Source organism: Numida meleagris, chromosome 22, assembly GCF_002078875.1.
Source record: "Numida meleagris isolate 19003 breed g44 Domestic line chromosome 22, NumMel1.0, whole genome shotgun sequence".
Lineage (NCBI taxonomy): Eukaryota > Metazoa > Chordata > Aves > Galliformes > Numididae > Numida > Numida meleagris.
In genome coordinates this window covers 1,411,098-1,479,926 of record NC_034430.1, presented here as the reverse complement: position 1 = coordinate 1,479,926, position 68,829 = coordinate 1,411,098, and the positions used below count along the sequence as shown (strand labels likewise).

The window sequence follows — 68,829 nt, the reverse complement described above, 5'->3', positions numbered from 1 at the left end:
GAACCGGCGGGCAGAGCAGCAGAAGAAGCGCAGCCACCCGCATCGCGGCCTCCCGCACCTCGCACCCTTACCTGCCCCGCCCCGCCCCGCCCCGCCCCATCGCGTCAGCGCAACCGGGCAGCGCCAGCACCCAGCGTGGCGGCGTCGGCATCCCCTCCGCCGGAAGCGGTCGGAAGAAGATTGGCTGTGATTGGCTGCCGCCGCCGGAAGCGGTCGGAAGAAGGAGGGCCGTGATTGGCTCCCGCTGCTGGGGCGCGGGACACCGTGCTCGCGGACCGTGTACTGTCGCCGCTGGGTTCTGTCGCCATGTGGAGCGGGCAAGGTGCGGGTCGGAGCGGGCGGCACAGGGAGGTTGGCGTGTTGGCCGTGCCTCATCATCTCACGGCTCTTTTTTTCCTTTCCCAGGTAACTTCGACGGCGGCTACGGCCCCGCGGGCGGCTACACGCAGTCCCCGGGAGGCTTCAGCTCCCCCACGGGCGCGCAGGCGGAGAAGAAGCAGGTAGGGCCAAGCGGGGCCGGGGGAGGGGACGGCCGCGGTGCTGAGCCGAGCCGAGCCGAGCCGAGCTGAGCTGAGCCGGGCCCGGCGCTGACCGCGGCACAACTTCCCCTTCCCTGCCCCCCGCAGCGCAGCCGCTCCCAGAGCATCGTGCCCTGCACCGTGTCTCAGCTGCTGGCGGCCGAGCAGGTGGACGAGGCCTTCCGCATCCACGACGTGGAGATCTCGCAGGTGGGCACCCCCCGTCCCCCGGCGGGGCGGCTGTGAGGGGCCGCGGGTGCCTCTCCCCGCCCGCTGACGGCCCTCCCCGCCCCAGGTCACCGTGGTGGGCATCGTGCGGCACGCCGAGAAAGCGCCCACCAACATCCTGTACAAGGTGGACGACATGACAGCGGCGCCCATGGACGTGAGGCAGTGGGTTGACACCGACGTAAGCAATGAAGCCGTTCTGAGGTGCTGCTGTGGGGAGAGCCAGGCCGGGCTCTGTGGTAGCAGAGATCAGTGGTTCCGTGGTCTTCTCCTGCTCTGTAGTTCGTACATCAAATCACTGAAATAATTTCTTACAGTTTAGCTGCCGAATCTCAGCTGTTACTTAGAGGTGTGCACTCTGTTCTCTTGCGTGACAAATGCAAAGTCAGAAAGTGGAAGAGGTTTGTGTGTGGCTTGCTGATGATTTGTTGCCTTGTTTCCTGGTTCCTGAAGTGCTGCTGGTCTCCACTGTGCTCTCCTGTGGATGGAGCTGCTTCTTACACACAGCCCGTGTTGCTGGTGTATCTGTCTGGAGGAGAACAGCTGGGTTCAGCGGAACGGCTCTGGGAGTAACTGAAGAGATTCTCAGTTGGCTTGTCTACAAGTTTACCATGAGATTCTGTGACTCCTTCCATCCCCTTGGCTGTGTTTAGTGTTCGAATACCTGGTGTGGGTGTGGTTTGCTTGTTTTTAAACTACTTTGGGTTCTTTCCTCTCGCTGTTCTGTGAAAATACCTCAGGAATGAACAGAGCAACAGCAGAACATACAACTGGCATTGACTGGTGTCAAACATGCAGCGCATTCAAATAAGCATTCTTCATCTGTAGTTATATTTACCTAACTGCTCTTACTGAATGTATGATTGTGTGCTGTTTGTGTTTGGGGGAAGAGTCCTTTCTTAAGTCGTTTATTATGATAATTGAGAAATGGAAAGATGAATCGGCAAAACCTTGCTTTCTCCTTTCCTTCTCTGCTAGGAGGCTGGTAGTGAGAATATCGTGGTACCCCCGGGAACTTACGTAAAAGTCGCTGGTCATCTTCGGTCTTTTCAGGTAAGATCATGTCTGACTCCTCAAGTAACAAGACTGGAGGAGTGGCATGAAGGGCTGGTGGTCTGGCAAAATGTTATAAGAGTAACCTATACCGTATTATATGATAAGAGTTGCCATCATAACAGTCATCCTTCAAATAATGCTGCATGTGTTAAAGCAAAGCGCAGTTACCAACTGGTTAGAAAGAGAAGTTGACCTGTTTGCGCTGTCCTGCATGATTACATAGGAAAGCTTTTAAGTTCAAAAACTTTGCTAATTACAGGCAGGCAAACTCCCCACCCACTGCTGCTCCTGTTCAGAGCTAAAATGTTTAAAATGAATGTCAAGCGTATTCCTGTTGCTATGATGTTAATTGTATTTTTTTTTTTCTCTAAAAGAATAAGAAAAGTTTGGTGGCATTTAAGATAATGCCTCTGGAAAACATGAATGAGTTCACCACGCACATACTAGAGACTGTTAACGCGCACATGATCCTCAGAAAAAATCTTATGGTATGTAGTTGAAGGTCATGGTTCCATCCTAGCCATTACTGGGTGTTACTGTTATCTCCCAGAGAGAGGGACCTCTGGGTTCAGAGGGAAATTGTATTTAAGTTGTGGGTCTGGAAAGCCTGATGAGAGTCCTGGATTCCCTGGGGAGGCATTGTGTTGCAGTCAGTTTTCCTTGATTTCTTCTGGAAATCTGTCTTTAATTACTATACCTCTGAAAGAAAACCAGGTCTTTCATGCCTTGGGTTTGCAGCAGCCTGTGCAACCACAGCTCTTTTACTCTTGCAGTTCGCATCAAGAGCACCTCAGTCATTTACGTCTGCTGGAATCAGTGACATGGGGGGCTATGGTGGAGGCAGCCTGCCTGTGAATGGACTCACAGCACATCAGAGTCAGGTGGGTGCCAGCATCTTCTCTAGGAGCACAGCTGTCGCAGTGGATGCTGCTGCAGTGTGATGTAGGACAAAGAAACAAAAGCTTAGTTATTCTTGGAAGATTCTTGATGATTCTTCTTTGGCCTTGCTGTTCCATGCTGATAGGGAAGTTTATCTGTGCGCTGATGGTGGTTCATGTTCTTCCAGGTGCTGAACCTGATTAAAAACTGCCATTCTCCAGAAGGTATGAGTCTTCAAGAGCTGAAACTTCAGCTCCACAATGTCAGCATACCAACAATCAAGTAAGTGTGTAGAAACTAAGGATTTTCTTCGAGTCCATGCAGTCCTTTCTGGAATCTGATGAAAGTAGACAAGGAGGAAAATAAGTGGGCAAGGCCAGATCCTTAGTTGTTTTAACAGTGTTTTGTGATTTGATGCTTCCCCAGCAGGATGTAGTAGGCAACCCGAGTTTTTGAATTTCACTGAAGTGAAACAGCTTAGAATGAGCCAATGTTCACTGAAGTGACAAAGCTTTCAAAAAACTTTATGTACCTGTTGGCTGGTGGAGCAGCACTTGTTTAAGTGCTGACAAGATACAGTCTCTGAGTGCATCTCTTGGCAGATGCCAGAAAGGAACAGCAGGGACGTTGGGTTGTAGATGAGGAATGGTTGAGAGAAGGGCATTGATGTGACCTGGGTACTAATTCCCTTTTTATTTTTTTTTTCCAAAGGCAAGCAGTTGAATTCCTTAGCAGCGAGGGACACATCTACTCTACTGTGGATGATGATCACTATAAGTCTACGGATGCTGATTGAAGTTCTTTCCACCTGGATTTGTTTCTAAGCAAGTGCTTGTCTGTGTCTCAAGTTAACCTGCTGAGCTTTGCAACTTGGAGGTGATCTTTGCTCTCTCTAACCTGTGCAAGTCCCAGTTATTCTGAGTGCCTACCCCTTGGAATTCAAGGAGCAGCAGAACATTGAGGAGGATTTTGGTAACTGGACTTGATGAATGTGCCATGACTGTGTGATGGAAGGATAAACAGATATGGGAAAACTGAATTTCTCAAATCTTCAGATCCTGCAGTTTATTTTTGTCTGTTAGAACAACTGTGTTAGAAAGAACCCCCTTCAGATCTTGCTGTGTGCAGATTCTTGTGTTGTTTTTTCGAATGCTTTCATTCCATTTCATTCACAAGGGGGGTAGCCAAGAGAAGTATTCTACTAATGTACAGTAATCATGACTAGATTTGTAATTAGTTTGTGCATTTAAATCTATATTTGTACTATGAAGTAGAAATGTTACTAGGGCTTTTGACTAATATTATTTTCAATAAAGTTTAAACTAGGGTAGTCTTACCTGCTTCTGTGGCTCTGGAGGCTTTTGTTCTAAAGAAGAAAAGCATTTGTCAGTAAAACTCAGATGTGTGGGTAAAAACACAGCCCATGCTTTCACAGAATTTAGTTATCTGTACTTATTATTTTCTTAAGCTTTTGAAGTGAATTGCTTTTAAAGGGGTCAAACTGATATGAACACCCGGACATGAAAACATGAAATAGTTCATCTACTGAAAGAAGCCACGAGTTGTATCAGTGATCCAGATGGAGCCAGGGTCATTGCTGCCAACAAATTAAAATGCAAAGTTAGGAAACAGCATCGTGGACATCGGTGATGCAGCAGTGAGGAGATAACGACTTCGCATCTCCTCTTGCTCTGTGTGGCCCTGCTTTGCTCAGGGAGGCCGCGTGCTGAAGGCAGCTCCTGCACAATATCTGTTCTCTCTGAACTTCCTGGAGTGGAAAATGCAAAACTGAAAAGTGCCTCCTGGAAACTGTCCTGCTGTGGTTGGTAGGAGCAGCTGTAGTTGAGCATGTGTAGTTGATCAACATTCCGAATCTGATGACCCTGTAAGGAGCATAGCTGTTCTCCCAAGAGTAAGTGTGGTTTCTGTGGTGTGTTCATTGCAAAAAGCAGCACCTATCAGCGTTCAAGCTGACTGCTGACAAACTGAAATGCACTCGCTGCCCACTGGATGGGAGCCTTGTTTGCTGTGCTGTGCTGACCTCCTCTGAGAGCTGCTTGCTACTTTCCCCCTAGCTCAGGCCCGACTGGCCCTGTGCTCCCTTCTTATCAGCTGGGTGAGTCTGCCTTCCACAGGGGCTGCAAACCACGGGTTTCAACGCGGATTTTATGTTTTCTGAGAGGTGAGGTGACCTGACTTTGGAAAAGTAGCTCTTCCCCCTGTGCACATGGGTGAGACTGGCTTCCCTACCAAATGTTTCTGTTGACAATGCTCTAATAAGCTCCATGTATCCTGCTGAAGTTCAGGCAGTGGCACAGCGATAGCCCGTGGTGTACTTCAGGGGCTAAGTTGTATGGATGTGCAGCAGGTGAGCTTCTATGCTATGGAGTCTGGCAGACCTAGAAGCCAAAAGTACTGTAGGTTTTTTTTTTGTAGGTGATGTGCAGATTAGGAAACAAATCCCTGATGATTTTTGGAAGTGCAGATGAATGGAATTGCTTGCAGTATAGAGAGGAGCTGCAGGACTCTAGAAACACGAGCTGACAAGAGAGTTAAAATGTCTTCAGCTTGGGAGGTAGTTTAATTCTTTGCCTAGTCTCCCTTTTGCTGTTTCTTCAAAGCATCCAAGAGCATCTGGCCATGCTGTGAGAGAACACTGATGCTGAGTGTAAATCCCAGGGCAGAAACAGAGCAAGAGAAGGAAACCAGCCCATATCCCAGTGAGGGCTTGAGATCATCTCTGCAGCTTTGTAAATCTGCCATAGATTCCTGGGTGAGGAATGGCACAACAAATCTGAACCCAAAGCTACCCAACAGGAGAGGAAAAAACACACAAAGAACAAACGGTTTGCTAATAAATGAAATACAAAATTTATTTTCCAGCTCTGATTTGTACCTGCTTCTAGTGTAAAGCAGGTAGGACCAGAAATTGCCCTGTGTCGGTGCTCCTGGTGACCGGTGGTGCACTGCCTGGTAGGGGTAGGGCATGTAGGGAAAGCCACCGGTGGCATCTTGTAGATTCCAGCAAAGTGACCACAACGGAGGAGAAAGTCTTAGAGCTTTTCAGTCTGAAATAATGATGAGCATGGCACATCCAACCAAGCTATGCTAAAAGTGTGTGGGTGATGTTAAAGTAGAGGAGCAGGGTGAGATACGTCCTGGAGCCTTGGCTGGCATCTCAATGACACCTTGGTGGCTACACAGTTCCCAGGATGGTTGCCCAACTGTATGCTGCTCTGATGCAATTGGAGAGTCCCACAGGCAACGGCCTGAGGACACGATCTGCAGCATGACAGTCAGCCACAGCAGAGCAGCGAGGATTTGTTCTGCCCGTGTGGCTGCTCCTCAGGCTTGTGAGCTGCTTGCATTTGAGGAAAGTGGGCACATATCTGCACAACTGAGGCAGACAGAGGTCGTGCTGTGAGTCCCTGAGGTTGTATTCAGCCTTTGTTTAATAGCCTTAATTTAAGATAAGGTTTAAGAATAATTGGAGTCTAGGCAGCTTCGGAAACCGGAGGATTAAAAAGGAAAAATAGCCTGCATTTTGTGAATTGTCTTTTGAATGCCACTTTCAATGGTTTCGTAATCGTGTTCATCACTGCTGCTGTTCACATCTGGAAGAGAATAGCACAGATAATGCCTGTAAATGGAGCTAGACCATGGCAAAAATCCTACAAGCGGGTGCCCCAGCCTGCTCCCCCCTCCTCCCTGGCTTGGTGATGTGCCCACAGGAGTGCTCACACCAGAACATGGCAATAGCCTCAGTGAGCTGGGAACAAATGGTGGGAAGGAAGAGGGCTTCTCGCAGTGGGGTGCCAGCTGCTCTGCCCCAGCAGACACCAGTTACCAATGCCATGGGTCCCCTGTGATCTGTAGGACAGGAATGTTTCCCATGTGATGGCATGTCAGGGTGAAGTGCTGGTCTGCCACGCTCATCTCCTCATGGGAGGAGGCCTGGCCTTCTTTCCCCTTCTGCCATGGTCCATGTCTGGGACAAGGGAATGGGGCAGCCAGCCCAGGGATAACCTGGCGCCTGCATGCAAGTCCCCCAGCAGTGCATCCCTGCCCCACATCCAAGTGGGGACAGCTGCAGGTACAGCGGTGCCCCCAGTTGCAAACATCCCCCGCTCCCGATTGGGGTTTGCATCCCCTCACCTGTATCCCCAGGAACGCCGTGGAGCTGGGGGGCTGCTGGCTTGCGGGGGCACGGGCTGTACTTGTTGGGGGTGCTCCGCTGGATGGAGAGGCTTTTTGCCTTCTCGGGCAGTGAAGGAGCTTGGACGGCCTTGGGGCTGGTGGGGTGCGGGGGGGCTGGAGGGTGCCTTCCTCTGGAGTGTGCCTGGTCCCTCTGCCCCTGGGTACGGCCCGTGCGTGCCTGTGCCTTCCCATTGGCCGCCTTCGGCTTGGGGGGCCGCGGGGGTGGAGGGGCTGAGCCGCCCGGCAGCTGTGCCAGCAGCTGGTAGTAGAAGGCCTCGGTCAGCTCCTCCACATGGGAGCGGTGCGTGGATGGCGCCTGGCTGCCAACGGGCTCCTCGGTGAGGATGAGGGAGAGGTCCAGCCACTGGGGCGGGATCTCAAAGCCCTCGTCCGGCTCCTCGCAGAAGCTGCTGACCAGGAAGGGCTGGGAGATGCGGGCCTCCAGCCGCAGGGAGGAGAAGGAGCCCAGCACGTCCCGCTCCAGCGCCGGGTCCGTGGCCGCCACCCGCACGTCACACGGCAGCGTCAGCCGTTCCAGCAGCTCCGCCAGCCTGTACTTCTTGCTGTCGCACACCTCCTCCACGAAGCTGCCCCCCAGGTCCAGAGGCAGCAGGAGCTCCTCGCCCTCCTCCTCCTCCTCCTCATCATCCTCCTCCTCGCTGCGGCGCTGGCACAGGAGCGAGGTGCCGCCCGCAGTCTGCAGCAGCTGCCAGGCCTCCAGCCGGTCGCCCACGCTGAGTGGGGGCACGTCGTCCCCACGGCCCTCGCAGTCCTGCGTCACCACCACGCGCAGCCGCTGGCCCGGCTGCAGGCCGGCCGCCAGCTCCTGCACCCCGGCAAACTGCCGAGGCCGCCGGCGGAACCGGCCCTGGTAGGCGCTGGAGAGGAGGAAGCGGCGGGTGCTGCTGCGGGCCGAGGCCAGCACCCTCCAGGTGTGGGAGCAGCCATGGATCTGCAGCCGCTGCCCCTTCTGCAGGCGGGAGACCCAGGAGCTCTCGAAGATGGTGGAGCCGTGGGGCCCCTCCAGGATCTCGGCCTGGGCTGGCAGCACCTCCTCCATCCCCAGCAGCTCGCTCAGCAGCAGCGGCTGGGCGAAGTGCACGTCTTGCGACTCCTGTGTCACGTCCTCCACATCCACCTCCAGCGTGGAGGGGATCTTCACCTGGTCCCTTCGCACTGTGAGAGAAGAGCTGCCCTGATCTCGTGCTCGCCTCACGCCATAGAGAAGCCCTCCTCACACCCACCGCTCTGCAGAACCCACGCTGCCTGTGCTGGGAGTCCCAGCACCAAACCTCGATCCCCCGGCACCTCCATCCCCAGCACCCTTCCCAACTCCGCAGCTGAACTCACGGTGCATGGTAGCCTGCACCTCGTAGACAGGGCTCAGGAGCAAGGCGTGGGGGCTGATGGCGGGGCACAGCAGGGGCTGCGTCTGCCTGCCGCTCTGCTCCAGTGCCTGGTGCAGGGTCAGGCCCTTCTGCCTGCTGTCCTTCTGGGAGGGTCCCTCTGGTGTAAAGCACGGCGGTGCAGCTGGGGAGGGCTGGAAAAGACCTGTGGGATGGCAAAGCTGAGCCCCCTGCGGCCTCAAAGGGCTCCTTGGGAGGAGGGCCCATGGGGAGAAGTGGAGCGTGATGGTGGTGGGCCGGCTCAGAACGGCCCTGCTCACCCTTAAATGTCGGTGGCAGCTCTGTCTTCTGCCCTGTCTGCACGTTCTCACAGACAACCTTCTGCAGCGTGACAGCCGTGACTTTCAGCAGGTCCCCAGTTGACAGGCAGCACTCATTGCCAGAGATCTCATATACGGACCCTGTGGGTTGAGGAGGGACCTGTCACAAGCTTGGCAGCAGCTGGACCCGCAGCCGGTGCTACCCCTGCTCCTCTTCGTGTGTCTGCACGCCCTGAGGCCGGGCTGGGGGTGGAGTTGTGCCAGCTCCACTGCTCCACTGCCTCCCAGCAGAGCACGGGAAGCCCGGCAGCGTGGGAACCCCAGGAGCAGTGCGGGAAGCTGCCAGCACCAAACCCATCTGCAGCTGTTTGCAACCTGGTCGGAAATGGGGTTATTTCTGCCCAGCTGACTCATTCTGAGCCCAGATGCTTTGATTACCAGCGGGTAGAGATTGCTCTAGCTCACACAAAACCACACGATCTGCTGCTGCTGCTGGAGACTGGGATGAGTGGAGCTGGGGCAGAGCACCTGTGGGGCTGGGTGTGGTGGAGCTCAGCAGCTGTGTGGGGTGGGCAGCCAGCATCAGTTGGGCTGCACCCACGAGTGCTGACATGGTGAGAAGGCTCTCAGTTATCTTAGAGAGGTCCTGGGCAAATCAAGGAGATTGGAAAAGCAAAGCTCCTGACAAGGGAACTCTTCGGGAAAGTTAAACGTCCGTGCCAACTGAGCTGCTGGGAAGCAGTGTTCCTCCACCTGAACTGCTGCTCCTTCTCTGTACAAGTCAGCGTAACCTCCACAAGAGCTACAAATTCCACAAGTCCAGGCAGTAAATGCCACACTGGTGATGCTACAGCGGGCAGGAACCCAAGGTGGATTCCCAGCATTTTTGAGAGGCCTAGAGATCTAGCAAAAGAATTTTCTAATTCCTGACTCCATTTCAAACAATATCAGGACTTCACCTCTATCTAAGATGTCTGTGTGGTCATGGCCCAGGAGGAAGCAGAGAGCTCAGATCAGACTGTGAGGCTGCTCTTCTGCTCTTCTCCTTGCACAGGGGCCAGGAGCAACGCTATCCCACCTCCCTCCAGCCACCGAGCCACCAACCCTGCCAGAGCCACCACCTGCAGGTGATTCGCTGCCTGGGTGAGAGCTCAGATGGCTTTTGGTGCCCACCACCTTCCTGGCAGCACTGGGGCACTCAGCTGAATGGGCACTGGCTGCAAAGGAGAAAGCTTTGCCTCAGGCACAAGCACTTGGCAGCGGCACGAAGACGTGTGCCATCACCGGGCACCTGCTGGCAAGGAACTGGGCGTCTTCAAGGCAGGAGGGGAGAGCCCAGGCTGCAGTGACATTGTGAGGGGAGTGGGGAGGTGGCACAGCCTTGGAGGATTTGAGCACCCGGTACTCACCTTGGAAGTAGACACCAGAGCATATCCTGAGGATGCGGGGAAGGGTGGCGGGGTCCAGGGAGCAGATGTATTCCTGGAAGGAGAGGGGCTCCATGCCCGCACTGCTGGGTGCCGAGGGGCACTCTGCAGGGAGTGGATGATGTAGGAAACAGCTCTGGGCTCTTCTTTCACTTCTGCACGCTTTTCACTTCTGCTTCTCACAGGAGTAAGTTCCCTCTCTGGCCACAGCCCCTCTCTGCCCGCAGCTCTCCGCTCTGCACAGAAGGGCTGACATCCTGCTGAATCCCACACCCTGCCACCCACTGCTGCCCGGTGCTGCCCAGCCCTGCCCTGCTGGTGCTGCTGGTGCTGAGGGTGGCTGAAGGCACGGGCCCCCAGCTCCACTGTGGTGCTGCCCTGGCTGCATTGATAGCTCAGCCTGCCTTGCCCAGGCTGTTCCCACTGTACGTGTCCTGTACACCAGCTCTGTGGCTGAGACAAAGCGCCGTGCCCAGGCAGCCCTCACTCCATACAGGCACCTCCAGCCCGCTCACCTCCAGGCGTTCAGATCCCATTTGCCCCCAGCACAAATATCCCCTGCCCTGTGCAAGGGATCCCTTACACTGAGCAGAAGGGGTCAGTGGATCCAGACCACGCATGGGTGCAGCAGCCTCAGCCGTGGGCAAGGCAGCAGCCAGAGCCACACACCTGCAGGACAGACGGCAGCGCCTGGCTTGGTCTGCAATTGAGACAGACCCCATCCTTTGCCAAAGTGGTTGAGCATGGTCCCCGGGGCCAATGGCCCCACACACCAACCCCAGAGGCTGCTGAGATGGGAACAGCATTTTGGAGATCTGCAGCTCCAGAATAGCTTTCTCTTTGTAACAGCTTTCCTTCAACTTGGCTGATGAATAAAACTGAAACTGCAAGCTAGGAACAGCAGGAAGATGGGCCTGCACATGGAAATGAAACTTGGGGAAAAGTTTTTTTTAACAGATGATGCATGAAGGGATGCCTCTGTCTGCTTTGACTCCAGCTACAGAAATCAGCTGCACTTGTGTTTCCTATTAGAACAGGAAGAAGCAATCTGATGGAAAGAGTGTGCTGGAGCACTGTGACTGCTGTGGACAAGGCAATTTCGGTATGCCTGAAATGCCACAGCAGCAGGGACATCCAGAGAACTTCCCTTGGAGCTGGGCTGCCCTTGGCACCAGAGCAGGTCGGCTGCGTCAATGTTAGGACAACCTACAAGGGTGGAGACCTCCTACCCCTCTGCACCCCTCCTCCCATACAAAATGCTCCTCTAACGCTCTGCCTTGTGTATCCCAAGCTGCAAATGTGGCCATTGGCACTTTCTGTCTTGTCTGCCACTGAGGAAAAGAATGTGGCTCTTTGCTGAGGTTGCCATCCACAGATGTGAAAAACAAACAGTGAAGCAGAGTCAGCACAGGGGAAACCCAGCACTTGTGTGGCTCTGCTGATGGACACATTTTTGGGACACCGTTGTGAGCTGCTGGTGCAGCTGCCCCTGATCCCCATGGCACTTGAGCAACATGGGGAAACATGCCCAGAGGGATGCTGGGTAGCGTGTCTGTCACAGGACATTTGAGGACCCATTGTCCCAACCTCTGTGGGAAGTTTGGGAAAATACAAATGGTCGCAGAGATGTCCAGCCCTGGACTTGGGGACAGGAAGCACGGCGGTGGTGGTGCCATGGTCGGCTCAAAACCACACTGGATCTTGTCTGTAAGAAGCCTCTGGGAGCTGGCCTGCAGGCTGCTGAGCTGCAGTGAGGAGCCAGGCCTTGGTTGTGATGGCGAGTTGGAGTCAAGGAGGAAGGAGCTGCACCAGGAGCATCTCTTCAGGGATGGAGAAGAGCTGTGTGGGGAGTGAGGAGAGGGAAAGACATGTCCAGGCCAGCTGACAATAGGCCACGGGGCTGAGTGGCTCTGCTCTGGGGCCAGCAACATCTGCTACATTCTCATGGCAGCTCAGCCCTGAGCCTGATTTCATCCAATAGGGCTCAGAGGGGCAGGGGAGGTCGGCACGAGCAGTGGCCCCGAGAAGGCTGGGATGCCCATAGGAAGCCAAAGAGCAGCTGCAGGAGGAAAAAAGCAGCAGTCAGGGCTTCATCAGCCTAAAAGCCAAAGGCCTGGGCTGAATAAACGAGTGGAACGAATCACACCCAGTGTTTTCACTTCCTCCTGCTAGCACTGCCTGTAGGAGGACAAGGCCAACGGCCCCGGGAAACGCTGGTTCCACACACACGCACATTGAAACTGCCTTATTCCTGTCCGTGCTCAGCCCTCACTTCCCCAGAAGTCCCCTCTGAACACAGCCTGAGTCCCAGCACGGAGGGGTCCTGCCCAGCAGGGCCTTGGTGCCCGGACAGGAGGACAGCTATGGCAGCACAGAGGGCACGGAGATGGGAGCTCCTCACCGGGGGATCCCTCGGCACAGTGTGCCAGCGTGGAGCACGGCACAGAACGTGGTCAGCCAGGGCCCATGTGAGGTTTTTATCCCCCTGAAGCTCTAAATGGACAGCAGGCGAAGCATGGGACTTGCATCAGAGGAAGTTGCCACAATCCTCCAGGCTCAGCTTGCTGACAGGAAGGTGAATGCAATTGCTCTTTTCCTCCAGAGCAGAAAACACCTTTTGTTAACAAATCACTGATATATTTAGGTGAAAAAAGATGCTGGAAATGGTTTATCGAAATTCAGATTCTGAACTGGGTATGAGTGTTGGTCTCGAGCGGGATTTTGTTCAGCAAGAAGCAATGGACACCTACACCCTCGTGCAAAAGAGTTGTCTTCTGCATGTGGAGCAGCCAAGACAAAAGAGGAAGAAGTAAAACCTTTCAGATGGATAGGCCCAGTGATGTCAACGGAGGGAAAGCTGTTGGCTAACACTGCCAGCAGCCTGAGGGCTCAGCTGGTGGCTGCAAAAGATAGGGCAGGCAAAAGGAGCCCTTTTATAAGAAACTGTAAAGGAAGTTCCATCTGAATGTGAAGGAAAAGGTCACTGTGCCAGTGAGGGAGCACTGCAGCAGGCTGCCTGGAGAGCCTCCTTCCATGGACAGGTCCCAAAGCCTCAAGGATGCAGCCCTGGGGTACGTGCTCCAGCAGAACCTTGCTTCAACCCCAGCAGAACCTTCCGCCCCCAACCATTCTGTAAAATTGGTTTGGTTTTTTTTTTCCTGGAATGGACCCTCCTCCAAAAAAAAACCCCAAACCAACCCACCATAAAAACCACATAACCTAAGAGGAAGCGATGAGCAGACGACGTTTCACATAAATCACATGAAGCTTCTGTGCCCCTACACTGGGACTGAGCATAACAATGGAGAGGAAACACACTCTTGTATGTGGCAAGGTCCTGGCAGGGGTGTGGGGGGCAGCAGGGGTGCCCTCCGCTTGCTACAAGCACTGCAGTGAAGTTGAAATTAATGGGACCCTGGATTCATTATATTCAAATGAACAAGAAGGACCTCCAAAGGACAAATGGAAAACAAAAGGACCTGGGGGAGAGGAGGGCTCTTTGAGGTTTAAACTAACACAGGAAGCTGAACTGGAGGGTTCCCAAGGTTTTTCTCTTAAATGTGATTTTGGGAAGCCAACGTTCTGATTACGTTATTTCGCATCTTAAAGGTCAATGGGTCTGAAGATCATTTAGTTTGGCAATGAATGCGAGGATTCAGGAAGTTGCAGAATCTTCCCAGCATCTCCACCTGCCTACCAATACCAGAATCGAGCAAAGATCCAATTCCGGGGGAATTTTAACCCCCAACAGAACCACTGCATTCAAGTCCAGGCCAATAGAGAACTACTTCTGTATTGATAGCATGGCTAACAGAGCTCATAGGGAGCTGAGAGAACCAGCAGACAACAGTGGAATAAAAAAAGATTTTGCAAGAAATTGGAGGATGGCTCACTCACCTTCTGCAGATTGTGATTATTATTCTAATAGTGATAACAGTTATGATTGTGATATTGGCATATACGAAAGCTGCACTAACGAGGATGCTCTTTGCTCATAGCCTGGTGATACCTAAAGATTATGGAAGTCTTAGATAAGGGATTTGAAACTTCCAAAGGGGGAAACTGATGTTTCAAAATGAATTTGATATTTCTGTCTGGTTGAGGTATTTGCTCAAGGTTGAAGTTCTGCTCTAAGTTCCAGATATGCTGCTTATTTATGATAAATGATACTGGATGTTCCTCTTTGTGACTTCACGACTTTCATAAATAAGAACAATAAGAGCTGACAACTTTGAGACAGGCGGCACAAATCCAAGGCAGAAACCAATCCGAAGAGACAAGATGTCTTCCCCAAGCTGAGTCCGTTTAGCTCGTGACAGTTATCTGTGAGCGATCTCACTGTCCTTATCTCTGCATGTGCATTTTTTCCCCTGACTCCTGCTGAGCAGAGGGAGTGAAGGAGTGGCTTGGTGGGCTCCGGCCAGCTGGCCAAGGTCTATCAACTGCAGTGCTGAATATAAAGGTGAGCTCTTTCCACAGCACTGTTGTGCTCAGCTGAAACATTCACAGGCAGGAGAGTTGGAGCTTGGTGATCCCCGAGGCCCCTTCCAACCCAAGGCATTCTATGAGTCTCTGATTCGTGCTGTGCTGTCTCCTGGCAGAGAGAAGGCTGCTCAAGATATATTCCTCTGCATCGTTTCCACTTTCACAGAACTCGCTGGCAGATGTCATGTGCAGTGTCTCATAAAAGCATTCCCAGCCACTCACTGCAGTGCAGAGTTTTTCGGTGCTAGCAGGAGACAGATGGGCTTGATAAGGGCCACCAAAACTCTGGTTCCACCTTCTCTGGTTAGGATGGGCTGATTGTATGCAAAGTCTTGCGTTTATCTTGAAAAAGTTCAAAGCACCCAATAAGCTACTTCTCTGCTGCTTGCCCTGTGTGGTGCTCAGCATCACATGGAGGTGACAGGATGAGAAAGAGGATCCCCAGCCCATCACCAGGGCACAGCAAGACCAGGTCAGGCGAGGTCAGCGAGCACTGAGGCACCATTGCCCAGCAGCTCTGGCCCACAGCAAAGCCAAGTGCAAGGTCTTGCAGCTGAGTTGTGGCAACCTCCACTGTCAGTACAAGCTGGGGGACCAAAAGACTGAGCACAGCCCTGCCAAAAAGAGCTTGGGGGTGCTGGTGGATGGCAGCTAGCCATGAGCCAGCAATGTGCCCTCGCAGCCCAGAAAGCCAACCGCACCCTGGGCTGCATCCCAAGCATGGCCAGCAGGGCAAGGAAAGCGATCCTGCCCAGATACTTTCCTGTGCAACCTGCTCTAGGGAACCTGTTTTTGGGGGAGGGGGAAGGAGGCTGACCTGGGGATCTCCAGAGGTCCCTTCCAGGCCCTGTGGTTCTGTGATTCTGTGAACTGTTCTCTGCCATCTCTGAGATGGCTTGGTACCTCGCTGGGCCCTTGGCAAATCCCTCAGCTGTGCCACATCCTAAATGACACTTTGGGATCTATGCTGAACCGAAAGCCCAAAGCCAGGCTCAGGGACAGGCCCTGCAAGCTCAGGACACTCTCCACCCCTGCATGTAGGACTGCTAGCTGCTCTCTGTGTCCCCACAGTAATTCGCAGAGACAAAATGTCATTCTGTTGTGTCCTTTCTGCTCAGATGACAGCTGGTAGGTAGAGCTACTTGGAAAACAGCGCTGGTTTTCTCACTTGCAGTTCACCATTCCAAACCACATCGGGTACTACCAGTTATTTTCAGCCCACCTGGGCTCGTGGTGCTCATTTTCTTACTTTGCCCATCTTAGCCATTATCTCGGCCTCTTGACAGCACTTGCAGGCTCAGACAGAGAAGACATTCAGCTACCAGCACTCTTCGTTGTACCGGGGCTCCTGCCCTTAAGGTTTCGTCTCCTTTGTCTTCATGTGGCTTGGCTGGAAGAAAGCAAAGTGAAGCAGACACAGAAGCAGAGGCACTCACAGAGGCAGGTGATGTCTGTGCTGTAAGGTCAGGAGCAAGGCGTGAACTGTTCAGCTTCAGGCAATGGAGGAGGGGAGTCACACCTTGCCATGAACACCTCCAGGAGCAAAGCTGTCTGCCTGCTCTTCTGGTGTCCACACTAACTGGGGAAACCTAAAAACTGCCTGAAGAATTGCCTCACCTTGCAGGGTGGGCAGACAGACAACTGGAGTCTCCAGATTTTAGGCAGTCCTTGAATCATCATGCCTTGCTTGTCATGCAAAGCCCTCAGCTTTGGCTACACCTGGGATCCTGAAGTTACAACAAGCAGGAGGCCAGAGCTCCTCCAAAAGAAGCAGGGATGGACAGGCAGGGTCCCAGACAGGCCAGCCCAGAAGTCAGCTGCTAGGATCCAAGCAACAGCGGTCTCAGCATGAAGCATCCTCACAGCTTGTAGCACTTTGCACAGTGGAGCACAACCACCCTCTGACCCGTTAAGGAGCAAGCAGCATCAGAGTAACTTGCAGAATCTGAACTTGACCAGCAGCGCTACTGAAGCAGACATGGGAATTACTGTTAAAAAGGCCATTTCCAGGCTTTTCCTCATCTTTGCTAAACCCTGAAATTGCTGTCAAAGTAACTCAGTACTCTACTATGCCTATGGAAGAAAGGTTAACTGAGAAGAAACTCCTGCAAGCTTCTGGAATCACAAAAGCAGAGCTTTTACACAGACACTGGATGAGCAGCTGGGTGTGCCTCCTTTTGGAAAGGATTTGCCCTGGCACGATAGAATGATTGCTGACCCACCAGCAGAAATGCTGCTGTTTTCTCTAGGCTCAACTCTCACTCCTCTCACATACCTCGAAGCAGATGAGGAACCTCAGGCAGGAACTGATGCAGTACAGTCCAGAAATGAGTCGGGAAAGCCTCTGTAGGTGGCCATGACCAGAATTACTGCGTTAACCCAGCACTACTATCCAGTTCCTCAAAAGTCAGCACACAGGCTAGCAGCTTTCTTCCTGGGTTTCTTTGCAAGATGGCAATAACTTGGACCGTGGCAGATACATCAGAATAACCAGAGTTGTTCTTGGGTCACATTCAGTATCTAGGACCTCCTCCTCAACCATGTCCTGCAAACGTGCCTGAATTTGCCAGAATGTGCCGGACGATACAAGATGGCATGCAGTTACACACAAGAAGGTGGTCACATGGATGTGGGCTCTTCAGGAGCTTCTCCTCTTCTTAAAGCTTCCCTGAAAAAGGACAGCGTTTCTTGGGGATCGATAGGAAGCAGAACACAACACCAAAGCAACCATGAGAGCTGCTGGACAGCCGTGGTCGGTGTGGAAGATGCAGGGCCTCTCGAGGAAGGCAGCAAAGAGCAGAATTGCACCCACTGCCTGATGCCAGTGAGTCAGGTAGCACTGATGGAACACAAGACTTCTAGGGAAGGCTAATTTCAAAGACAGTGACTGAAACCACATGGCTGGCTGCTCTCAACCGGGCACAATCCCACTTTCCTCTCTCCACCTCACACTAACATTCCTGTACCCTACCCAAGCAGGCAGGGCTCCATAGCACTGCAGAGCTTGCATGAATGAGGACCTTTCTTTTCATTCCCTGGATGAACGAAGACAGTTTGAAGTTGTCTCAGATGCTTAAATAATCCTGGATAGAGAAGAAATACCAATCTTCAGCCTAAACGTTACTAAATCCAGCAAAGCTTAGGAACCCCTCTCAGCAGTACACAGCAGGCATCACGGTTGTCTTTAAGCAAGCCTCAGTTTACTGTTCTTTACTACAGCTCTCCCCAGAGACCAGGGCAAGCTGCAGAGACACAGCGTGACAAAGGACAGCACATTCAGGCTAACCAAGGAGAGTCTGCAGGCCAGAGGCAGCACGGTAGGGCAATGAGAAGAGCTAAGCTGGGCTCTGAAGTTAAAATGCGGTAGAGAGAGGATTCTGTCAGAACCTCCACTTAGAAAACAAAGCCAACCTTTGTCTGAAACCCAACGTTGAGTGGCACTACTTTGTGCAGAAGTGCAACACGCTGCAGCACAAGGCAGCAAAGCAGCAAGTCACAAGAAGCTGCAGCAGCTTTAAAAGCTGCAGCCTGAGCCAGCCACTAAGAACAAGCCCGCAGCAATGGTTGCAGCGGCGTAACTCCTTTAATAGGCCACAAAAAACGTACAATCTCAACTGCAGAAGAAGTGTAGACTGGGAACGAACACACTACACTCTCCAAACTGGCAAAATCTGCATTTAATTTACAACATAGTAAAGGTTACAGGTAAAAAGCTCAACAGAAAGTGTGAAAAGGCCTATTACATATTACACAAGTGTACAAACTTCTGTACAAAGCCCCTGGATGTTATGCTGTCCCCTCCTGTACTGGCCAGCTATGGCCTCTAAGCTCTGAAATAATGAGAGCTTGTACAAACCCAGGGAGGAGAAGAGCTTTAAAAACCAATAAGCAGTAAAGCTTCCCTTTTCAAGAAAGATCTTGCAAAGAGCCACTGGCAAAGAAACAAACAAACAAACAATGAGAAATAAAAAATAAAAATAAAAAAGAAGATGACCTGTTCAATGCTTACTTGCTCTAACTAGGCTTACTGTAAAGAGTTGCCTTCATAAAACAGACTGGCTGGAAACAGAAAACTCTACATCCTGGAAATAAGCAAAAATAAAAAGTAACGTGTGAGATTTTTAGGGAGAGTACGGAGTGTTTGAAAGAAGAATGTCTCATTTTCAATAGCAACTAAGCACAGAGTGGCACAACTACATCATGGAGAAGTTACCACGTTCATCAGAGTAATAAACTGAGCTAGATATGAAGGCATGGGGGGGAACAAACCAGGCTCTAAAGGCATCACTCCTAAGGATGGGGTAGCTACTAGCTCTTTTTGCCTCAACACCATGATAGAAGCAATCACTCTGCAGATGCAGAAGTCACACTGATTTTGAAGCATCTGTCCAAAACAAGCCTAGTGCCTACGGCACAGCAGAGGCACTATAAAATAGCACTGCTTCAGAAACCATCATATTTTCACAGAAATTCCTAGCCCGGTAGCTGCAGAACTGTACACACTAATGAACAGCTGGGTACCACTGAACACCTGGCACCACTGTCATTTTAGTGCACATTTCTTGGAGGAATCCCCCAAACAAAGGAATGTGACTACGTAGCTGAACTGCAATATATAGTGTTAAAATAAAAAATAAATCTAAGAAGAAAAAAAAAAAAGGGGCTCTGGCCTTACCTTGTACAAAGGCATATGATCTGAATAAACCTGAATCAGATTTTCGAATCTAAAACTGAGGATTTAATGGGCTAGAACAACCACCCAAATCACACTTCTCATTTCACTCAATGGGGAAAAACGCTGAAGTGGTTAAAAAGAAAAAAAAAAAAAAAAGGACAAAAGGTCATGTCATGAAACCAACCTGAACTTGGCGCACTGCTTTATTCAGGGGGAGGCAGAATCTGTACTGAGAATTCGTATTCTAGCTTTAGGTAGCACTTTATTTTTATCCTCTGATATCAGCAGCCAAAGCACTGTGCAGACTGCAGTTGTAGTTGTTAAACATGGGAGTCCTATAATGCTGCTGATGGCTGCTCATTTTCACCTATGCCTTGTTGCATGTTACATCCTCTAAGCTCAGGAATTCCTTTTGCAAGTAAAAATGAAACTATTTATGTTAAAAGGGGCACTGAGTTTAAAAAAGGATCTTCCTCTGCGTTTACTCCACCTTGAGTTATCACTACGTTGGTGTTGATTCTTTGTACTCTGTAGACAGTTTCCAGCCACCAGCCCAATGCTCCTAGGCTTGCCATGCTTGTTTGCTGCCATGAACAAGCTGGGATCCACCCATGGGTACCCCTTTATCCACCCACATAGCAGTCTGTTGTACAATGCTGGACCACAGCTCAGGAAGCCCAGGTATTTCTTATCCATCTCAACTCCAAGTTCTCACAAACTCATGTGATGCTGCAGTGTTTTAGGTGGAAATTAAAACAAGCCGTAGCCAAACTAGGGAAAAAAAAAAAAAGAAAAAAAAAAAAGAAATGCCCCCACATGGGTGAGGCTTTGAAAAGGTAAAAAATAAAAGCTGGGCTGTATTTTGCAAGTTTCAGAAATCAGACCAGTGGGATTTCTGAAAGGCCTGGCCCCAAGAATATCAACTTCTGATACTGCTGACCTGCTATGAGCAAGCCTGGCAGGAACGACGTTACTCATAGTAAGCACAACACCTAAATACACACATCTGCAGGGTCATGCCATAAATGATAATTAAACTGTGTGATTCTGCCCCTTCAACTTCTAAGTTCAAAATTCATAGTAAAGACCTCTGGGGACAGAGGCTAAGAAAAGGCTGCCATATATTTTGGTTCAAAGGGAGATGGTAGCTATATTGTTGTGTTTTTTTTTTTTTTAAACAGTTATAAAAATGTTTGAAGACAGATCTTTAAAGGATTATTTCACTTCTCCAATCTCCGTATTACATCTGGTTAGGACATTAAAATTTCAAAAGGACAATACTACACATAAACAGTTTCTGGAGTTCATAACTCCCACCCTCCCTCAACAAAACCTAACTCAGATCAGTAGGGAAGGGGTTGGCTTCTTGCCCGGCCATGCCTCCTTTGCATACTTCTTCTTCTTGGGTTCATTCACAGCTTCAGGATTAAAGACAGCAGGATTTGGAGCTGGGTTCATGTTAACTGTTGAAGGTACAACAGGAGTCAAGTCCACATCTGGGGCAAGATTGGGGTAGGGCATTGGCAGACCACCAATGAGCGCTGTCCCATGGACGCCGTGCGATTGGGAACCCGCCTCATTGTGAGTGGGAGGCAAACCACCATATAATCCTCCACTGTAGGGAAAGTTCTGCATACGCCGTGTTGCAGAGTCATCCGTGGTCAGTGCGCCTGCATTGTCCAACCGTTTTTTCTGGAGAGGAAAGCATTTTAACGATTATTCAAAATACATGAAACAAGGAAGCTACCTGAACTGGATGCCTACCCACTTTTCCCCCAAAACACACTGAGAGCGGCCACAAGTAAGTAGTTACAGATAGGAGTGGATTTCCCAGTCTTTGTCCTAGAACATTTCTGTTGGGTTTCCTTGAAAATACTCAATAATAAATTGTTAAAAGTGCACAATGCATGCACGCTGGTCTTGAGCTTTTCCTGAAAGCCAGACCAGGTAGGTCATCAGTCAATAACATACTCCCTCTTTTCCCCTTTAGTAAAGAAGAAACTGCAATTTCTACATCACTTGAACGATCCTGATCATTTGAATCTTCTCCTGCAGGCAGTAAGTTTGTGGTTTAGGTAGAACGATCCTTTTCCACACACATTATTTAGTCTATACAAACAACAAATGTTGCTTCGTTACTTGAAGTTTTGCATAACTTCCTGGAGTATTCCAATTAAACATAGTGCTGGCAACACACTCGTCCTGGGACAGTCTTAACTCTCCTAGTTCTAGTAGACAAGCTTACAAAATCTCTAGCACTTAGAGTGTTTAAACAAGCACTTTCTCATTTTTACTTTTTGTTTTCCATATTTCCCACAATTTCAACCAATGCCTAGTATTACCACACTGAAAAGTGGTTCTTCTGGGGAGCAGAAAAAATTGCTATTGAACCCACGTGTTACTAAAGAAGATAAGCTGGACTTGATGCAAAATGGTCAGATTGCTAAAAAATAATTGTGATACATAAACGCAACGTCTCCTTAAAAAGAAAATCCCTTCCACCATAGCACATTATGTTTCTAAGGTGTAATCCATATGGTGAGTTAATCACTGTAATAATGCATTGATTAGAGTTGAAAGTCACTGTGTACCTTAACAGGGACTACTGCTGTCTGTACCATGTTCCTGAAACGCCCAACAGAAGGGTCCACATCCTCTGCAAAGGGAAGAACAGTGCAGTTTTCAGAAACAACAGAAGAAAAGACAGAACATCTGTCAAGTAAGGGAACCTACATGAAGAATAGGTACATGGATCCACTTTTCTAAAAGCCAGCACTCTAGCAGTCCTCAGAAAGCACAAGCATGCTTAAATAGAGAAAAGTGTTTGGGTGGAGACACCTAGTGGCTTTGTCTCAAGGAGGGTTCATCAGTTACTCTGGCAAGAAAAGCTTCCATTCAAATAGAAAATAGGGAAGTGATCTAGGAGAAGGGATAGATGGACAGTCAAGTTTACTCTGCTCAGACAGAAAGGAATGGTGTGCTGGAAGGTGCTGCTGGACAATGCACTGTGCATGCTCAAAGGCACAAGAGCTGGTCCTGAAAGGCCTTGGGAGGCCTTGAAGGAATCAGAAGAATTCAGTGCAGATCCTGAAAATCAAACATAAGGATGTTCTGGGAGCTACATTATGAATAAGAATGGTTACTCTGGGTGTTATGCATTATCAAATTAAGACAAGACTTACGAATAAGCTGTGCTTACTATGAATATTAGCCATATAAAATATCATTAATGTCATTAATGTAAAACAGCTGAGGAAGAAAAATGTCTAAAGAGGAATTAGATACATCTCTAGAAGTGCTATTGTGAGTCAGACAGCCAGACAAGTAGCAAAAAACTGAGCTGGAGACAGATACTGAATCCATCAGGTAACAGAAAGGGAAAGCATTAAAGGTCTGATTGAAAAACAAACAATAAGTTCAGTTCTCACTTAGATTCTAAAGAAGGAGAACAATTTAAAACCTTTAATTCTTTTGGGCTCATGAGATCTTTCCAACATCTGATTAAAAACTGGACAGTGAAGCTGAACATGACATCTCCATACTGCACAAATCATGCAGAAAGTTTGCAGGGAGAAGAAAAGCAGAAATCACAGATACAAGTGAGACATGACAGCTTCTCTGAAACAGCAGCTCTCAAACGTTCCCTGTTCTGTTCTCTTACCCATATATAGCCATGAGGGATCTCTATGAGAATACTGGAAAGAGAGTCTTCAATGTTATCAACTAGAGAATAAACTACTCACCTGGATTGATGATTTCATCATCATCACTGAATGTCACTCTGGAATTCTTCCGTTTTCTCTTTGGTCTCTGAATATCCAAGTTCCCTTCCTCTATGGTTAGTGTGGAAATTCTTTTGTTGTGGGCTGTATTAAACTCTGTCAGGTTCTAAGGAAAGATTTAGAGAAGAAATATTTTAAGCAAGAAGCGTGTGAAGTCTGCTTTTATCATTGGCAGTGCATGTCAAGAGATTGCTGCCCACTGTTTAGCTTCGACTGTAGACCCCTAGGAGGAAAAAAAGCTTTGATGCTGGTACAGATTACACAGAGATGCTCCTGAGCGTTTCTGTGGAGATGCTCAGAACTTAACTAGGCACAGTCCTAGGCAACCTGTTCTAGCTGACTCTGCTTGAACAGAGAGGTAGGACCAAATGATCCCAAATTCAATGATCCTGTGAATACCATGCAAACTGCTTTGTGCTCTCCACAAGCTAACCGTAGGAAACAGAGCTGTATTCACTTCACTGCTATTTGGCAATGGGGAACAGCAGGGGAAACCACTGCCAGTCTAGCTGGCAAGAGCCAATCCTTTGCAAGGCCTGCAATCCCTCTGTGAAAAGGCTATTGGAATAGTAGGATTATCAGAGCACTGATTCTGGGAAAAAGCATGAAGATACTCTCTTTGCAGAATGAGGCGATCTGTACATTTCTGCCAGCAGAAGACACCTCAGACCATCTTCAAGAACAAGAAATTGAGAACGTGAACCAAGCAAACAAGTAGAAAATGCCACTTGTTCCAGATGGGTACACCATCTAAGTTCAATGGACCATCATACTCACGTCAAGCTCTGTCTCCTCTTCTGGCAGGCCCAGCAAACCCTTGAGCTCCTCATCCTCACCGCCCATCTTCTCATCTCCTTTAACTGCTGATGGCAGTGTCTGAGGCTTCTCTCGCAGAGTATATGCCCGCGTAGAAGCACCAAATGAAACTGTGGAATCAATGGGTATCTGCTGGGGTTTGTGAGCTTCTAAACGGATATGACCCAAGAACGTGCCATGCGCTGAGAAGAACAACAGAACAGAAAGCAATGTTAGTCACCTGCTTGAGCTCACAGCATTCAAGCCTTGAGAAGTTCAAAACCTGTACATGGTTTCCTGAGGTACAAATCACTGAAGCACTGCCGATAACATTAGCTGTGTACATTTTACCTACCATCTCACAAAGAAAGACAACATACACCAGTCCTCAGAAAATCCTGTACACCTCAATGTACCATGTCAGGAATCATTTCCTTGCTGGAAAACACAGTATGTCAGCTTTTAGATCTTGGAAAACCACCCTCAGAACAGGAAATTCCATTACAATTGGGAAGGGAAGGTCAAGTCATTTTCTTTCACTCTCTTCATCTCTAAGAGTCTAGAAATGCTGCTTTAAACACCAGGTGAAGCAGAGGTAAGCTGCCTGGAACAAGCACTCACTTGTTCTTAACCACTGCCAATCTTTCACTAGGATGCTATTTTAGATTATGACCATCTAACCACATGGTGCAAACAACAGCAAAAAAGAAAAGTATCTCATTCAAAAATGTTGAAGCACTGAAACAGAAGTTCTGTTGAATTAACTGTTATGCTACTTACTGCTGTTTAGATCTATGAGGAAAACCCTCTTGAGATGTTTGTGATAGACCAAGGCAGCATGGACACGAGAGCAAGACTGGTGGTCAATGGTAAAATCGCACAGGTCAGGATTTCTCCCAAAGAGATAGTATTTCTTCTCATCAATGATGAGTTTCTGAGGTAGAATATCAAACAGAAGAGGACATTAAACTCCTAGAATCTTTTGGAGCTTCCTGGAAAAGTTCAAGAATGTGAACAAACAGAGCAAATGCAAAACAAAGCATCATAAACTGAGCAATATTTCAGTAGTGTTTTACACTGTTCAACATATGCAGAAATCTGCATTTTTTCTTTTTAAATTCAGAACAGCTGAATATGGAAGATACCCAGTTATTCCCTTCTCTAACAGCCAATTCAAGACAGCCTGGGATGGACAATAACTCTTCAAAGCATGAGACAGCCTCTCTATAGAAGACTCTCACATCTGCTCACAGTGATTTTTAGACATTACTCAGTGCAGATACCTTGTGCCTCATCCAAGCCAGGAATCTGTGCCAAATGATGTCTAGTTCACTATAAAACAACAAAACTGTAACATTTCTGTACAGAAAAGGAACATACAGTGTAAAACTAAACATGCTCTGCAGTATGAACCTACACTTATCATGTTCAAGCAACCTATTAATTTTTAGCTTTTCTTTTTAGTTCATGCCTGTTCTCATCTCTTCTTCAAACAAGATTTTGCATACCATACATCAGTTATGTAAAACATGCCTGAAAAGGAAAGAAGCACACTGACACGGCCCTATGGTGTATGCAATATATTTCTATTAACAGACCTTATGGAAAGGAACTCCTAAATGCTGAACTACCTAAGCAGCCTTCTTCCTCACTGCATTGCAAGACCTTAATTTAACCTCTGTTTTCTTGCTTCCAGCTGCACGAGACCAATGCTGGCAATACATTTGTTAACAGATGGCTTCTCTTGTTTTTCTGAAACATTTACCAGAGCCCACACAATTCTTTAATGTCCTGATCAAGGGAACGCAGATGATACATTTTCCATCAGAAAAGAAAAAAAAAAAAGAGTTCAGGGAAGCGTCTGCTTTCATGAGATGGTCTTGAGATTAACATTTGGCCTGCTGGAGCCTGAGCTCTCCTCCCCCCTCCTTCAACCCCCAGCTACACAACCCTCCCCTCACTTGCACTGCCACACATATCTCAGCAAAGTGTTCAGGTTGCAAAGCACTTGTTCACTGTGTTGGTCTTCTTAATGCATTTCTGTATGTTTATTCTCTCTTTTAGGTCAATAGAAGAATTAATTGAACAACTCACTCGACTCGATATATATATCATGAGAACTTCACAACTCCTTGATTGCTCAGGAAATAGTTTACTAGTGTCTTATTACTAACTAACACCAGGTATACACTTTGAAGCATGTCATCAAGAGAGTAAGCACTTTGTGAAATCTACTTTTGGTCTGCTTTCTTGAAATAACAAGATTTAGCTGACCGAGCTCTCTGTGTATCCATCAGCTCCCCACACTCAATAGTTCTGTGGGAAAAGAAGGGCAGATAGAGAACAACAACTTCATCAATATCCTCACTGGAACGAAGGCAGACAGAAAATCCACAAAAGCAGCAATGCATAGGCTTTAACTGCAGTCCACATCTCACTTGGTATGTCAAGAATCACCATTTAATCAGAAATCCACCTTCAGACAGAGTATCTGTTGATGAATGAGGTGCAAGTGCAAATAAAATGTGAACAATTATGTTCTTCCTATAGGAACTGAAGCATGCAGGTCTCCTTTGAATTTGCATCTGGTGGAGAACTGCACAACTTGAAGGCTCACCACAATTCAAATGAAAAGAACTAGAATAATACAGTAACATACTGAAATAGTCTCCTGGACTCTTGTATCATCTGGGTACTTTACTATCACTTTCTGTCTCTTTACAAATACTGGTTTTCACAAGACTATCCCTCTTCCCCTGCAAGCCCTAATCAACACCTAGCACTCCATTGTTCTCCCTTGCTGCAGTTATTGCCCCTGTTGTAGTTGTTTCACCCAGCTACTGATTTGCAAATAGCATCAGAATGCACTTTTTGAGAAAGGTGAGCTAGGTTTTGTGGGGATCCAATTTCACATCAATGGATTTATGACCAGGAGTACACAGCATCGTCCCCATTCAGTTCAGCACTGAGTGCTCTTCCCAAATTCAATACCTTTGTACTGACGAAATGTGTGATTTCAGTTTGAGAAGAAGATGAGCACTAACTTCTATTTTTGCATATTCAAAAAAGTTACCTAAACAAAACTGGCAAACAAACAAATGGATCTTTAAAAGCTTACTTTCTTACTTACTTTCTCACTCCATATTTCAACATTTAGCTGTCTCATGATTTCGAGGACCACAAAAAATGATCCAGTCATTTCTCATTCTTGCCCACAATCTACTCCAAAGCAAGTGTCCAATAGGTTTTCATTTGCACTCATGAAATGGAGTTTCAAGAGGTTTTGCAAAGACTGAAACAACTTCATAAACTGCAAGTCCTACAACAAATCATTATTGCCTTTACTCCACTGCGACGTTTCTAACATCTTCTGTGCCTCTGAGCTATAACCCAGTGTCATCCTTTGCACACTGAGCTTAAACACTTCAGGGCTTGTTTTAATATTGCACTTTTCAGACCCAGCAATCACAAAGTATACCTCAGACCTCCGGAGGAGACCCGGGATACAGATGGCTCGGTTAGTATCAAGTGCTCAAAGAGCCAGGAAGATTTAAGAGTAGTTGGTTACTGCTGCCTACCACAAAAGACATAAAACAGATAAACTATTTACCACACCCTGCCTCAAACAAAGAGAAAATAAACAGATGGAGCAGATTTCAGGGCTGTTCATTTGTTGCAGGTCCCACACCTACACACTGTACACTGTATACAGGTGCTGACTTAAGTTCCCAAATGTGGTTGCAAGAGACGATGAGAACCACACCAGCAAGCAGGCACTGTATGCAAAGTCTGCGAGACTTCCTGACCCAGCCAGCTTTTCTCATTCTACTTTAGCAGACAGAGCTACTAGGGCAAGCCAGACATGCTACATGTGTGCCTGTACCCAGCAGTCACCATGTGCTGCAGCACTCAGTATGTAGGCACACACTGTATGGCAGGCAAAGTGCACCTACAGTCATTCTCTCACCTCTCCATGATCACATCCTCTACTGAACCTCTGAGTACTTGGATAGTAGGCTAGCAATGGCTGTTAAGCAAAAAGAACTGTTGTAATGTAATGTAATGGCAGAGAAAGGGAATCTGGATATTGGCACCATCTGCTTTTCCAATTCAGACGGACACCTCAGGCTTACAAAGCCAAACTTGGCCTTCTGCAGATCCACAAGCTCTGGGTAGCACAGCCTAACCATCCATCCTTGGAATGTGACAGGACCAGGATGATATTCCTAGCTGACTGTTTATCAGTGTTGAATTTGTTCATGTATTGTCAAAAGCAATGGTGCATTTTCAGCCTTCATACTGCATTCTGCTGCCTCTTTCAGCCTGGAACAGATCTCCCTTGATAGTCTGCATGGATTAATTTAGCAGAGTGCTCCCTACAGGCTCTTTCACCCTAAAGCTCTCCATTCTCAAAAATCCAAAAGAAATATGACAAGAAAAACCTGGTCTCATAGAATAAGTCTCCCAGGTGGGAGGGCTGCAGTAAGGCCACCTGCCAGAGACCAGAAAAAAACAGAGGCACTGCCAGCTGGCCTTGCTCACCATCTCCTTACACGGCTGAAGAAATACTGGAAAGGCTGATGCCAAGCACAATCCTTACCACAGATGCTACTGATAGGATGGCAATGGGATGGCTGAGCTGAGAAGCAGTCCTAATTCAGCTCCGACCTCTGAAACCTCTAAAACAGTTCCTAACGTGCAACAGTACTGCAAGAAGACACGGACCACGGTTTGAAGACAAAAAATGCAATGGGCTTGAAAGCTAGCGTGGGCTAGGGAGAGCCAGGGAAGGACAGCCCAAGTAGCTGGTATGAGCCAACTCATCCACACTTCATATGACATAAAGAAGTACTGTGAAGATGTGATGACACGTGTTAGTATCTCGTTCCTTTCAAATTAAGGCTGAGCAAAGACCTCACACAGGTCAACGCTGGCGTTGCCAATTGCCCGTCTCTTCAAATGTGGACTAAGAGCATTCTCTTAAAACAATCCTAAAACCAACAAGTTATGGACTATGTCCCCATAAAGCCTCATTTTACTGACTTCTGGCCAGGGAAAATACAAGTTTATTTGTAAGTTCTCTATTTTCTTTCCTTTGCAAAGCATATTCTGCTATCTCATTCAATTTTGAAACAGTAAATCTCTCCTGCAAGACATCAGAAGAAACACTTAAAGTCTAATGCTCCTGCGGCAGCATACAGTACAAATCAGCAAAGACTAAGTTCCTTAAGTTCTTCTTCATCTAACATTAAGTTCTTGGTTTTCCAAGCTTCTGATCAGAGAAGTTGGCTCGACTTTGCTGTCTGGAAACATTTGTCTGTGTTTCAGTCAGCTGGAGGTTAGGAGTTTCTCTGTGGCTAAAATGGAGTCACTGGCTTAGGTATTCTCTGTCAAAAACGCTAAGAACATTTGGTTTATGTGTTGGTTTTTGAAGAATTTTTATTCTTACTCTTTTGGATTTGAGATTTCTTTCCCCATGTTATTTGAGTTCCTGCTTCTGAAGTTCCGAAGACAAAGTGCTTTCTGGCTGCAATTTGATACCTCCTTTACAAGTATCTTGTAAAAAATAAAATTGCAACCTTAGTCCAAAATTACGTTTGGAAGCAGTAAGACTCTGCCAAGTACTGACTTTCCCTTACAAACATTTTATTTTCTCTCTCACACCAGCACAGGTTCAGTACTCAGGAACCAAAGTATCATTGTTTCCACGCTGAACACTGCAGTTTTGCATCCTTTCAAACACTGCATCTGGAAATGGAAGCACTGCATAGAATGAGAGACAGTACAGGCAAAGGAAAACTTTCACTTAATTCAGCAGTTTCAGAGTAAAACAGTGATTTGAAAATAACAAACATCAGAGAGAAGGGAAATACTTCTGAGTAGGTGCGGAAAGTGCTGTGAGATTTTCTACCACTTGTGCCTGTGATACATTGAGCACACATAAAATCTGTTTTCATACCTCAATGAGTTTGTCTCCTTTGACTACATCCAAATGTAAGCCAGGTGGAGGTTTTCCTGCCCTGGAAAAAAAGAAAGTTAAGTATAGTATCAAAGTATTTAGTGAAAAGTTCATTAACAGTAGAGCTAATACTCTATTAGATCTAGAGACCAACGCAACACGAATGTAAGCAAATTTATTTGGGGAAAAAATATGAAACAGCCAAAAGTTGTCTTTTTGCTCCATGCAGATTCCTTCTGACCACACATAAATCACACATTTTGACAATGAGTTAAGCTAACGGAACACAGGGCATTTCAAGCTTCGTTGCTCCAATGAAAAAACAGCGGCTTCACAAACCAAACAGAGCAGCTCCCAACAGGGAGCCCACAAGGAGAGAAGGGGACAGAGTTGACCTGTCAGTGTAAGGGCCTCCTCCAGGGTTCTGTTGTCACGTTACTTTAAAAAGAGCCGGTCCCTGAGCTCTGGAGAGGAACAGGATCTTCCACCATCCTCCTCTCTAGAACTGGGGGGTGGTCAAAAACATCAGAGGGGTTCTGAGTAATACAAAAATGTTGGCCATCAGCCAGTGTTCTTCCACTTAATCAAGCTTTCCTATCAACACAGGTAGTATGGAAGAAACCACAGCATTAGATGGGAAGAGGACCGTGATCCTACAGCAGCACAGTCCTCCTCCACCAAATTCTCCCAGCAGCTCTGTTCCCCCTGCCCTATGGCTGCACCCCTGCTGGCCCTGTGAAGCAGATTCACCAGGCAGCTTCACTCCCTTGGGCAAAGGGAGCACAGAGGCACTTGGGATTCAGCAAGGCACAGCAAAACAAGGCTAACACATAGCTGAACACATAAGGATTAATGCTGGTGTTCAGTGTTCACAGCCACGACAGCCCCATGGCATCAGTACGCTGCTGTTGACAACAAAGGATTCTCGACTGCTGAGAGCAAACCATCTTCTTCTGCTCAGACCTTTAAAAATCTGTATTTGTGACACTCTCTTGCTGACAGTATCACTGCTGCTTGTCTCTGTGGCTTTCTGTGCAATAACAGTGACCCAGTTCTCAGCTGCACTGCTGCCCTTCCCAAGAACAACCTCAGAGATCACATTTCCATTTATTGCTTTTCTTACCGCACAGAGCAAGCCAAGAGAACAGTGACAATGGGCAGTGACATTCTCAGCATGGTCAGGATAGGAAGAAAGGTCACTTGTAACTCAAGTTGTTTGAAGGGGTTAAATATAGATGTTCGTGTTCCTGGGATGTTTTGAAGGTTTATTCTGTGTCCTTGGGTCAGTTGGTTACTATACACATTCCCTCTGAGGTAACTTCATCTAAGAACAGAGTCCTCTACTATTCCTACCCATTTCTTTCTCAAGTATTGTGCAAGTATTTTTCATTCCTGCTCCAAAGCCATTATAGCAGCCTGCTCAGAACTCTCCCCAGCCCCTCCTGAATAGGCCAGTCTGTTTTTCACAAGTTTTCTTACCAAATCCTTCCCTAAAGTTGTGCATAGCATTGTCTTGTCAAGTGAGATGGATGCAGCTGACAGCCTTACTCTCTTGGATAAAAACAACAAAAACACAACCAGAAAACAGCAACACGCAAAAGCAGACACAGCAAAGCCTCAAGGGCAAAAGGCTGAAATGGTGACTGCCCCCTAAGAATGGGATTATGTTAGGGCAGAGGAAAGACCAGCAGGTAGGAACGCTCCCAATGAAGCTACACTGTGTGGCTGGTGAATTTGACAAGGATTCACCCCACCAGTCATTGAAATCCAGCCACGGGATCACCTCCTCTCCAGTGTTCCTCTCAGACCGCACAGGCAGGCTGCAGCTACAACTGCTCTCCCTCCCTGTGCTGCTCTATCTCAGCTCTCACCTTTCATTCTAAGTCAGGTTTCATTCACAGGCTCACTCCTCACATCCACTTCCCAGCAGCTTCCTCTTTCTGCCCTTGAGCACTGGCAAACTTGTTTTTCTCCATTCCGCTGGAATTGTCAAGTTCTTACAGCATACTTCCCTTGATACTTTCTGCAAAGCCTACCTTACTTGGATGAAACAAAAGCTGCCTCATCTCCCTTTGAAAATAAAAATCTGTAAACCTTCCAGCAAGCTAACTACGTGGAAGTCCCCTTATATTCAGTCTGGCATCTGCTCTCCCGCTCTCCTTCAGTGATGGCTTTCTGGTTTCTCAAGGGTCTGCATGCCTTAAAAGCATTTTAGCAACATCCTCAACCCATCTGTTGGGCCACGAGAAGTGCTGCTAGGATGGTGGTGTGCTCTCAGCCATGAATTCATGTGCTTGGAAAATTAATCCACCCTCTGGCTTCTTTTGGACCAAGAATCCTTTGCAGTCAGTATCATCCCCTCTCTACCTATGCCTGTAGAACGCTGAACACCCCAAGACTGTGAACACCAATTAGCAGACTACGGCTACAGTAGCTTAACTTACATTCTCATAAAGGGAAAAAAAAAAAAAAAAAGGAAAGATTTTTCATTTCTGTGTTCAAAAATGTAATTAGTTGCAGTCACCAAATGCCAGCAGTAATGGCGGTCTGTGAAGTACCAAGAAGCCCTCACACGCTCTGCCTGGTCGGGCCTTCAGTCTCGCACATCAAGGAGGGAAACACCACAAAGGAACCACGTGCAGAAACCTACTGGGGCAATGTTTCTTAGAAAACTGGTACTGTGCTGATCTGAAGACAGCAGTATTCCTTCTTATTTCCAATATAAAAAAAAATCCTTCTCTTCCTCTCAATTTTCCTACACCGTTACAAAGGACAGAGGAATTACGTGACCTACACAATCTTCTCCCCACAGACGACGTATGAGCAGCCTGCCTTAGCACTGCCTGGGACAAGCGATCTCACCCCAGAAGGCAGCTCCATCACAAGTGCTCGTGTTTGCTGAGAGGCAAGAGGCCGTTCTGCACCTTGCAGGTCATGTTTCATCACGATCCCCACTGCTCAAGCCTCTTCTGCTCTCTATAGGTCAGCATTCTGCAAGTGACCTTAAAACCAGACCTGCCAAAGGACGCTACTGCCCATCAGTGTGACAAAAGAAACCATGCTCAGCCTGCCCACTGCATCTCTGAAGGCCTACCTGCAAGAAGAGCAGCATTCCACAGAACTAACATGGCTGACTGACAGAGAGAATACCACAGCATTGGTAAATTGCTCTTCTGGATCAGAGGGAAGAGGACCTCCTACGCTAGAATTCACCTTCATTGAAAATGAGTAGAAGGAACTCAAGTGCCAGCACAAGAGAATCTGTGACACCTGATTAAAGAAGAAGCTGCAAAACCTAGATGATATTTACCCAAGTATTCTATGAGATACCAAATATTCCTAAACTTAAAGAGTACGGCAGCGCATTGCTTAAATTACCCTCAACTGCCAGATAAATTAAGGTACCCACTGATGATGCTAATTTTAGAACTTGAGGGTGATGCGGAAACATACAGTGAATCAAATTCTGAAAGTGGCAGAAATTGGTAAAAACTGTACTGATAGAAAATGTACTGGTAGAAACTTGTGTTCAAGAAATATATATTGTATATACATACATATGTTGTACTGAGGGACATGGTTTCTTGGGAAATATTGGTGATGGGTGGACGGTTGGGCTGGAAGATCTTGGAGGTCTTTTCCAACCTCAGTGATTCTAAGAAACTGTATTACAAAACAGATCTAGCAGACACAGAATGGAGTAACAGCCAGACCAGAACAGAGCCATCCCATCCGCCCTTCAATATTCAGCAGTATTTTTGTTAGGAAATACGTGACGATACGCGGTGTCAGTTCCTCCAATGCCATGGAAACGTTTTTCTTGTTTTACAGAAGGATAGGTCTTGCTTTGAATTACACATAATCTGCTCCTTTCTGCATCCATAATAATGCCAGAATGACAGTGTGAAGGAGCACTGCATTTGAAGAACACAGCCAAGCACGGAAGTGGTTTCTGCTCTATGAGTGTCCTGAGAAGGAGTTGTTAATGTAGGATGTAGGAAATGCTGATGTCTACCAGCCAAATCAGTCGACTTCCTGCAAAAAGGAGTGTGCATGCTCATGGATCATGACAACCAAGCAGAGAAATGAGACAAAAAATGTCATCAGCAGACACAGAAACAAACGTATGTGTAACCCATGACCTGTATGACAGATGGGGGGTTACAAAATGGACTGTTTTCACACCCAAAACATTCCCAGTGGGATGCACAAAAGATGTGCAGTATTTGCACAATTAAGAAAAAAAAAAACCAACAATATTCAGGTTTTTTTTACACTATTTCTCTTGTAAAACGAGAGCGCTACCAAGAGTGCAGCGCTGCTTCTGTGCGATAAGCATTACCAACTCTATTTCTCATTCCTGTGGAATCGTATTGGGCAGACCAAAGTGACCTTTAAAGGCAAAGAACCTTTAGCAAAATAAAATCAACATCCAGCAACAGCATTACTCTCCCAGTTTAGAGCAGCTGCCTGCTCAGGGACTCCTAGAGCCACAGCTGCTATCTCTACAGGCCGAACTCACGTAAACTTACTGCGTTCACAGAATCTTGTGCAGTTTCACAGATCCCCCACATCCAGCTGAAGCATCACCTCCACTTCTTGGCTGCAAATCTGCTTGCTATGAACTTCATTTTACAAACCCTGCTTCTTCTCTGAAGGACATCAAACGCTTGTCTCCTACAGCTTCTGGTCACTATTCAGGTCACCCAACACATCCCTTAGTTGCTCCTTTTCCAGACCACGGAGAATCACAGAATCACAGAACTGTAGGGGTTGGAAGGGACCTCCAGACATCAGAGTCCAACCCTTCTGCCAATGCAGGCCCCAGCAGCAGGCTGCACAGCTTGGTGTCCAGGCAGGTCTTGAATATCTCCAGAGAAGGAGAATCCACCACCCCTCTGGGCAGCCTGTTCCAGTGCTCCATCACCTCACTGTGAACAAGTTCCTTTGCATATTGGTGTGGAATTTCCTATGCTCAAGCTTATGGCTGTTTCCCCTTGTCCTGTCCCCACAGGCCGCTGAAAAGAGGTTGGTCATGTCTCTTCGACTCCCACACTTAAGATAATTACAGACTTTAATAAGATCACCGCTGGGTCTTCTTTTTTCAAGGCTGAACAGACCCAGTTTGCTCAGCCTTTCCTCATTAGAGAGTTGCTCCTGGCCCTTTACCATCTTTGTGCCCTCCGCTGGACTCTTTCCGGGAGATCCTTGTATTTTTTGTACTGGGAAGCCCAAGACTGGACACAATACTCCAGGTGAGGCCTCAGCAGGGCAGAGTAGAGGGGGGAGGATCACCTCCCTTGCCCTGCTGGCCACGCTCCTTTTAATGCACACCAGGATCCCACTGGCCTTCTGGGCCACCAGGGCACACTGCTGGCTCATGGCTAACCTGTTGTCCACCAGGACCCCCAGGTCCTTCTCCGCAGAGCTCCTCTCCAGCAGGTCATGTCCCAACCTGTACTGACACTTAAGGTTATTCCTTCCCAGGTGCAAGACTCCACACTTGCTTTTGTTAAACCTTGTCTGGTTTATTGCCGCCCAGCTCTCCAGCCTATCCAGGTCTTGCTGAATGGCAGCACAGCCTTCTGGTGTGTCAGCCACTCCTCCCAGCTTTGTATCGTCGGTGTACTTACTGAGAGTGAACACTATCCCCTCATCAAGGTCATCGATGAAGATACTGAACAAGAATGGACCCAGCACTGACCCCTGGGGAACACCACAGGTCTCCAACCAGACTGCGCTGCCGATCACCACCCTCTGAGCTTGGCCAGTCAGCCAGTTCTCAGCCCACCTCACCATCCACTCATCTATCCCACACTTTCTCAGCTTCATTAGAAGCCTAGGCATCTGTAGCACAGCTTTCACTATCTTGGAGATAATACTTAGAATGACACCCAAGAGAAAGAGCTCGCACGGCTTTTGAAGAGGCAAGTATTGACTCACAATCTGCCATGTTTACTGGAGACAATCAAGATGTCAATAGTGTGGAAGATGAGCAAAACAACGAAACCAACACAGAACGGTGCTCTTGAGGGCTGATACATGCAGCAGATGAAGACCACGTCAACCATGCAAACACAACAAGGAGCTCCCAGTTCCTTATTGCTACTCAGGAAAGATCTGAAGCCATCAAGACTCTGTTCAGAAACAATCAGAAGAACACTCAGCAACAACTGACGAAGAAATCACAAAAAGAAAATGTTTTCACATTTTGAAAGCTCTGTGACTTCTGGTTGCTCTGTAGAGAAAGGTATAAGGATGATAACCAGTACAGATGGCTTTGTATATAGGGAAAAAATAACAATAAGTGGAGTATCTCTCTTCAGGAGCTTAGGGAAAAAAAAAAACATGCAAGTATCCATTCCCTAAGTCCTCTTACTGAATGCTACAATACTAGCACATTCATTATTTCTTGAAGCACGGTAAAAAATAATCCCTGGATTTGAAAACAACAGCACCTCTTCTAACATTTGCATCATCTGTGGAAAGCACTGCCACTCAGCATTAACTTACAGCTTCATTCCACAACAAAGGAAAATTACGACACCTGGAGAGATGAGGCCCGATGTTGGATGCCAAATGTGACCATCCAAGCACAGTGCTCATTTCACAACGCCCCTCAACTGCTGACAGCCAAAGGCCCAGAGTGTTGTACAGAGGTGGGAAGAGGCAGGAACATGAAGTTACTGCTCGCTATCACAGTATGACAGGAAACCATCTCGGTTAATGCTTCCAATCAGTACTACTGTTCTTCTGCTCTTTTTTGATAGAAAGGAATCAATAAAGATGCATGCTGAACACAAGAGTTGTTCCTGATCTCGTGCACCAGCAATGGAAATAAGTCCTACATGCCTTTCTCAACACGCAGCACGCACACCACTGAAGCTGGGATCAAGTCAGCAATGGAATTTGTTTAGGTGACTAAATACAAAGTTAAGGCCAAAATCTTTGGGGTAATTTAGCTCACACAGCTTCTTCCAACTTGGATGAAGAGAAAAGTGCTGCAGGAAGAGCTGCCCAGTAATTCTGATCCAACCTTGTTCTGTCTGGAGGAGATACAATGGTTAAGGCATTGAACTTTGAAACAGGGATGGGTGGGAGGCCTTTATGGTTTCCTCTGCTCTTAGAATTAAAATAATTCACAGAATCACAGAACGCTCCGAGTTGGAAGGAACCCATAAGGATCACTGAGTCCAACTCAACTAGAGCAAGGAGACTTAAGCAGAGGCTTCAAAAAGTCATGTTCTTAAATGCCTTTCCCAACAGGCCCCCTGTGAGACCTATTTTATGGAAGACTTCTGATGAGAACTGTGGCTGCTTCAGCTGAACAAAGCATCACATTTGGATTAAAGCTTTTGTAGAACTTCACCTTAGCGCTGTTTGTTGTCTTGTTACAATGCACAGTTCCACACAGAATGAGACTGTATTGGTTCACTTGGGTTCCCTTGGTTACTTACTCAGAATAAGGTCTCCATGGAATACAGTGAAATTTAGAAACGGTGTACAGAACCTCTGAAAGAAGGGGCATAAATATTCCATTAGAGAGAACTAAAGGTTCTATGGCGTCAAAAATTCGGTTCAAACCGCACTCAACCGCACCGAAAAATGAATGTTAAGCCACAAGCAACAACAGAACGATTATTTGCTAAAATTACTCCTACATTTTCCAACCTAAACTTCTCTGTTGCTCTCGTCCCTCAGTTTTTTAATGCCAGCACGATCCTTCTTTGAAAATACCTCAACCAGTGGAAGTCAGTGCTGGTTCTACCTCACTAGACAAAAGCTCTGTTCTGTTTCAAAGTAACATCTCCATTCCCTCACCTATGACGTTGTCCATTCTGTTTCAGCCTGAAATGAGCTTTCCTAAGTACAAACAACAGAGATTACACATTTTCATCTGTGAATTCTACAACAGCACTGCCACCTCCCTTCCTTACAAAGAGATACATCCACCTCAGGTGGAGTATGAGTGCATTTATTTATGAACAGTTGTGTTACTAGTGATCGATGGTCCTTCTGAGATTAAATCTTGTGCTCATCCTCCTATTTCTCATTAGTGAATTTCCGGCTTGAAGGAGTTCCTAGCTTAAGTAGTTAGAACTTAACTACCCTCCATCTTATGTCTCTGCATTTGTCTTCTTTTTATTGTTCTTGTCTTCAAATTATACCAAAAGGACTGGATAACACTCTGAATTTTGCAGGTCAACCACACATGTTGTGGTCACTTTTGTCGAGGTCATTAATGAAAAAACCATGAACCCAATCAGCCTCAGACTCTATTAAACTGCTATTGCCTCCTCAACGCCAACTGCTTACACACTCCCAGATCTTACCTGAACCCCTCTACAGCTTTTTAAACGACCATTTCCTATGTGTCCTGAAAGAAATTCTCAAAGTTGGTTCACCTGACAGACACGCTCTGCACCAAGCTCCCCAATTCAAATAATGAATTCCTTCAAAATACAGACCAGCAGCTGGACATGGCAAAGTCCAGTCCCTCCCACAGCAGCTCCACATGTGAATTTGTTGGCCTTACAGAAATCAAAAGCTGCTTAATAATGATTAGCAATGATCTATTTCAGAGGGATACCACCCAACTAAAACAACTTCTAGATCGGGTTTTTAAAATACTTAAGCAACAACAGGCAAAGATTCGTTCTTCTGCATTAGAAACTAAAAAAACGTGTTTTTTCAGTTTCTTCACCTCGTGTTCTAAAGGCAGAATCACAGTTCTGTGTTACGCTGCAATGATTCCATGAGGAATCTGTATAGATTATTTCTACCCTTGATGGTAAGCCTTCTACTGCAGAACTATACAGTAATGGAAAAGGATAGGCACAGTCAAGAAGAAGAATCCAGGCTGAGCTTACTCCTGTATGGGGCAAAAAACTGGAAACATCTCAGAAAAAGAGAACAAAGCCACCAACGCTTTGGGATGTGATGCTAGAAAGTCCCAAATAACGGAACCGAACTCAGCAATACCTTTTCAACAGCACTAACATCCAGTGCTGACATACCAGCAGCGTTACAACAGCTGCATCCAGTTGAAATCGAGAGCCTCACTAAGGCAAGCCCTGCCCAACCCAAAGAGAAATCTTGAGCTTTATCTGTTCAGGACACAGACAGGACAAATTCAGCTCTACCGTGTTAGTTTAAAATCAGGTCAATTATTTAGGTTTCTACTTGCGGACTCGGAAGACTAATTTAGCCACTTCCCAAAATCCTGGCATAGGTGACTGCTCTGCACATCTTCATGCCAAACTTCAAGGACAAGGCAGAATTTCCAGAACTCTAGAGCTCACCCTCTCCAGAGATTTGTGTAAAATCACTGTCAGAACGGGCTGTGCTTAGCTCACACAAACTGAAGAGGAACCAGCGTTGCGTTCCAGGAATACTATTTTACATGTATGTACATTGCAGAACAAGCTGGACACCCCACCTACTAGCGTGTCCCAGCATAGAGCACAGCAAGATTCCTGATCCCAAATGCAAGTTTAACCAGGACAGAAGGAAAGACAGGTGTTATCCATCACCTCGAAACCAGGCCCAGAACATCTGTGCCTGACATTACTAGAGCCACCTCAGAAAGTATGCTGGAGTCCTAATAAAGCCAGGATATGTAATTGTTTCATAAGGACACTTTCTACTCTCACGGTTTGGCTAAATTTAATCCATAAAAAGCACTTCCAACATCTTGATAACAACCTTATTCCAATTTTAATTATGTAGCCCATGCCCTTGGGCTACATGGGCCCAGGGAAGAATTACAGCTCGTGCATAAACAAGTACCAAGGTAAGGGAATACTATTAAGACAGACTACAAATAATAAGTGCTGTCTTGAGCTAGTTCAACTGTTGGAAATAAAAAAGAATAAATATCCTATGGAGTACGAAGAAGTGACCCATATCAGCATGAGAATTAAATCAAAGCCCAAACCTTGAGCCACTGAAACCCTTGAGCTTCAGACTTTTCTGGAAACCGAATACTACAACATTATCCATATTAGGGAAGGATAGATTAAACAGCAGGGGCAGAGCTCAACAATTCAAAGACAAGAAAAAACAACTACTTGGGATGATTACGTTTAAGATATATTTCTTATACAATAGGTGTTTGCAGCCCTTGCAGCAGCTCCACGTGGAGGCAGAAAAACATAGATAAGTAAAGATATGGCTTTGATTCCAACACAAGTTAATGAGATTGAAGGGCACTCCCTGCAGAAGAAGCTGCTACTCACCATGAAGACTCCCCGAAATTCAATGGCTTCTGGGCACCCAGAGCTCTCCCTGCTAAGATCTACCTGGCTGTCTAGACCAAAGTTTTTGATATGTCCACACTGAGATTTTCTGGAATTCAGAGCTTCAGATTGGTCCAAGTCTGCCACTGCAAGCCATTTTCACTCTAGAGAATCCTAACTATGAAAAGCTCATTACTGAATATTGTAACTGTGTGTTCTTTGGTTTGCCCTGAAACAGCAAGGACTTTCCAATCGTGAGCTAGAATCTGTAATTCAGTAGATACTAAGGGAGGTCATGTAAATCTTTAACAAGAAATATATTCTACTCTTTCCAGACTAGAAAAAATAAACCAGAAGCAAATAAATCCAGCACGTCAGGAGAGATCCTCCCTCCTGCTGGATGAGGCAGTGGAATGCCATCAACCCTAAGTGCCCAGCAGTTTCCATTTTCAGTTGCCTATACTCTTTGCAGAACACAAACAGTTACTGGTAGCTAGCTATATTGGGTTCCTACTTCAAACTATTTCTCTTTGGTTTATGAAGCTACTTACCTCTTTCAAAACAAGTGTTAACCAAAAGCTTTACGTTGACCCACGCAAAAAGGAATTATTCACTGATATAAATCGCCACATCTTTGCACAACAATTTGGGTAAGAATAGAAGGTGTCAGGTGTACCTTTTACTATCCTGCATGAAGCTCGGATGAAAATACTACAATTTGTACACGTGCAACAGAGCGTAAAGAAAAATAAAGAGCTCCCTCCGAATGCACGAGTGTCCACACACAAACTCTGAAGCACTTCAGCAAATTATAGTAAAAGAACATTCAGACAGAAGAAGAAATTAAACAAAAAAAGACTGGAATTGTTAGGAAGAAACAGGGCCCCAGTCTCCCGACATGACCTCTCACTGCTGGGTGTGAAAATTCCAGCTTGGACCACATCCCAGCGCAACGGATTGTGCTTCAAACCTGGGTCAGGTCAGCAGCAGCATGGTGCAGAAAGCTGCCTGGCTGCGAGCCCCTGCCCTGCCCGCAGCAGGAGCCAGAAAGCAAAAGAGCTGAAGAGGCCCTTCACAGGTACAGCCTTCGTCTCCACACCGTATTTCTTTAGGAACTGTTCCGCAATAGCATGCAAGCAACTGAAACTAAGCACAGAGTAAGCTATATTTCTCCCAGCCGTTCCATCTATAGCTTTCAGTGGTTGCAACCATTCACGTTTATCACCAAATATAACACAAGTTGTTGAGCGCTGCTGTATAAAAAATGCTAAGAAAAAACAAGCCAGCTATGGTATTTCAAATTTTAAGTTGGACATCCAGAAGGCGCTGAGCACCAGGATGCTCAGAGGGCTGGAGCAACTCTCCTACACAGACAGGCTGAGGGAGCTGGGGGTGCTCAGCCTGGAGACAAGAACGCTCCAGGCAGACCTCATTATGGCCTTCCAGTACTTGAAGGGAGATTATAAACAGGAGGGAAATCAACTTTTTACACGGGTAGATAGCAACAGGAAAAGGAGGAACAGCTGTAAACTAAAGGAAGGGAAATTTATATTAGGTGGTGCTGGCACTGCTGCCCAGAGCTGTGGGTGCCCCATCCCTGGAGGTGCTCGGGGCCATGGATGGGGCCCAGGGCAGCCCGACCTGGCGCTTGATCTAGCAGTTGGCAACCTTACCATGGCAGAGGGCTTGGAACTGGATGATCTGTGAGGTCCCTACCAACCCAGCCGTGCTGTGATTCTGTTCACTGCTTTTATCTAACTCACATCACTGTTTTACAGATCACCATCTTGTCTCATGGAGATGCTTGATACTGCCTACATCCAGCACAAACAGTATCTTAATTTTATTTAAGATGGCTTTACTATTTAAAGCAGGTGCTTAGAGAACAAACGAAAATTGAAAAGCACGTTTACCATGCACCCGCTCATTAAGCACTGCCATCCAGCATTAAAAGCCCGGGACCTGCAGCAGGAGCTGGATGACTGTGCAATTAGGGCCTGCAGTTACGCACACGCGTGCAGAGGACTCGCACCAACGCACTGCCACTGACCCCCAGCTCCGCTGTGCCATTTTCCGCTGCGCCCATGCATCCCCCGAGCAGCGGAGCGGGGCCCGGCCGGGCAGCGGGGGAGGCCCACCCCGGCCCTGCTGCGTGCAGAGAGCTGCGCAGACAGCCGCAGAACCCAGCCAAACCCACGTCCCGACCCCGCCAGCACATCGCTCTGCCCCGGCTTCCTAGCGCAGCACACCGCCCGCGCCGCCTCCATCCTGACAGAGCCGGGAGCCCGTCGCAGCACCGCCGGAGCTCGGCCCCACGCAGCGCTGCCCCGGCCCGAGCCGCCCCGAGCGGGCCGCATGGCGCCGAGCCGGTCCCCGTCCGGCCCAGGTCCCCCACCCTATCGCCGCCCCGCTCCCCGCAGCCCGCGGGAGGCCCGGCCCGGGCGGCCGGCTCCGTCTTCGCGACCGTGAGGCGCCGCAGCCCCGCGGTTCGTCCCGCCCCGGTCCCGGCGCCACTCCCCCGGCCCGGCCCGGCCCGGCCCGCCGGGCACCCGCTCTCCGTCGCGGCCCGCTGCGGGCCCGCAGCACCACAGAGCCGAGCGGCCGCGGCCCGCTCACCAGCTGGGGCACTCGAAGAGCGAGAGGCCGCCACCGCCTCCGGCCGAGTTCGCGTTCGCCGCCATCTTGCATCTGCCCCATTCAGGCGGGCCGGGGGCAGCCGGGAGCGGGAGGGGCGGCGGGGGCGGTCCCGGCGTGCTCCGCGCCGAGCCGGGGGCGGGGCCCGAGCTGCACCACGGCCGCGGGGGATGAAGGCAGGCCGGCAATCGGCGCGGGCCGGGCTTCGGAAAGCCAGAGCTGTGCTCTCCGTTCCCGTTTCCATAGAAAGAACTCATTGCTTAGCGGGTGGAGGGAGGTGATTCTGCCCCTCCGCTTTGCTCTCGTGAGGCCCCACCTGCAGCGCTGCGTCCAGTCCCGGAGCCCCCAACACGAGGAGGACGCGGAGCTGGTGGAGCGGGTCCAGAGGAGAGCCACGGAGATGAGAGGAGGGCTGGAACACCTCCCTGCGGGACTGGGCTCTTCAGCCTGGAGAAGGCCCCAGGGGGAACCTTCCAGTAGCTGAAGGGGCCTACTGGAAAGCTGGGGAGGGACTCTGCAAGGGCGGGTAGTGACAGGAGGAAGGGGAATGGTTTTAAACTGAAAGAGGGTAGATTTAGACCAGATATTAGGAAAAAATTATTTACTGTGAGGGTTGTGAGATGCTGGAACTGGTTGCCCAGTGAGGTTGTGAATGCCCTCCCTCCCCCCAGAAAGTTCAAGGCCAGGATGGATGGGGCTGTGAGCAACCTGCTCTAGAGGGAGGTGTCCCTGCCTGTAGCAGGGGGCTTGGAACTAGATGATCTTAAGGGTCTCTTCCAACCCAAACCATTCTATGATTCCATGATACAGAGGTCCAGCACCCAAAGGAAGCGCCCACCGCAGCTGACAGCACATGAAGCAGCAGGATGTATTTTAAATAAGGAGCAGAACAACACAGAAACAGTTCCTCTGCTTCCGTGTCAGACTGTACAGTGAAGCTTCTGCAAGGCCATCACGTTCTAACACTGTGTTGAAGTTCACCCACGTGAAATTCAGTTTTCTCTCATCAGCTATTGTACAGCCAGTGTGGTTCCTGCATGCCCACATATTAAAGCAGCATTTCATTCTGAAGAATCACATGCTACAATGCTAAATTGGAAGAAGCACTGCTGGTGCTTGCATAAAGCAGACTTACAGAGCAATCTGCAATCACACCTGTGGCACCGTTTAAGCTGCAAGGCAAAGAAGCTCTGAGAAAGGCTTTTAAAAGTGTTTATTGATAGTTATTAGACGGAATGATGGCGCAATAGTGCAAACCAATGTGCAAATGGGAGGACACCCTCCCTTCCCAGCTTTCACATTTACTTTATTATACAGGAGACATGGAATAAGGATTAAATACAAAATGGGTCAGTATGATGCATTCACCACACTACATTGGGCTTCGGACAGATTGCTGATCCCTCAGTGCCTGTCAGTTCAGAGCTACAACAAAGTGGGGAATGGCTGCTACATCCTGTCCAGCTCTGCCAGTTGGAACCAGCAATCCTTAATTTGCACGCACATCCTCAGTCTCAGAACCCTAGCACTGTGCTCAGCCAATTTCTGCACTTTGTTTCACGTAGAACGGAAGATATCAGACACTCACAAGCCACACAATATTTACTAATACATTACAGTAAGCTTCAAGAGTCCTTCAAAGCAGGATTTCACCTAATACTCATCTGTCTTGTTTGCTTGTAAGCTTAGGTACCTGCTTCCTCATCTTTGCACCATTTTCTCCCTGAAAAAAAATAAATTAGGAGCAAGCAGCTCAACTTTGTGTTTTAGTGCTTTGAGAGTCAGCATTGGAAGAGATTTGTCCAATAATAAACCATCAGCTAGTTTCTCCAGTGAAATTGCACTGCTAGACAGGATGTCCTTACACTTACAGTCCTCAACAGATAGATAAAAAACAACCCCAACCATGCACAGAAATTAATAAAAGCAATGAGTCTCAAGGCTAAACTGACCGGTTCCTCAGCACATAGTGGTTCCAACTATCATCCATGCGTACTTCCCCTTGCTTTTCAGATCTGCAGTGGCATCTTTCTTTTCAACTGAGTTTAGAACCACAGCCACTCTGGGACTAATAAAACCGTGGGGCAGATACCGGAGACTTGAGAAACTGCTGGATTAAGGTAATGAAAGTCAGTGTTGTGCCCTCTTTGAATGTCATTCTTATTCCAGTCCAACAAAGTTATCTGTACATATAAAAGTTAAATTTCTGCCACTTGTCAAAATAAGCAAGACATCTCCAATTATTGATCACACTTCAGCGTACAGTTGGGACAGGGAATAATACATTACAGAAAGCAAAACCACAAGATGTTAGTTACATAAAACAATAGAATTTGTATATAAACTGATAAATACTGTCTCCATGGTTCACTAATTCCAAATACTACTTGTCTGCACATTAGTTGCTAATAACTATTACTAGAAGTAGTTCCAGCTTGTGCTCTCTCAGGGTGGTTTCATTTCCGAGACTAGTCTGCCTGTTCGTGCTGGGGGAAAAATATTCTCAGCAGTGAGACAAGGTTCCATGTGAAGATTTCATTTTGCTATCTGCCAGATAATAAATCCTAAGATTATACAAACTACAGCAAGACCAAGAATCAGGATACAGATCTTCTTACGGGATTTCTTCTAAAGAAAGAAGAAAAAAAGCCACTGATACCAACAGCAGATGAGGAAGAAAAAACAAGTTTGCCAGTTCACGTTACTAAGTTCGGTAAACTAGAGCACTCCATACCCATAATTATTCAAGGGAAGTAACAAGTACAGCTTACACACTCTCACATGTTCTTTAAATAGCTTAAGCACACAACTAAATGTTTTTAGTTTTAGGAGCACAGTGGTCTAAGAGAGGCAATTACATCCAAATGTAACAAGTTCTGCAACTTTTAAGACAAAGTTTTACTTCAAGATAACTACAAAAAGGGAAGTTGACAACACCTAATATACATTTCATGCTAAGAGTTGCCACCAAGGCCGCAAAACAAAGCTAAACATCTCTAGCTATTCGGATTTTCCAGACAAGACAAATGGAAGCACCACTGCTGTGATGCAATCCCCCCATAATCACTTAGAACCGGTGCAGAAATAGGATTGCGTTTCTACAGCCAAAATGATTTAATATACAGTTACTGTACTTGATTTTACAGCTTTGATCACTTTCCTCATCATAGGAAGCTACAGTCTGTCCACACTGAGTATTTTTAACTTCATGTAAGGCTCTGAGACTAGCTATATATAACCACTTCCTTCTTTCTCCAGAAAAACACATCTAATACATGCCTAGTATGCCTGACTTCGAATTACCTCTATCTCAAAACATTTATAAATACCATGTGCTGCCAGGTGGCAAAAGCAACTTCCCCCCCAGCAATTAAACAGCACTGGAGTTTAAGGGTTTTAGCATCTCAATACTTAACAACGCCCTATTTTTTTTTCCTCTCTATCTCGTGTGGGAGCAGAAACCTTTTCCATCACAGAACCTAACCTAATAGTTACAACAACCACAGGGTGGCTGAGGTCAGAAGGCACCTCTGGGTCTACCTAGTCCAACTGCTGCTCAAGCAGGGACACTCAGAGCATGTTGCCTAGGACCACGTCCAGGCAGCTTCTGAAGATCTCCAAGGAGGAGAATCCACAGCCTCTCTAGGCAAACTGTTCCAGTGCTCTGTCACGTGCACAGCACAGAAGTGCTTTCTGATGCTCAGACAGAACCTCCTGTGTTCCAGTCAGTGCCCAGTGCCTCTTGTCCTGTCACTGAGCAGACACCTCCACAAACAACAATGTAAGGTTGCTATGGAAAACATCATAAAAAAAGATTGAAGCAGCAGTGAGAACCAGTGCATAAAAGCTGACTGGACAAGGAGGTCACATTACAGATTGGAAACTGAGCAGTTAGAAAGATGTTGCAAATCCTGGTCATCACAAGTTTCCTTAGTTTGGGCAAGGACTTTATCCTATTTTTAAAATATTTTATTTTTGTCTGAGCTTTTACATGAAATCTTGGCTTAGCTGATGCGTTTACGAGATGGCCACAACATGCAAATCTGCTGTTAGCAAAACTGCTCTGCTCTCCCCTGAGAATGAGGAAGACAGCTAAGCATTGAAACCTGCTGAGAATACCTACATGGAGGAACAGTCTGACTACATAACCTCTGAATTAGAAGGCTAATTTCAACAGAGTGTTCTTGAGTCAAGTGCCTTACCCATTCCTTTCATCACAATTCTGTGGGAGTGCCAACTTGCATGATCTGTTTTTAATGGCCTGTTTGGTGTGCTGCAGTCAGTGTCTTGTTATGCCTGTACCTTTATTGGCACACTGTACATTACTGGTACTCATCTGTACATTGACAATAATGCAAGCATACATAATTTACCTGATAATAGGCAGCTCTCTGTAACTGCTCACTGGCTCTTTCCACATGAACTTCTGCACTTTCCACATTTGCCTCTATGCTATCTATGGAAAAAATAAGAGAACTTGTAGAAGAATTCAGAGTTCTGGTGCTTTAAAAAAAAATAAAAATACAACACTTTTTAGATGAAATATCAGAAAAACTGAACTATGCAGGCAGAATGCGCAAGTGAACTAAAAAAGAAACTTCTTATTATCCAAACACACTTACCAATCATATCTCCTTGGTCATGAATCATCATGGCTAAATCCTTAAATATCTGATTGACATCCAAAATGTCTGCCTGAAGACAAGTTTGACAAGTTACACAAAACACTGGTTACAGTTTTTCCACAGCCTAACTCTTAGTGCCTCTTCTGAATATCACTCAAAATAACTGAATAGATTCCTCATTCACTCAGGTGACTTGACGTTGCTATTGGTGGAACTTGGGATTAACACAAGAGCCTGCAACATTCTCCCTGCTCGGTATTTTTTTCATGCCACTAGCAATTAGCAGAGTAGGGAATCGAGATGAACGCTGTGACATGAGCTGCTCCTACCACCTCTGAAGGACCACCAGTGAACACTGAAGGAAAATATATCTAGTCTCCTTAAACGGGAGCAGGGAGATTTATCTTGCAGTCAGTCCTCTCTACAAGGAACTCTGTTCCTTCACCTTCAGGTCTCCTCAGCCCATCCCATTAGTTAGCACTGCATGGCTTCCCTGGTTTATTTCCTAATATTGTTAACTGAGCAGGATCTACTGTTCACCTCTAATTGCCTGATTGCCGTTTCTCTTTCTTTAATAAGTTCAAGGTCCTGTTCAGTTATTGCCACATCATCTTCTTGAGACTGCATTTGACTCCAGTCTTCACCACTGTGAAGAGAAGGGAAGAAAGTAAAACCTTGTTTCCTTCAGCATAGGCATATTTTCACACTATGATTATACTGAATCACCAGTGTGTTAAAATTGAAAAGATTCCTACAGAACAACACCAGTCTTGCAATTAACTACAGACTTATGACAACAATTGCAAATGAGAACAATTGAATAATAAGGACAGACCAAGAAAAGTGAAGAAACTGAAAAGCAGTGCATGCATAGGATAGTTTGTGTGAGGATGTGACCATTACCTATAGCATTATAGAACAGGCCTTATTTCAGGTTGCCTTTTTAAGTTTGTTTTTTTAAATATCTGTACCTTCCTTTCCTCTCACCATCCCCCACAAAAAGGGGGGAATCAATCATGGTGAATGTCTTGATGGAGAGCAGCCTGCAAGCACAACATTATCAGATCAAAAGAACACCTGACAAGCATCTTGGTTCAAAGATTCTCACTTGCTATCTGGCATTTGGAGATATGAAGAAAGAGTTTAGTATTTTAATTCATTAGTCTAGCAAGAACTGCAAATTAAGTCACATCGAGAGAGATGTTAAGAAAAATCTCTGCATCACAGTGCACACCTACCCTGATGATAGTACTTCATAACTGCCACGTAAGTTACACACACTGATTAAAGTGAGGGCAGTTCCAATAATACAAAGTCATCTATGTGTCCAGCACAAAAAGTTCTTCTAGGGTAACATCTCCCTCTTCTCATAGGCAAGCGTATCTGAAAGTGCTGTAATATATCCAACAGGCATCTTGTGACATAACTCTAAGCAGTAAGTTTCAAAGGCTCCAAGTGCAAAAAGAAATGACAATAAACTGCTTGACTAGATCAGATACAGCAGAAACATCCAGGAATTCAGCTCTGAGTTGACAGTAAGATTTTCAGGTGTTTAAGGCACAAGGTTCTGACATATAGCACGCAAGGACGATTTTAAATGTGGAGTAGCTGCCACATGCTACTACATCCCACTGAGATAAGGGCCTCTGCACAAACAGGTGCTTATGTGGTACCCATGCATCTGTGAGCAGGACTTCAAACTCATCACAGCATCTGTATAACTGAACAACATGGAGCTTTCACTTCTGACTCAGTATGTGGAACCACAGGACTAACAGAAGGGGACACACACCAAACAGCTGATCAGGGGAGGATGGAAGAGACATCTAAGATGAGTGCCTCGATTTAGAACATTACAAGGTTTATACAGATAGGGCCAACATATTTCACCCTGTATTTCTCAGGCACGCATAGTGTAAACTGACTCAGTAATCACAAATGCTTTTACAGAGTCTTGAGTTCACTTTACTCACACTGTAGACTTGATGCAACATTCTGCAAACTGATCTGCTATGCAGGCACAAAGTTACTGCAGAACCTATACAAGTGTCTGATATTTTAGAGTAATGTTGACTGTGCATGTTCTAGTATCAATTTGTTATTACATCCATGGCTTCCAAGTTTAAGGCAGTCTCATCCACTACTTTGTAATAGCTCCACCTGGGCTAATAGATAACACCCAAACTCATGAAATAAGTATAGAATTATTTGTGGTAACAGTTAAATGACAGAAAACATGTCTGGTAATCTTGTGCTCACAGTCCAGAAAACCAGGAGCTCCAACTGCCACATACTAGGGACTGAACTATTCCCACTGGGACAGTAATCAACTACCTCCATTTCAGTAGAGTAAAAATACTGCCATGTGCCCTTTATTTTTTTTTTTACACTTGATATTACAAGTGCTGTAATAATTGCATAACATCTTTCTGCTTTTCATTCAGTTGAAAGAGCCTTACTCAAGTTACAATGTTTCTACAATAATTTTAATTACACATAGGAAAGAGTGCACCCCGAGAATACAAGAAGCTGTTACCTATCAAATGAAACCAGCTGCTCTTCTCTGAACCGCTCATCAGCCTGGAATAGATAAATGAGTTATTAATATTTCAGATTACCAGAATTACTAATAAGCAAAATCAACAGGAGTATCCTGAAGACAAAGGCATATGCTGTCCAGAGAGTTCTTTGCTGTTGTCCCATCAACTTTCAGATTTAACCTAATTTAACCTAATTTAGATTCATCTTCAGATTTACTTAATTTTAATTCAGATTATCTCTGCAAATTAGAGGCAACTGAAAGACAAAGGCGAGTGAGTCTGTTTACCCAGATCACTGTTGTACCACTGGCTGTCACTTCCTTTCCTAAGGAAAAATGATTTTGACTCCTAAGCCAGGTATAATCCCTAAGAGCATAGGCCAAGCAATAAATGGGTTCTGCTGTAGAAATTAAGAATGTATACTTAACACAAAGCCACAAGGGAAGAAAAATGCTTTCACTGGTGTTTCTATTATGAATTTTTAACAGGCACAGGGGCTTGTTAAAGCTTAATAGAATGTTTGAAAGTATATTGGAGATATCAGCAGGACAGAAGCTATAATAAAAGAGCGTGAGGTTGAAATGTAATTTAAAGTATGGTAAGCTACCAATTGATTTCTTAATTTTTTAGCTTAGGGCTGATGCCAAGCAAAAGCCATCCTTCACTACTAAGTTATTTAACTATACTATTAACTACCTCATCCACTACAACATTTGCCGTTACCAGGATTCCTTCCCCTCTCCATTCAAGTTCACAAGCAGCATATCAAGATGTGTGCCTACTAATTACAACATCTGGAACAGCAGAACAACCTACTGAGGCCACATCTGCGCTCAGTGATGTGTCAGGCAGCCACGAAGTCAGTGGGCAAAGACAAAATCTCTGAAATAATTTGTAGTCCACTACATCACGACAGAATTCCTACAAATACTCACAGAGATACGGGAGCCAGCTCTCGCCCTTGCTACAGTCTCTTTTTCCTTCTCTGACACTTGCCTCTGTACTGCCTGGAAATTATTTAAGGCTGCGGAGAAATCATTCATTAAACGTTCTTTCTGAAGCCTCTGTTGACGCTAAAGAAACAAAAACAAGTGTTCAGATATTGCCATTTATGTTACTGTAACCATCAGACTCTCTAAAACATCACAAAAAGAAAAGTAAATGCTGACATTCGAGCGATCTTTTGTTTCCAGCATTCTGGGGGTCATATTTTTGCATTATACCAAACATTCTATGCTTTGCCTACTGGGGAACAGTTCTGGGCATGTTTCCCTGGCATGTCCCCTTTGAATGTTGTGACATCCCAGTTATGGGAAACAAGTTGGGAAAAAGACTTGTCCCAAGGACAGTTAATACTACAGCTGAGTCTTCTGTTTTCCACTACAGAAATTCCCAACAGCCTCAAACTGTAGGCTTTCTGGTACTTTCAAGAAGTTCGTATCAGTTCAACAAATATCTCAAAGGAAAAAACGTAGGAGCAAAATCTCACTGGAAATGTATATACAAATTTCAACTGGACTACTTCAGTGGGCTACATGCACTTACAGAAGTCATTCCCACATCCACATGACTGGACTTTGCTTACCAGAGTGAGATTAACTGAAAAATACTTTCTGAACAAACATGCAAAACACAGCTGTGCTTACAACTGGCATTTAAACCTTTAGTGCAGAATTAGATCTACTAAGACAACATCTGCTGACCCACATCCACAGATCATCCTGTAACAGCATCACAAAAGCAGATAAGTCAGTATTGTGGTAGTGATTTGAAGTGGAGACAAGAAGACTCCAACAGTAGATGACTGTCCCTCCCCTTTCCCACAGGAAGGGAGGCCCTGAAGGACTGTTTTGCCAGAGAGAAAGTCATAAGCATTGCCTCAGCAGATTTCTTTAAATGTGACCAAGGTGAGTCAGCTCCCTCCCTCCTCCACCCTCAGTTCAGGCAATAAATCCCACTGAAGAAAAAGTTTTTTTGGTACGATCACACTTCATACTGACATTCAGCTTGCACTAAGTTTTTATCCTAAAATACCGTCTCACATCACCAGACACTTTGTAAACAAGATTATTTTTCAGAAATAGAATTACATACTCAGCTCTCTCCAACTTTTAGAGCTATTTGCTGCTGAAAAATGTTTCCCCCCCAGTGTCACAGTCAGGATGTAGCCAGCTTAATTTGTCTTCTCACTTCAAGAACTGCTTTCATTGCAAAAGGCTGCTGCCTCTTCAGCTGTGCCAGTTTAAGCTCTGTGAAACGGTGCTCTAAGCCAGCTTATCAAGTAAGCAATTTACCTGTTCAGAAGCAGACAGAGGAAGTGGTAGAGACCCCAGTTCTTTTAGATATTCATTGGTCTCTTTGGCCAGGCAGTTTGCAGAATGCTGTAGCTGTTGTCTAAAACAATAGTTCAGAAACAGTTACACAAGTTTCTTCCAAAGAGCAGCCTGAGCATTTCAATATTTACAATAATGACCAATTAAGGTTTCTAAGCTCACACATCTTTAAGGATATTTTTCCCTAAGAGAATAGAGATGTACTCTTAGCTTTCACTGTCAATATGGCTCCAGCTTACACTAAAAAAAGATTAAAAGTAGTCCTGTGTTCACTGCTAGATAGCATAACTGAGTAGCTTTAGAAAGATATTCTCCTCCTATTACATAAAGAGAAAAAAATGAAGGGAGGCAAAAAGCAGTTTTGTTCCATGAACATAATCACTTCTAGGGTGAATGCTTGTGGCAAAGTGGTAACCAGCTATTCTCTCGACAGCCTCCAACTCCACTGCTTAAATGTGCATCTGATGGAACTACAGAGAACTCAGAGGTATTGAATTCTTGCAGATCCATGAAATTTCACAGAGAAGAATGATACAGATTCTGCTCTGGGAAATGCAAAGCCTTTCCTGAACAGTCTTTCAGCCCTTATGTTTCCAACAGACTCCCCTGTAGTCTCTCTAGGAAATGTTATAATCTGTACCTATTAAAATGTTTTCTATATTGTCCTCCACTGACTTGTTGTGAAGTTATACGTGGCATTTTTGCTGCCAGAGAGGACTGCTCATCTTTCCAGCACTCAAATTCTTCTGTTTTATAATCTATCTTTTCATCAAATACAGGTCTTCCTTGCTGTTTTTCTAGACTGCCCTCATGTGAGGGCAAAGTACCTAGTACGACACACATTTCTTTTAAACCACAAGAGAAGCTATAGGGCTATTCCTCATAACAGCTAACACATGACTAATATACTACTACCCTTTTTAGAGTCTATATACCAGTTTCTAGTCAATCTTACCCAGCAGTTTTGAGTGGCTTCTCTAGATTCCTGCAGAAACACCTTAATACCCTCACTACACTACTTAACACACCTAGTAATTTTTGGTTTGTAGGACTATATTAAATTCATCTACTAAAGAATCTGTTCAAAGAAAGTAACTCACTTCTTGAATACACATAAAAATAAAAGAACCTAACCAATGTTTATTCAGTTAATACTTACAAGTTTTCCTGCAGCTTGCTGGAGTCCTGCTTGGTACCCAGCTGGCTCATCAAATTCTTTATCTGAGCAGCTGAAGATAAAGAGAACACAAGATTAGTAAGACAAGTTCTAGCGTATTTTATCCCTTCTTGAAGGGATTCTTCTAGCTTCTCCCAAAGAAGGACCTCTCTCAACATTTTGCTTAACTCAGCTGAGTAACACAACACTTCGACTTTGCATTTAAAGCAAAGGATGCATTTAAACATCCCCATATAGCCATGTTCTAGCTCACTAGACTAACTTTTGGACAAAATATGATAGTGCAGCCTATGTATCCCAAGGGCAAATCTATGTACCTAGAAACTTGCATGCTGCTCTTCCTTGATGTTCTTAAACCAACAGCAATGTTTGTTCCTACTAACCTTGCCGTTTCTGTATCTTGGGCCATTGCTGCCAGAACTATTTTATTCAGTTGTCCTGCCAGTAGCTTAAAATATTAGTGCTCTATTTAAAAGTAAAAATAGATTAAACCAAAAAACTAATTGCATGGGTTACTATCAGTTTTTTGGTTTTGTTTTTTTAAGTAATCTGAGTTTTGCTACTAGTGATAGACAGAAGTTGTAGCAGTAGCGGTACAGTCCTTCAGGTACAGCAGATAATAGTGGTGTTAGCTTACATCAATCTGAAATCAGACTGTAGCCAAAGAGAAGTTCTAGCTTTCTTCCTCCCCCATCTCCTGTTTGTCCACAATTCCCCTTGTGCAGGCACTGATTATCATACAACCACCAAACTGTTAACATACCTGGAAAGCAACCACCCCTTCTCCTCTGCCTCAGAAGGGCATGTTTGAACAGATCAGCAAGCTGACTCACTGTATTCTGCAGCTGCATGCTTTTTAGCATTAGTAAGAGATGTTGGGAGCATCACTTAGGATGAAAGTACAGCGCTTGATGGGATCCTAGCGATCATGAAATCATATCCTACTCCCTCAAGCAGTGAGGCAAGACCAAGAAGGATCAACTTAACATCGTTCTAAAGAGAGCTGAGCGTCACTGAAACATCCAATGAGTTTAACAAGAGATACTTCCAGTTCACTGAAATCCTACTGGTACAATTTCTGCTTTGAGCTCAGAGCAAGACACTTCAGTTGATGAAATGTGTTGTTAAAGAAACATCAGATTCCAGTGACAGACTCTTCTTCTAAAGTGAAGTCTAACTACTTATAACAACAGCAGTTCAGCCAGGGCTACAGTGTGAATCAACCAGTAATGAGGTAAGAATTCTGACTTCTGCATACAGCGAGCATCATGCATTCCTGGCTTCTATGAGTTCACACAGTGAGGAGTTGTTGAACAACTTCTAATACAACGAGATGGATACTGCTTCTAGGAAGCAAGACTGCACTAATTTCACAGATCTATCAGTCACATGCAGGTCCAAAGAGCTGACAGCCAAGTTAAAGTGACAACACACAGCCATACACTGTGTGGACATCAAGGACCAAGTAAGTGGCATTCGTGCTATATCTAGGTATTTTACACTACTTATTTTTCCCTCCTTTGGGGGCATATTCCTGTGCAATTGCAATTTCCATGCCAGGCAATGTGCTTTTTGTTCTTGTTTTAGCCACAATTTCTTGTCTTAGTTTCCACAATTTCCTACGCTTAGTTTATTTCAGCCAACAGTAATGCACAGGACCTACAGAAAATGACAAAAAGGAACATGGAGGCTGGAGCTCTTCACCTTTACTTTTTGGGTACTGAGTACACACATCAATATAGACAATCCCTTCAGTTAGCGGCTCTCAGTCTACAAATCATTTCAATTTCAGGCTGCAAAGCCTTCCACATACATACTGTCATGCACTTCAGATTACTTACAACATTATAACCTCCCTCTAGGTGCTTAGGTAAAACAACAGCCTTGCAAGCAATAGTTTTGCCAGCTCACTCCAACAGCTTTCTACGCACTTGTGAGAAGTGCTAGTTCTGCAGAGTTTCCTAAAAGCAATGAATAAAACCCAGCTGTCTCCACTGCTGCTTGCTGTTTTTCCCTACTGGGAAGAAGAGGAGAAACGAGGAAATGCTCAAGGCTTCCGTTTCTCTTCTCCTCAGGCCCTTTATCAAATACAGAGTACAGCTAATTACCGTAATGGTAAGTCAGCTGTTCTGCGTGCTCCCACCCACTTTGATAGAAGCTGTAAGACATTTGTTTCATCTGAAATTGGCAGCACACTGAGATAGGGCGGCTGCTGGTCATGAGACAGTGCAATCTAGTCCGAAGAGGAAGAGAGACTGAACTAATTAGAGGAGGAAGCTCTACACATGGAAGAGAAAGAGGCGAGGCAAGCCAAGTTTGTTGTCTGACAAACTCAGGAGCAATTTAACAAGCAGCCATGGCTACACCAAGAGGAAGCAAACGTGACTGAACAGAAGCAGAACAGTTTCAGGAATGCTAACAACTTGATAAAAATCAAACTGAAAAAGCATAAAGTCATTCAGGTTGGCAAAGATCTCTAAGATCATCCAGTCCAACCACCCACCCACCACCAATACTGCCCACTAAGCCACGTCCCTAAGCTGCACATCTCCATGGCCCCTGAGCACCTCCAGGGATGGCGATTCCACCACCCCCAGGGCAGCCCATTCCAATGCCCAGCCACTCTTACAGAGAAGTTTTTCCTAACGCCCAACCTGAAAGAACTCACCAGCTTTCCAAGGAAACAACGCGTTCAGCTGACCTAAGAAACCACAGCTGTATCTGGGCAGCTAGTTCCACTTTTAGGAAAGGCAGCATCTTCGCCAAGGGATCAACCACTCTATTGGGAACGATTCCCTTAGCGAGCAGCAGAGCAGGGCTCAATACCGGGATTTCAACACCTACTTCATGACATTAACACGCCCCAATGACAGCCCCAGCACCGCGATGCCGCGCTGCCCTGCGCTCCTCTCAGCAGCAGAACGCTCCTCGGCAACGTTCCACCCATGAACTGGAAGGGGATGTCTACAAGCCAGTGCGGGCCCTCAGCAGCCGGCCCTCCGCCAGCACCGCGCTGCGGGCAGCTCCCGCCGACCCAGCGGCCCGCCCCGCTCCCGGGCCCTGAGGGCAGCTCCCGCCGCGGAGGCCCGGCCGGGCCCGGCAGCACTCACTAGACTGCGCGATGCGCTGCACGTTGGCGCTGCATGTCTGGATGATGCCACCAAAGTCCCGCGGCGGGGCCGACGGCCCGGGCCAGTAGAGATCCAGCGGCCCGTACGACATGGTCGGGCGAGAGACCGCTCCACAGAGCCCAGCAGTCGGCACCCCGCCGCACTCCGCGCATGCGCGACCGCTGCTGACGGAGCGCCCTCCCTAAGCGGGCAGGGACGGCTTCCTGCGCATGCGCGCTCGCAGCGGGCAAGGCCTCTGGTTGCCATGGTGACGGGAGCCAGCCCCGCCCCGCCCCGCCCCGTCCCGCGAGATGGGAGTTCTGCTGGAGCGGATCGGGAAGGGTTGAAGGCTGCGGGCAGTGTAAAAGGCCCGGAATATGGAGTTAGCTGTGGTTTGACACTGGCACACGGCTCAGCTCCCCCACGCTGCTCTCCTGCTCCTCTCCTCAGCAGGAGTGATGGGAGAAAATAACATGGAACAACTCTTTGGTTGACATAGGATGGGGAGATCGCTCACCAGTTACTGTCACAGGCAAAACAGACTCAGTGTAGAGAGGTTAATGTGATTTGTTGTCTATTGCTAACAGACTAGAACAGTGACAACTAACAGCAAACAACATATGCCTTCCTCCCATCCATGTACTTCTACCTCCTCCTTGCTGAATAGCACAGCAGAGTGGGGGCTGCACTCAGCCCACAGAGTTCCATCTCTGCTGCTCCTTCCTCCTCACTCCAGCATGGAGTCCTTCCCAAACCGATCCTGCGTGAGCTTCCCATGGGCTGCAGCTCCTCAAGCTTCACTGTAACGCGGCTCTGTATCACAGGGCCCATCCTTCTGGGCCTGCTCCAGCATGGGGCCTATGGGCGGCAGCTCCACGAGCATCCTCCAGCCTGGAGCCTGCTGCTGGAGGCTCTGTGGGCTGCAGCCTGCTCTAGGCCGCATGCACTGCTGCACTACGGGACCCTCTGTGGCTGCACATGAAGATCTGCTCTGCATAGTGCCCATGTGCTGCAAGGGGACAGTTTACAATTAAGCTTTATCCCTTATCTTTCCGTTATTGTTGTGCAGTCAAAGACAATTATGAGTACTCTTTTACAGGATCAAAGGATGGTTGAAGTCAGAAGGGACATCTGGGTCCCTCTGGTCCAACCCCTGCTCGAGCAGCTTCTCCAGGACCACATCCAGGTGGCTTTTAAAGATCTCCAAGGAGGAGATTCCACAACCTCTTTGGACAGCCTGTTCCAATGCAGAAATACACAGTAAAAAATGGCTTCCTGGTGTTCAGACTGAAACCTCCTGTGTGCCAGTTTGTTCCCCTTGCCGCTTGTCTTGGCACCTGCCTCACTGACAAGAGCCTGGCTCCATCCTCTTCGCCCTCCCTTCAGGCATTTATGGTCATCGATAAGATGCCCCTGCTCCTCCCCTTCTCCAGGCTGGGCAGCCCCAGCTCTCTCAGCCTCTCCCTATAACATTGTCAGTATAAAATGTCCCAAAACACATTCAAAAAGACAGATGTTTAGAGAGCAGATCTTGCTTTATTCTGCACAAGGCATAAGGAGGGAAATCCCCACAAATCAAGCTCACCGAGCCTTCACACTGGCTTCAACTCATAGTCATAACTTTTCAATACACACCCACCTATTATATATTCATAAGATTATCTGAGTACAAGGCTACATATTTTGATCTTCTGTACTTGAGCAGGAGTCTTTGGTGGTTATTTGGAGAGGTGTCCCATTACTCACTTTATCCATATTTGGGCACAGGATTTTTTAAGAACACCTAGTCAGCCTCTTCTGGTTGGTTTCTGTCTTGGATTTGTGCTCTTTCCCCAGCTTTACTGTAACCAGGGTTCTGTTGGGGACTCTTTTGAGGCCACCCCCAGTTCCCATCAGTCAGAATCTGAATTCACAGCTAGCAGTTCTGCTACATTTGAATTTTCTCCTTCCTGTTGATCCCCCTTTGGTTTCTGATTTAATGGACGTTCTCAATTTCAGGAGAAAATGCCACTATGATAGAGCTCATGATGGCCACCACCACCAGGGGCTGGACCATCTCCCGCAGTGCTGTGGGGTTGAGGGACAGTGCCCTGAGTGATGCCTAGCCAGTCCCCAAGCAGCAGTAGCCCACCCAACAAACTACCCCCACTTTTTCAAGCTTTCCTTCCCTATGATGTCCTATGATACGGAATATCCCTTCAGCCAGTTTAGGTCCCTGGCTGGAAAGTGTCCTCCTTTGTGTCCCCTGTACCCTGATTCCACAAGGAGACAAAGCAAAGCGTAATTACTCATAGCCTCCAAGATATGGGTCCCAAAACACAAAGTTCACTGCAATGCGGAGCACAAACACCAAATTACGTAGGGAAACAAATTTTATCATATTGTAAGCCAAGATCACAAAGCACAGCAAAACAACAACTTTAATCCAGCTCCAAGAGATGGTAAACAAAGCAACAGGGTACATAAATGGCAAGTAAGGTGTTAAATGATATAGTTCCAAGAAAATACTCTGAAATATCTGTGCATATGAATTAGTATAATAACTAGCAATTATCAAACTGATATCATATGGTATGGAATATTCCTTTGGCCAGTTTAGGTCAGGTGTCTCAGTTCTGTCCCCACCCAACTCCCTGCATCCTCCTCAGCCCTCCTCACTGGAAGAGCAGTAGGAGAAGCAGAGAAACTGAAATGTCCTCGGCTCTGTGCAGCACTGCTCAGCAACAGCTAAAACATCAGTGTATTATCAATACTGTCAGTGTATATTATCAGTACTGTTTTTCTCCGAAAGCCAAAACATAATGTCATACCAAGCACCATGAATGAAAATTCAACCCTGTTGTAGCTGAAACCAGGACACAGGGACAGGTGGCAGGGCTAGAATATGCGCTTCACCACGTTGGTGACTAAGCCCGCTACCTTGCCAACCACGCCGGGCAGGAAGAGTGAAGCCACGCTGCCCAGCAGGTCCACGGCCGAGCTGATCCATGAGGGCTTCTCGATCCTCTTCTTCTCCTCCCGCAGCCGGTCAATCTGCCGCCGCATCGCCTCTGCGTCACGCTTGTAACCCTCCTCCACCAGCGCCCGATGTTCCTGTGGGACAGAGTGGTGTTCGTACCACTGCAAAATGCCACGGTGCAGCCACAACACGCTGGTACCATTGCACAACACCGTCATCCATGGTACAGCCACAACGCACCAGTACCACTGCACAGCACTGTCACGGTGCTCACCTTCAGGCGGTGCTCCAGCATGCGGTCCTGTTCCTCCAGCCGCAGGCGCTGCTCCTCCCGCAGCCGCTGCTCCAACTGCCGGCTGTGCTCCTCCAGGCTGCGCTGCTGCTCCTTCAGGCGTGCTACCTCTGCCTCCCTGGCTGCAGCCTCCTTGGCTGCTGCTGCCTTCCGCTCCCGCTCCATCATCATCAGGTGCGCGTCGGTCGCTTGCAGCGCCTGTGCCAGTGGCTCGCGCTCCCGCAGGAATACCTCCAGCACCGCGTCCGCCTGACGGTACAGCTGTGAGGCACTGCCTGCACCACCACACCAGGCTCCCATCACACCCCGCTCACCTTAACGCCCTTTTCAGGCCACCACTGGTACTTTTCCAGCACGTGGCCCAGATCATCCTGGAACATCTGGGCACCACCAGGTGCTGCATAGTCCCCACGCTTCAGGCGCTGCTCTACGTCTTGCCACAGCTCCCGCAGCACTGCCCGGCAACGCTGCTCCGACGCCTCCTCGTTGCGCCGGCAGAACTCCTCCTTGGCCGCCTCCAGCTCTCGCTGCACCACAAAACAGGTCTGAATCGAACAGAAATCACCCCCAAAACCCCACAACGTGACAGTGACTCACCATCAGCTGACACTGGTAGGTGCGCTCGTTGTCGGCAAAGGCACGGGACAGGAAGAAGGTGACAGCATGGCGCTCCCAGACCTGGTGCATGTCCACCAGCGTGGTGCGCGAGTCCGTGGGCAGCACCAGGTTCTGCTCCATGCCCTGCCAGTACTCAGCCATTGCTGCTGCCACTGCCGCGGTGTTCTCGGCCCGTGCCAGTGCTGTCACTGCACTCTCCACACAAGGCACTTCACCTTTCTTGATAGCGTCCACATATTTCTCCGCCAGGGAGGCCAGCACTATGGGAGGTGACACCATCACCCGCACACATCACACCCACACATGTCCCCCCTGAAACCTACACACATCCCCCATGTGCCCACCCATCCTCATGCCACTGCCACTCACTGGTGCCCGTCACCTGGCGCCCGCCTGGCAACACCTTCACTGGCGCCTTCTCCCAGATGTGCCTGCAGAAGGCATCTGCCTGTTTCCGGAAGCCTGGCTGTAGTTCATTCTCCTGCACCTTCTCCAGTAGTGCCAGGTTTGCATCACACGTCGGTCGCTCCATCACAAACAGCTTGCGGCACGGGAAGAAGTCGCGGAGGCAGCGCCGCATCTCATTGCGCTCCTGCACCATGCGCCCGCTCCCTGCATTGCCAACATCAGCACGGTGCCACCACCCATAGGGACATACGGTGACACCAGGTGATGGCCGTACCGGGCCTGAAGCGCAGAGCATCCTCCAGGTACTCATCCTCAGTCAGCTGACGCTCGCCCTCCCGCAGCTGCAGTGTGAAGTCACGCACAGTCCAGACCAAGCTGGGGAAGACGCGGCTGAACTCAGCTGCCGGGTCAGTATCCTCCACTCGCACGCGTATGTGATTCGTCAGCTCCGTCACCAGCCTGCAGGACCCACATCACTGTTGTAACCATGTGAGTGTTGTCACCACCATGGGAACATGTCACTGTGTCACTACCCTCCCGGTCATCCCCATACCGCAGCTGATCCAGCCCCTGCTGGTCAATGGTGGCCATGCTGTTGTACACCAGGGTGCTGGAGAACAGCAGTGCCAGTGTGAAGAGCCAGGCGTCATTGCTGCTGTCACCCTGCACACACAGTTGAGTTTAGGAGGGTCCAGGGGGCTCTGAGGGTGCCTGGGGCTGCTTCCCCCTAGCACCCACCTTGTTGGGGTCTCCCAGCCCCTCGGTGTCCAGCAGCACCAGTGCCACACCACGCCGGCGTGGGTGCGGCAGGCACCACATCCAGATGCCCTTGGTCTCCGCCCGCACTGTGGGGCCCAGTGGGAAACCTGTGGACAGTGAACTGTCAGAAATCCCAAAAATGCCCCAAAACATGCCCAAAATGGATGTGGTTCCCCCCACCAGCTCACCAGTGCGCCGCTTTGCCAGCCGGTTCATCAAGAAGGACTTGCCAGTGCGGTAGGGCCCGGCGATGGCCACCACCACCGTGGGCTGGGTGATATCACGTAGCACTGCCAGCGCTGTGGGGTTGAGTGACAGTTTGTTGTTGTCAGTGTTGCACACCAGGCAAAGTGGGGCCGGCATCGGGGACAGTGGGTGGGGAGATGGTGCCTCCACCCGGGCCGCATCCTGCTGTTGCTGGGTGGTGTCACCGTCAGCATCATCATGGCATGGGGAGGTGCTGTCCTGCGGGATGTCATCATGTTCTGGGATGGTGTCCCTGTTCTTCGGGAAAGTGTCATCTTGACAAAAGTTGGTGCTACTGGGCCGCTTGGTGTCATCAGGCCAACGGCTGGTGTCATCCTGCCACTTGTCACCAGGCTCCTGTGTGGGGACAGCACAGTGTGGGGACACAGACAACATGGTATCAGGACATAGGAACATGGAGACAGTGCGGTGTGGGGACATGGGGACACTACAGTGTCCCCGTGCCCCCGTGTACCTGCTGTGCCATCTCCTTGGCCTCCTGGCAGAGCCGCCCAATTTGCAGCACTGAACCCCCTTGCATTGCATCCACCACGCGCTCTGCCAGTGCCGCCAGGTCTGGGGACATGACACCCTTAGAGGCGGTCCCGCAGCAACACCCCCATCAACACCCAGGACCCCCACTCACAGGCACCGCCCACCTGCACCCCCCCAGGTGCTGTTTTGAGGCCGCAGCCCAGCAGGTGGGTGCAGAGCCGGGCTAGGCCCTCGGCATTGCTGTCAGCCACATGGAACAGCTTCTTCTCAGGGAACAAAGCCAGGATACAGCGCGCTATGGGGCCTGTAGGGACAGAGGGACAGTTGGGTGACATGAGGACAGGAGTGGAACAGGTGGATGTGAGGATCTAGAGATGCAGAGACATGGCGACTGGGGACGCAGTGCACCTGGGGGGCCGCCCAGCGCTGGCTCCAGCTCGTGGTCCTCAGCCTCCAGCACATCCTCGTCCTCGGGTGCCAGGTCTGCGCTGCGCAGGCACCAGACAAAGGGCGGCAGCGCTAAGTGCAGCAGATGGTCTTGGTCTTCTTCATCCTCCTCCAGCAGGCGCAGGTGGCGTGGCACCATCCGGGCGTAGCTGCACAGTGAAGGAAAATAGCAAAAACAAAACAAAACAAAACAAAAGGCGGAAACAGGCAAAAGGACCACATCCTGAACACAGAGGATACGAGAGGAGCTCAAGCTGCTCCTGCGCGTTGCCACCGCCATCGGCACTGCTGTACACCAGCACGTTGCCCAGCAGCAGCTGCAGTATGAAGAGCCACAGCCCGGCGCCATCCTGCGGGGGTGGGGAGAATTGGGGGGCGCTCAGTGGGGCGGGGGCTCGGGGCCACCCCGCCCCGGACCCCGCTCGGTACCTCCGGGTCCTCGCCCCCGAGGAAGCCTCCAGCGTGCAGCAGCACCAGTTGGCGGTCGGGCCACGTCGGGTGCGGGCGGCTTCGCATCCACAGACCAGGGCTGCCGGGAAAGCCTGGGGGCAGCGGGGGGGGGGGTCAGAGCAACTCCGGCCCCGCTGCGCCCGCTCTCCCCTTCCCCCACGAGCCGCTCCCTTACCGGAGCCCGGTCCCGCCAGCTGGTTCACGAGGAACACAGAGCCTCCGCCGGGCGGCCCCAGCGCTGCGATGACGTGCAGGGGACCAGGCAGGGCCCGCAGAGCCTCGAGACCCCAGGAGGAGAGCCGTATGCCCCCCCCCCGCCCGTCCGAGGTCGCCAGTAGCAGTGGCTGCTCCATGGGGTGCGGTGCTGCATCTGCACTTTCTGTTTCGATTCCCGCCGGGCTCCGCACAATGGTCGTGCTCCCTCACGCCCGGTTCCCTGCTGGTTCTCTCTTCCCATTGGCCACTCCGCACGCTAAAGGTGAAAGCTTGGCGGCTATTGGTTTTCCAGGCAGTCAGTAGGTGGAACACGTGCTGTGATTGGCTGCGGGGAGGCAGCATCACGGCCACTTCCGGTGCGCTCACAGCCCCACGGGTACTGGGTGTTCGCCGGCGGGGTTGGGGATATTTTGGGGGCAATTCGGGGCAATTCGGGGCCTTCAGCGCTTTGATGAAGCTGCTCAGTTTTGATTTGGTGCAAGCCAGTGTTTGATTTGGGGTGTCTGTGTGTCGTTGTTGGTGCAGTGTTGGTGTGTCCAGTTCTAAGCCCCCTGTGAAGGGGAAATGTTTTGATGTACAAAGCACAAACGTTTCCATGTTTTCTCACAGAGATTACGAAATCATCAGTGTAGGGATTTCAGGATATAAGCAGGGAGGAAAATGGCCAGAAATGTAGAAAACGGAGAACATTTTTAATTTCGAAAACAATTTTTACTTTAAAGTGATTGAAGTATATTTTTGCCAGTTTTCTCTACGTAGTTGCTTTTGTTTTTTGCAGTTGTTAATGCAACGCTAGCTTTCATATCAAGAATGTTAACCTTCATTTCTTCTACCTGCTGCATGATCTGTAGCATTTGAAGGAAAGAGCATCCCATGAAAAGTAATAGTAGTCAGAGGATCAGAGGTCATGGTCTGTAAGAGGAGGTGGGCGTACTGAACATGACTCCAGGTAAAGGTGTAAGTATTTCTTTGAGAAACGTGTATATGGGCAGACAGGGCTCCTCACACAGAGGGCAGGCGCTGGATGGGACACCGAGGGCAGCTCGGTCATTTCCCGGATTGACCCGGTTTGCGGCACGGACTAACGTGAAATAGAACACAGTGCATTCCACAAGGAGTCGAAGATAAAAGCACCCTCATCAAACCTGCCAAATTACGTTCCGAATAAAGTTTTGAGGAGGTAAATTGAAGAAAACCAAGCGTATGAAGGTGTTGGACTGTAGTAATTTGTACTGATGTGGTGTCTTTTAGATATGCTAACTAAGCAAACTGCTGCCAAGACATGGAAATACAGTCTAAAGGAAAGAACCAACACTTTGAAGGATTTTATTACATATTTTTTCTATGGAAATGATACAAGTTATAACAACATCGTTAAGCTTGCTGGTGTTCGTTGATCGATACCCCTGCCCTGCAGTTTGTTCAGATAACAAAGAGCTGTGTCTGTGAACCAAGGAGATAAGGAAGTTCTGCTTGGTCTTTGTACCAAGGAAATAGGAGTTCATGCTTGGAATTGGTCACTGAATATGTAACGTACTCTGAGAAACTTCAGCACATGTAACGTACCTCGTGGAAAGCTTCAGCATACATAACACAAGAATTGTATATAAACTGAAGATCTGTGTAAGCTACGTGTGATAGGAGGATTACCACCATGCATCCAGCGCTGCTGTTAAGCAATGTCTGCTTTCTAACACTCCATCTTGAGGCTCAGAGAATTTCCTCATTGACCATCTTACGGTATCAGAAGGTCACAATAAGAATCGAGATCTCTATCTTGGCTTTGTGGCTTCCAAAGATCTATAACGACAGTGCAATAGTTCAGCTGTATGGTGTACTCTCCTGGTTGGGCTGCTCTTCTGAAAGAGTTCCATTTCAGTGTGGTGCATTTGTTATAAAATTCCACACCCCCTCCGTCCTTCGAGGAACAAAGATGCTCTCATCTAGGAGAAAAAATGATCTTTTTCTTGCTGCTCTTTTGTTCTGATTTGCCAGTGTCAGCTCTGAAGGAGTGACAGACAGGCAGTGCTCCCTTGGAGGTGGATGTGCTTTTTCTGCGTACATTTCTGGCCTGATAATTTACACATTGCATTGTCTGCCTGAAAAGACCAGCATCCTCTCTAGGTGCTTTTCTGCCCCCAGGAGTAGGGTTGTTTTCTTTGGGGGGGAAAAAAACCTATAAAAAGAGTAATGGCAAATGAAGGAAATCTCTTGATCATGAGATCTCACTGTGCACATGGACTGATGATCCGTCGTGGAAGGGAGCGCGGCTCGAGCTTCCTGATGGCAGCTCGTTCACTCTGTGTACAAAGAGCTTTCGTCAACAGCAGGCATAAATGGCTGCTAAATCAACCCTTGCCGTGTACCAGGAGCAAGCTGCCTGGAGGTGACCCACGATATCCACCCATCCTCCCAGTTCCCCCAGCGCTGCCGCTGGACTGGGCTGTGCTGCTCACCCAGGTCCACCGGGAGGCAGCAGTGCCCCGTGGGCATTCTGAGTGGCCCCAGGTGTTAGATCGGCTCTTCTGAAAGGGACGGGTCTTCAGAAACAGCCTCTTTAACGGAGAAGTCCATGAGCTGCTTGGGCTTACATTGGGTCCTTAAAGTAAAGTTCCCATGTGGTGCTCCTGGGCTGAGCTGCTGTGCTTGGAGCAGGAGCCGCAGGGTCCGTTCCTTTTCTCCTAGCTGTCTTGTTGCCACTCTCACACTACGGCAGAGGATTTACCTCTCTCTTTTCTTTCCTCTCTCTCTCTCTTTTTTTTTTTTTCCCCTGCAATGCTGTGTATTTTAGCTTGTGTTCCAGTGACCTGTGAAAGCATGGGAAGGTCTTTTAATGCGAGGCCATCCCCTTGCACCCCAGCACTCCTCCAGCATGCTCAGATTCTTCACAGTTCTCATGTAACCCAACAGTCAGCAGTGCAGAAATGAAGGAGCTGATGGAGCATCCTGCTGCAAGGAGCCTCCCCTCTGCCTGCTGGCCGTGCCAAACCGCAGGATGGGAAGCTGGGTCCCCTGCCTGCCACCCTGCCAGGCCCTGGGAGCTGAGCACACTGAGGCAGATGCAGAGGTTTGCAGGCTGAAAAGATGAGGAGGGCCTTTTCAGCTCGGAATGTTCTTTATTCTTTGCAGCGTACTGACATAGGAATGGAAAATGCCTTTTCCTGAGACGGGCTATTTATAAACAGCCAGGGGGCAGGGACTCTGGCAGCTTGGCTTTCCTTGCCTTGAATTCACCCCCAGGCCCTTCAGACCGAAGTGAATAGAGCAGATCGTGCAGACCATCTGCCGGGACACCCTGCAGCACTGACAGCTTTTAAAAACTCTTTGGAATTACAATCCTCCAATCTGATGCAGCCTTAAACACGTCAGCTGTGCAGTGGATGTCGTTCACAGCCCTGGATTTTTGCAGAGGCTTTGCAGGAGAAATCAGGGATTTGTGGCAGTGGTGCCTCTAACGCATGCAACAGTTGTGCTTGTCACAAGGGCGTGCTCCTCTCAGGGTGTACAGGCAGAATTCAGCAGTGATTTTTAGCAGTGTATTTTCAAGCCACTGAACAGTGTGCAGCATTCGCTGCATGCACACATTTGGGATTGCATTTGTCTGCTGTGGGGTGCATAGCACACAGCCCCCAAGGCATAGCTTGCTTTGCTTTCCTATCAAAGGAGGTGAATAGGCATCTTCAAATCTCACCTCTGTGAGATGCCTTTCTGAGGATTTTACTTAATTTCACTGAACAGGGCAACACTCTGCCTGCCTTCCACTGTGCCCCTCCAGCAGACCAGCAGCTCTGTGGGGCATTGCTGAACTCCTCTTCCTCTGGGGATGCTACGAACCTCTTCTGAACCTCATCAGAAACTCTGAGGAAGACTGTGTTTAATTATTCAAACTATTGCTCCTTCCCTAACCTAGCTGTGTCCCCTTTGCAAACACAGCTTGCTCTTGGCACTGCTCACAGAACGGAGCGGAAGAAGACAAGAAAGTTGTTGAACTGAGGACTCCTCACCCACACTGTGCTTCACAGGTCATGAGTAAGACTCAGACTTTTGTTGCAGGCTGAACTTGCAGAATTCCCTGGAAATGTGAACTCGGGGATATTTCTGGCAAATCCGGAAAGGAAATAATCGTCCATCCAGAGGCTGCAGGATGCAACGTGGCCCTCTTCACACTGAAAGGTCCCAGTGCTTCTGAGCTGCACACACACAACTGACAATGGGACTTGGCTGGCTTGCCAAAACTCCCCTCAGCTCACTATAATGCCCTGTAACCGTCTTTTGCATTTACAGTTGAAACAGGAAAAGCAGGACTTGGTCCATACCGTGGTGTAGCAATTATGAAGCAACCTAACGGCGGACTGAAACCAGCATCTGAAAGTTATGAGTGTTGTAATGTGCCATAACCTACTACATACCCCAGAAGGGACCTTCATCTTGCAAATACTGCTGAGAGATGGACCACAGGGTAACCCAGTGTGTTTCATCAGAGACCCAAGGTGCAGATACCCTCTTCTCTCCCCCTCCTTCAGCACAATGGCTGAATTAGGAGTCGGGTTGGGATTAGATGCTTGCAAAAGCAGTTAATTTGCAAAGCTATGGGCTCAGTCCATTGGATCTGGAATATCACATGGATTTGGCAAAGAGCTGCTTTCCCTAATTCCCAGTCATAGGGGCACATGTGGAAGCTCCTGGGAATCCGTGCTTCAGTTGGTGAAAGCGGCTTCAGAAAAGTGGAACCGTTCCCTGTGAATGCTTCCCATGAGCATCTGCAAGGGACTGCAGCCTGCCTGCCTGGCTCAGGGAGGGATGCACAGCCCCTCTATGCTGCTCTTCTTGACTGTGATGCCCTTCCCCATGATCCAGAGACCAGAGAGTACACAAAACTGCTGGCCCAAAAGAGAGAGAAAACATTGGGTCAGCAAGCCAGCAGCTGGTGCTTTCAGACCCTTTTCCATGTACATATGTGCCTGACCCTGAACTCTGCTTCTGCAGATCTAATCGGACTTGAAGATGAGCTATGGCAGGCACCCTACTTTGTCCCAGGTCCTGGTTGGAACGGTGATGCTTACTGTGTTGCATCAAAGATGTGTCAGCTCTTCTTCCTCACCCTACTCTGTGCCACTGGTGGTGCCGCATAGTTCACATCCGCACCCACACTCCAGTGCAGCAGGCACATGTGGTTTTTGTTCTAAATATTTAAGAAGGACGTCCAGAAACACCCTGGCCTGACATTCACTTCCTTCAAAGCCCTCCTTTCCAAAAATTTGGCTCTTACAGAAGAGGCCACGAAAGCCTCCAGCACCCTTTGCTACAGCCAAAGATCTCCTGTCCCACTGCTCCAGGTGTGCAGGATAGGGCTGGGCTGCAGTTCTTGCCACAGCTATCAACAGAGAATGAAATTTGATGTTGGCTGGGCAACAATTGCGTCTTTCTTAACATGCAGAGGTGGTCATCCTCCATCTCTAAGGGTGGCAGTGCTCATAGGTGAGAGAACCATACCAGTACGTGCAAAGGTTGCTACAAATGCAATATTATCCTTTGGAGTCTCTGTATGCAGACCAGGTCAGTGCTTGTGTCAACCAGCAAGCAACTGAAATGGGAGAAACTGGGAAAGAAATGAG

General features: G+C 47.8%; 6 protein-coding genes across 7 annotated transcripts in view; 1 reads left to right on the top strand and 5 right to left on the bottom strand.

Moving 5' to 3' along the window:
- The window catches only part of SMPDL3B (sphingomyelin phosphodiesterase acid like 3B), a 6,541-nt gene extending 6,442 nt beyond the window's left edge, over window positions 1-99 (bottom strand). The window contains exon 1 of the mRNA XM_021375145.1: window positions 1-99. This exon is cut by the window's left edge and continues 220 nt beyond it. Coding sequence (XP_021230820.1) covers window positions 1-43 — 43 coding nt within the window. The 5' untranslated portion in view covers window positions 44-99.
- Window positions 194-4,017, top strand: RPA2 (replication protein A2). Its single transcript, XM_021375148.1, has 9 exons — window positions 194-322; window positions 406-500; window positions 627-728; window positions 814-927; window positions 1,725-1,799; window positions 2,177-2,290; window positions 2,576-2,683; window positions 2,869-2,963; window positions 3,393-4,017. Exons 1-9 carry the CDS (start codon window positions 307-309, stop codon window positions 3,475-3,477), a joined length of 804 nt encoding a protein of 267 aa, XP_021230823.1. The 5' UTR covers window positions 194-306; the 3' UTR covers window positions 3,478-4,017.
- THEMIS2 (thymocyte selection associated family member 2) lies at window positions 5,535-10,808 on the bottom strand. The gene is made up of 5 exons (XM_021375669.1): window positions 9,954-10,808; window positions 8,545-8,685; window positions 8,229-8,429; window positions 6,837-8,054; window positions 5,535-6,295 (listed from the first exon to the last, which is right to left on the bottom strand). Exons 1-5 carry the CDS (start codon window positions 10,045-10,047, stop codon window positions 6,201-6,203), a joined length of 1,749 nt encoding a protein of 582 aa, XP_021231344.1. The 5' UTR covers window positions 10,048-10,808; the 3' UTR covers window positions 5,535-6,200.
- On the bottom strand, window positions 18,116-42,674 carry PPP1R8 (protein phosphatase 1 regulatory subunit 8). The gene is made up of 7 exons (XM_021375406.1): window positions 42,522-42,674; window positions 29,668-29,728; window positions 24,489-24,642; window positions 23,691-23,911; window positions 22,875-23,019; window positions 21,723-21,787; window positions 18,116-20,823 (listed from the first exon to the last, which is right to left on the bottom strand). Exons 1-7 carry the CDS (start codon window positions 42,584-42,586, stop codon window positions 20,470-20,472), a joined length of 1,065 nt encoding a protein of 354 aa, XP_021231081.1. The 5' UTR covers window positions 42,587-42,674; the 3' UTR covers window positions 18,116-20,469.
- STX12 (syntaxin 12) lies at window positions 43,735-56,548 on the bottom strand. Of its 2 annotated transcripts, XM_021375470.1 has the most exons (10): window positions 56,325-56,548; window positions 53,197-53,266; window positions 51,999-52,098; window positions 50,640-50,777; window positions 49,701-49,744; window positions 48,136-48,207; window positions 47,705-47,810; window positions 47,162-47,234; window positions 46,913-46,995; window positions 43,735-45,167 (listed from the first exon to the last, which is right to left on the bottom strand). In XM_021375470.1, the coding sequence occupies exons 1-10, from the start codon at window positions 56,434-56,436 to the stop codon at window positions 45,075-45,077; spliced, it is 891 nt and encodes a 296-aa protein (XP_021231145.1). In that variant the 5' UTR covers window positions 56,437-56,548; the 3' UTR covers window positions 43,735-45,074. The 2 variants fall into 2 exon arrangements, with proteins under 2 accessions (XP_021231145.1, XP_021231146.1); XM_021375471.1 differs by lacking the exon at window positions 48,136-48,207 and having other exon boundaries at window positions 56,325-56,544.
- Window positions 58,679-63,443, bottom strand: LOC110387456 (guanylate-binding protein 1-like). Its single transcript, XM_021375590.1, has 15 exons — window positions 63,174-63,443; window positions 62,978-63,090; window positions 62,789-62,898; window positions 62,510-62,697; window positions 62,253-62,405; window positions 62,082-62,182; window positions 61,549-61,963; window positions 61,340-61,467; window positions 61,155-61,264; window positions 60,876-61,060; window positions 60,563-60,805; window positions 60,173-60,453; window positions 59,890-60,102; window positions 59,558-59,824; window positions 58,679-59,417 (listed from the first exon to the last, which is right to left on the bottom strand). The coding sequence occupies exons 1-15, from the start codon at window positions 63,349-63,351 to the stop codon at window positions 59,202-59,204; spliced, it is 2,901 nt and encodes a 966-aa protein (XP_021231265.1). The 5' UTR covers window positions 63,352-63,443; the 3' UTR covers window positions 58,679-59,201.

Excerpts from the sequence above, each read along its gene's own strand:
- THEMIS2 (XM_021375669.1), bottom strand. The coding sequence starts at position 10,047 with ATGGAGCCCCTCTCCTTCCAGGAATACATCTGCTCCCTGGACCCCGCC. Across the intron at positions 8,430-8,544 it reads GCTGCCACCGACATTTAAGG|GTCTTTTCCAGCCCTCCCCA; the intron begins GTGAGCAGGGCC and ends GCCATCCCACAG. Across the intron at positions 6,296-6,836 it reads CGGCGTTCCTGGGGATACAG|ATGTGAACAGCAGCAGTGAT; the intron begins GTGAGGGGATGC and ends ATTCTCTTCCAG.
- RPA2 (XM_021375148.1), top strand. Across the intron at positions 928-1,724 it reads GGCAGTGGGTTGACACCGAC|GAGGCTGGTAGTGAGAATAT; the intron begins GTAAGCAATGAA and ends CTTCTCTGCTAG. Across the intron at positions 1,800-2,176 it reads GTCATCTTCGGTCTTTTCAG|AATAAGAAAAGTTTGGTGGC; the intron begins GTAAGATCATGT and ends TTTCTCTAAAAG.
- LOC110387456 (XM_021375590.1), bottom strand. The coding sequence starts at position 63,351 with ATGGAGCAGCCACTGCTACTGGCGACCTCGGACGGGCGGGGGGGGGGC. Across the intron at positions 61,964-62,081 it reads CCAAGGAGATGGCACAGCAG|GAGCCTGGTGACAAGTGGCA; the intron begins GTACACGGGGGC and ends GTCCCCACACAG. Across the intron at positions 61,061-61,154 it reads CAGGGGCTGGATCAGCTGCG|GCTGGTGACGGAGCTGACGA; the intron begins GTATGGGGATGA and ends TGGGTCCTGCAG.
- PPP1R8 (XM_021375406.1), bottom strand. The coding sequence starts at position 42,586 with ATGGCGGCGAACGCGAACTCGGCCGGAGGCGGTGGCGGCCTCTCGCTC. Across the intron at positions 23,912-24,488 it reads CCTCATAGATCTAAACAGCA|CGCATGGCACGTTCTTGGGT; the intron begins GTAAGTAGCATA and ends TGTTCTTCTCAG. Across the intron at positions 23,020-23,690 it reads AAGAGGAGACAGAGCTTGAC|AACCTGACAGAGTTTAATAC; the intron begins GTGAGTATGATG and ends ATCTTTCCTTAG.
- STX12 (XM_021375470.1), bottom strand. The coding sequence starts at position 56,436 with ATGTCGTACGGGCCGCTGGATCTCTACTGGCCCGGGCCGTCGGCCCCG. Across the intron at positions 48,208-49,700 it reads CAGCTGGTTTCATTTGATAG|GCTGCTCTCCATCAAGACAT; the intron begins GTAACAGCTTCT and ends TTGTGCTTGCAG. Across the intron at positions 46,996-47,161 it reads TGACCAAGGAGATATGATTG|ATAGCATAGAGGCAAATGTG; the intron begins GTAAGTGTGTTT and ends TTTTTTCCATAG.